This window comes from Echinops telfairi, unplaced genomic scaffold, assembly GCF_000313985.2.
Source record: "Echinops telfairi isolate 266 unplaced genomic scaffold, ASM31398v2 ScPeMD7_7424;HRSCAF=8462, whole genome shotgun sequence".
Taxonomy (NCBI): domain Eukaryota; kingdom Metazoa; phylum Chordata; class Mammalia; order Afrosoricida; family Tenrecidae; genus Echinops; species Echinops telfairi.
Genome location: NW_022111324.1, coordinates 14,337,757 through 14,397,747, shown reverse-complemented (window position 1 = coordinate 14,397,747; position 59,991 = coordinate 14,337,757). Strand labels below are relative to the sequence as shown.

At 42.6% G+C, this 59,991-nt stretch overlaps 2 protein-coding genes across 2 annotated transcripts in view; one reads left to right on the top strand and one right to left on the bottom strand.

Annotated features, from left to right (window-relative positions):
• Window positions 1-8,333: 8,333 nt before the first annotated feature.
• Window positions 8,334-35,225, top strand: SERPINC1 (serpin family C member 1). The gene is made up of 7 exons (XM_045297840.1): window positions 8,334-8,450; window positions 23,217-23,586; window positions 26,316-26,531; window positions 28,068-28,205; window positions 29,949-30,339; window positions 31,252-31,316; window positions 34,968-35,225. Exons 1-7 carry the CDS (start codon window positions 8,407-8,409, stop codon window positions 35,142-35,144), a joined length of 1,401 nt encoding a protein of 466 aa, XP_045153775.1. The 5' UTR covers window positions 8,334-8,406; the 3' UTR covers window positions 35,145-35,225.
• Window positions 35,226-53,387: 18,162 nt separating this feature from the next.
• ZBTB37 (zinc finger and BTB domain containing 37) overlaps window positions 53,388-59,991 on the bottom strand; it is a 15,918-nt gene continuing 9,314 nt past the window's right edge. Inside the window, exon 3 of the mRNA XM_013005726.2 lies at window positions 53,388-54,189. Within this exon, the coding sequence (XP_012861180.1) occupies window positions 53,701-54,189 (489 nt within the window). The 3' untranslated portion in view covers window positions 53,388-53,700. The remainder of the gene's footprint in view (window positions 54,190-59,991) is intronic.

Below are 59,991 nucleotides of genomic sequence, written 5' to 3'. Positions count from 1 at the left end.
TTTGCTACTGTTATGAATCGGGTGACCCCTGTGAAAGGGTCGTTCCACCCCCAAAGGGGTCGTGACCCACAGGTTGAGAACCACTGCCCTATAGTCTTTAAAAACTCTCCAGTTCCTTAACCCTTGGACCTAAATAATGGTCGTCTGAGGGGTGAAAAAAGGAGGGAAAGTAAAACTGAGTTGAACTTGGGTTCTTTTTCTTTTTATTATTATTAAATGATTATTTTATTGGGGGCTCTTACAACTCATAACAATCCATACATCCATTGTATCATGCATATTTGTACATATGCTGCCATCATTCTTTTCTAGACATTTACTTTCTATTGAGCCCTTGGTATCGGCCCCTCTTTTTTCCTCCGTTATCCCCCAGCCCCACCCTCATGACCCCTTGATAAATTATAAATTATTACTATTTTCTTATCTCACACCAACTGCTGTCTCCCTTCCTCCACAGTTTCTGTTGTTCCGCCCCCCTGGAGGAGGTGTGTGTGGTTATGAGTCAATCATTATGATCGGTTCCCGCTTCCTCCCCTCCTCTCCTCACCTTCCCCCTACCCTCCTGGTATCGCTGTTCCCCTTCCTGTTCCTGGATCCCATGTGTGGTGAGCGCTTATCTCTTCTCTGTACCTGTGCACAGGCTCCAGTCTAGCCCACAGTGAAAGGCAGTACTGGGGTCATGATAATGGGGGGTGAGGAAGCCTCAAGGAACCTGAGGCATATTGTGTGTTTTATCGGTGCTTTACTGCACCCTGGTTGACTCATCCCTTCCCTGTGACTCCTCTGTGAGGGAATGTCCCCTGTTCTGCAGATGGGCTTTGGGTCTCTGCTCCAACCCCTCTGGTTCTCAACAATATGGTTTTTGTCTGTTTGTTTTGAATCTTTTGATGCCTGTTACCCAGTCCTGATGACGCCTCATGGTCATACAGGCTGGTGTGCTTCTTCCATGTGGTCTTGTTGCTTCTCAGCTAGATGGCCGCTTGTTTAATGTCAAGCCTTTAAGACCCCAGATGCTATATCTTTTGATAGCTGGACACCGTCAGCTTTCTTCACCACATTTACTTATGCACCCATTTTGTCTTCAGTGATTGTGCCGGGAGGTGAGCATCACAGAATGCCAGGTTGTTGGAACAAAGTGTTCTTGCATTGAGGGAGGGTATGAGCAGAGGCCCAAAGTCTGTCCACTACCTTAGTGTATTGCCATATAAATAGATGTACATAGGCCAATAACTCTCTTTTTATGAGTTATTATGTACACACCTATGTTTATACCTCTATCCATAGCTTTGCTTCCTAGATCATTCCTGTTTCCTTTTACCTTCCTCCTGCCCCACCATCACTCTCACCCTACTTCCTCCTCTTAGCAATTCCTCTCAGCTAGATTGCTTTTGCTCCAACACCTCCAGGATCTCTATGTCCTCCTTATTGTTGATTTTAACTCCTTAGTTGTTCCCCTGTCTATGGTGTTGTTTGCTCACTACTCCCTTCCCCCGCCTCCTTCTCCCCACAAGCCCCTCTGGGATCATTGGTCCCTTTGCTTTCTCCCCAAGCTTGCTTCTCTCATGCCTATCTTATATAAATAGGCCAACCAACAATAACATAGACCCAGCAAAAAGAAAACAAAAGATTGAAAAGAAAAAAACATAACTCCAGGTCTTGGACTTGGAGCCTTTAATGACATGTAAGTTCATTTCAATTACATGAAAAACAAAAACAACACTGAGAACAAATTCTTGTGTATATAAGTGTTTATACATGGCACCTAGCAGTATTTTATTATCATTCAAATATTTAACGAATCTGACCTAACCGATCGCATAGCACTGAAGAGCAGCCCTCGCTGTGAAGTGCTGCCAAATTGGTTCTGACTGATCGTGACTGTATGCACAACAGAAACAGTACTGCCCAGACCTGCGCCATCCTCACAAGTGTCCTTATAGTTGAGCCCATTGTGGCGGCCACTGTGTCAATCTTCTCATTGAGGACCTTTCATTTGTTGCTGACCTTTTACTTTTCCAATCATGATGTCCTTCTCAGAGGCGGATTCCTCTTTATAACATTACCAGAGGTGAGGGGTGGGTGGTGGTGGAGCACTAGACTGTGTAAATACAACTCTTTAAAAGTGACTTAACTCGGGGGGGAGAGGGCGGAAAATGAGCTGATATAAGGGCTCAAGTAGAAAGCAAATGTTTTGAGAATGATGATGGCAACAAATGTACAAATGTGCTTGACACAATGGATGTGTGGATTGTGGTAAGACTTGTACGAGTCCCCAATAAAACGATTTAAAATACATATACAAGGAGACTAAAAAAAAGTGACTTAACTATACAAATGTTGATATATTTGAAGTGTATATCAAGAAAGCTACTACAAAAAGAAGAAGGACCAGAGTTGACCGATGGCTACCATAGGTGAAGGAGGAAGAGTTTTTGCTTGGGGGCATTGAATTTATGTTAATGGTGGTGAAATCATTTGGAAAAGGATATCAATAATGGTTGCACAAGATGAAGAGCACAATCAATGGCACTGAATTATTTATACATGTAGAAGTTGTTGAATTGGAGAATATTTTGTTGTGTATATTTTTGCCACAATTTTAAAAATTACACTAATAACAATGAGTACAAGGAAGAAGAAACGGTTCTAAAATTCATCATGTACAGGGGACAACACTGGAGACACAGTGTGGGAATTGTGCCCGATCTGACCCCACCACACTGAGGCGAAACACTAAGGGTGTGCAACAGAACAGCCAGGGATGGGAGGGTGGAGGAAAAGTGGGGTGGAAAGGGGGAACCAATTACAAGGATCTACATATAACCTCCTCCCAGGGGGATGGACAACAGAAAAGTGGGTGAAGGGAGATGTCGGACAGGGCAAGATATGACAAAATAATAATTTAATAATTATCAAGGGTTCATGAGGGAGGGGGAAGTGGGGAGGGAGGGGGAAAATGAGGAGCTGATGCCAGGGGTTTAAGTCGAGAGCAAATGTTTTGAGAATGATGATGGCAACAAATGTATAAACGTGCTTGACATGATGTATGGATATGTGGATTGTGATAAGAGTTTTACTAGCCCCCAATAAAATGATTTTTTTTAAAAAGGAATGTTTTGAAAATGTTAACCTCACAGTTAGCCACCCAGCAGATAACCCACTACTCAACCAGGGCTCCTATTTACCCATAGAATTCATCAATATTACAACTCAAGGCTTGAGTTTTTCTTCAGTTCAGCTTGAGAAATACCAAGTGTGTTCTTCCCTTTCGCTTTTCCAACTACAGATCTTTGCATGTTTCATTATAATACTCTAATTTGTATCCTCCATCTGCCTTTTGAAATCTTTTTTCAAATCTTTCCTTAATTTTTTTTTTCCTTTTGCTCGAGCTATTCTACATTCAAGAGCAAGCTTTAGTGTCTCTTTTTAACATAATTTTGGCCTTTTCTTTCTTTGTTGTCTTTTAAACGACATTTTGCTTTCTTCGGGAGCTCTGGTGACAGTGCTTACACGTTCGGCTGCTAACTGCAAGGTCAGGTGTTCAAAGCCACCAGCTGCTTCTCAGGAGAAAAAACAGGACTTTCTACTCCCATGAAGAGTTACAGTCAATGTCAGAAACTCAAAGAGGCAGTTCTACCCTATTCTATCTGAGGGTCACTATGAGTTGACATCAATTCGATGGCAGTGAGTTTGATTTTTGGTTTGCTTTTTTCATGCATGATTTCCCTGATGTCACTCAGAAGTGTTCAATATGTCAATTCTATTATTGATGGTCTGTAAATGCAGGTAAGATATACTCAAGGTCATACTTTGGGTCTCATGGTCTTGAGCTGCTAACCACAAGGCCAGTGGTTCAAACTCAGTAGTCACTCCAAGGAAGCGAGATGAGGCTGTTCTGTTCCCAGAAAGATTTAAAGTCTCAGAAACATGGAGAGGTGGTTCTACTCCATCCTCTGTCCTCATAGGGCTGCTCTGAGTCTGAAAGGGCTTGATGGCTGTCGGCTTGGTTGTATTGACCTTGTATATGAGCTGCTCCACAGTCAGTCCTTGATCGTATTGAATTTCTCTATCAGCTCTTTCCATAGATGTAGTTGATCTGATTCCTATGTATTCCATCAAACAGGATCAATGTGTATAGTCACTGTGGTCTCCAGCATTGTTTCTATCACCAAATCATATTTCCCAACTACTGATCTTATTCTTTGTTTCAAACTTTTGGATTTTAATCACCAATAATCTATGGATATTTTTTTAAATTTTATTTTATTATTATTTTAAATCATTGTATTAGGGGCTCATACAACTCTTATCACAATCCTTACACACATCAATTGTGTAAAGCACATTTGTACATTCATTACCTTCATCATTCTCAAAACATTTTCTCTCCACTTAAACCCCTGGGATTAGGTCCTCATTTTTCCCCTCCCTCCCCGCGCCCCCCTCCCTCATGAGCCCTTGATAGTTTATAAATTGTTATTTTGTCATATCTTGCCCTGTCCGATGTCTCCCTTCACCCACTTTTCTGTTGTCCGTCCCCCAGGGAGGAGGTCACATATAGTTCCTTGTCATCGGTTCCCAATCCATGGATCTTGATTACATGTTTGATCAATTCCAAACTGCAGAAGTTGATAGAAATGTTTAGTTTCATCATTTTTGGCATTTAGAAGTTGGTGCATATAAATTTGATTAATTGTATTAATACCAATTGTATTAATTAATATTCCTGTAGTCAGATGGATATTATCATAGTCTATCCTTATACTACAGAATAGATCTGGAAATGAATGATATGCCATTCCTTTCCAACTTGTCATTTCTGGCATAGCAGACCATATACGTATCTGATTCAAAATGATCAAGTCCAGGCCATCTCATGTTACTGATCCTATAATATTGATCTTGATGCATTCCATTTCCCTTTCAATGACTTCCAGTTTTCTAGATTCATATATTTTACATTCCATGTCCCAAGTATATAATGGCTGTTTGCAACTGTTTCTTCAGATGGTGAGTCATGCCACATCAGCAAATGAAGGTCTTTCAAGTTTTGCTCCTTCCACATCATTAAGGTCAACCCTTCTTCGAAGCAGCGCTCCCTAACTTTCCTTTGAACCCCCTTACCTGAGGGGCTCATCTTCTGGTACTGTGTCCCACTGTTATTCATAAGGTTTTTAGTAGCTAATCTCTCAAAAATGGGCCACCTCTTCCTTCTTCCTAGGCTAGGTTAGTCTGGAAGCACTGCTGAAAACTGTCTACCATGGGTGACCCTGCTGGTGTTTGAAATATCAGTGGCATAGTTTCTAGGATCACAACAACATACAAGCCACCACAGGGTAACAAACTGACACACAAGTACAGTAGGTCCCCCTTTCTGCCCGGTTTTGCTTTCCACAGAGGGAGGTGTGATCTGAACGTGATAAATGAGTAGTGTGGTGAAATCTCATGCTGACTTGCTTACACCATTCAGCCCGGGAAGCAAAACCTCCCTTTGTCCAACGTATCTGTATATACACAGTTATCCATCATTTATTGTTGTTAATCTCTCTTTATGCCTAATTCATAAATTACACTTCTTATCAGAGGTATGTATATAGAGGACAAAACATCATATTTGGAGCTTTGTACTAAGCAATTTCAAACATACACTGGAGATCTTGAAACATATCTCTCACAGATAAGGGTGGTTTACAGTTCAGTTATAGGAAACTGAGCATTATGTAGCCATTTGAGATTATGTTACCAGGTAAGGCAGGCCTCTTCCTCGTTAGTCTCTAACCAGGCTTCCCCACTTGCCTTTCCCCGCTGTCACCAGACAGGAACTTTCCATGCTTCCCTTTCTTCTTTGGTGCCCCTGTTGCCTTCATTAGGCCCTGGTGCTCGTCCCTCGGGAAGCCTCTGTGTAGCACAGCACTGATGCCTTCGCTGTTCACAAAGTCAAGACCTAGGTGGACAGGTGATACATTGACATGTGAAAATTTAAAAACGAAAGACGGTACATATTGAGAAGTCATACTCTTATCCCATCCCTTCTATCACTTCCACATTGTCATACAAAAGGCATTGTACTATAAACGCCCTTCTGAAACTTGCTTTTTTACATTAAATGATTATTCCAAGAACCTGTGAACATCAGTATATGTGAGTATACATGATCCTTGCATATCAATATTCTTTTTGACAATAACATTCTTTTCCATTGTGTGGATATATCTTGGCTTATTTAATTAGTCTTATTCTGAGGGAGGTGGTTTCCAATCTTTTGCTATCACAAATCAGGTTACAATGAGCAATTTCACTTATAGGCATTTAGGTATAGCTGTGGAATAAATTTCCAACATGGGCCATGGAATAAATTTCCCAACATGGGATTGTTGGCCCCAAGGATAAATCCACTGAGCAGTGGTGTGAGTGGCGATACCAGGAGGGTGGAGTGAGGGTGGGTTGGAAAGTGGGAACCGATTACAGGGATCTACATGTGACCTCCTCCCAAGGGTTCATAGGTTGAGAACCGCTGATCTAGAGGAACAATAAGCCTCTGTTCACCTGGGGATTTCTCAGAGACTTTCTTGCAACTCTCACACTGCCCATAGGAGGCATAGGTCCTGAGTGAGATGCCCCAGGTCTGAATCAGCCAAGAGCCTAGACACAGCTTCAGGCTGGATGGGGATTACGGTGCAAGGAATAAAGAAAGAGCTCCGTAAACTCCCTAAAACGGTAACACCTTCAAAGTATCTTTGACCACACTTATCCCATGAACACTACTGCAGCAATGTCAGCAATACTGCTTTTGTCTAGAAGGGAAAATATATCAAACTTTCCTTTTAATCGCTGTGTTAGTACAGGTAGACTAGAGAAACCAATTCACAGACACTCATATGTATATAAGAAAGAGCTTTATATACAAGAGCAAGTGAATATTGGGAAAACAAGATCAAGTCCTTAATACCGATCTATAAAGTCCTCTTCAGACTCATGTAACACATGCAATGACACCGAATACAGGAAGATCACAGGCAGTGGAAACATCTCAATGCTGGCAGGGGACTCCACGTGGCTCCTCCAGCTCCAGGGCCCTAGCATAGTTCCATGTGTCTTGTCAGCAGAAATGTCTGTCCCGCCTACGGCGAGCTATTTATCTCCTTAGCAGCCCAAATGAGGTCACCAAGTTGCGACCTGATTGACAGGCTAAACGCCATCCCTTCACTCTTAAATCTCAAATTGACAACAGATTATGTAACTTCCACAATCTCCATTCATTTGACCTCACTTCATCTCCTCAATAACTAGTAAAAGTAACAATATAGACAATGAAATATCGTTTGGTTTGTAAGAAGTATCTCAGCAGTCGCATGTGAGTTTTCTAGCTGCCTTACACTCTGTCTTAGAAGAAGGAAACTGCAATGCTCCCTAAAAGGCAGGATGGCCAGACTTTGTCTGGTGTCCAATGGACATTATCAGGAGGGACCAGTCCCTGGAGAAAGAAATCATGCTTGGAAAAGCAGAGGGGCGGCGGAAAAAGAGGTTGATCCTCCCGGAGACGGATTGACACAGGGGCTGCCAGAATGGGCTCAATGTAGCAACCGTTCTTAGGGTGATGCCGGACGGAGAGGTGGTTCATTCTGTTGTACAAAGGGTGACTATGAGTTGTAATCAGCGCAATGACATCTAACAACATACGGTCTCCTGAACCCCAAAAGCAGTTTAGCTAAGGACATCTCCATCGGTTTATCCTCCTGAGAAATCTTCTTGGCATACACCCCGAGGCCCCAGCTTCTGTGCCCATAGCTATCAGGTCAAGGATAAGTGGTTGACTGTGGAGCCAAGAGAAACCATCGTGTGTCCCGCCTTAGACCAGGCTCCCTGGACTCTCAGAAGTCTGATGGTCGTAGCACCTTCTGTCACAAAGTGTCTTCTTCTCCTCTCTAATTCAGTATTATGACTTCTCTTTCCCTAAAACAAACAGAAAAAAGGTATTGTACTGAGCAGTGGAGAGAGGGCTAGAAGTAGTCACCATTTTTTATCTCCTGATCTTGCATTAGGAAACAATAATGTCTTGCACACAATGCTCTCAGTCAGGTATTTTCTGGACAGAGTCTATGAGCATACGCTCCTTTTCCATTTCTCTAAAGAAGGGGGGAGGGGATGTGCACAGAGAGGCGGGTCATACTTTCCCGGCCCTGGCTGAACTTTAAAACATCTCTACTCATTAAACACTGGGCTCTACACTTTGCTTAACCCTGGAAGCCGGTTATCAGCCTTTGACCTTAGTCCTCCCTCCTAACCAGGTCCCTCCCCACCCCAGATTCCAGGACCTCAGTCAGATTTAGGGGAAATGACCAGTTTTCAGAAGGATTGCCTCAGGACACACTATCTCCACTCGCTCAGCTCTGGAGAAGATTCACCATGATGTTTTCGAATGGAGAGAGAACTGAAGCTGCTGGGACACGGTAAGGGGAGCAAGCTTTCTTTTGCATGTCTTCGCTGGGTCCCTCGTCCTGAAGGGCTCATGCGGATGGCCTTGGACACCTTCAAGGAGCTCCGAGCCTCTCTGTGGTGGTTACCAAGACCTGTTGGGAAGATGTCATTAGAAACTCCCTCCCTGCTTCCAAGCCTCTGCTAGAGTAAAGCCCTTCCTAAACCACACCTTAGGCTCTTTGGTCGAGAAACAAGGGGGATGCCTGCTCTTGTGTTCAGGTGCTGCTTTGAGCGCCAGCCCTCACAGTAGTCGAGGGAAACTCCACCGAGTGTTCCCCAGGGCTTGCCACACATCTGCAGAGGCACCTTTAATGTACGGAGGCAGGGGGCCTAAAAACTCTCTCTGTCTTCCGCTCTGTTTGCCACCATCTGTCTCCAAGGTCTCAGCGTCCTTTGACTACAGGCCCCAGCTTGGTTTCCTTTCCTCCCCATGAAACCCCCCCTCTATCCACAGCGTGCACACACACACACACACACACTCCCTTCTTGATCTGGGTCGTCAGGGGAGGCTACAAGTGAGGCTGGGGCTTGCCCGTTTGGGATTTTCTTTGGGCAGAACACAGCCCACAGGGGCAGTCTTGGCCTTCACTTGTATTTCCAGTGGTGGCCAAGGAACAAAATAGGAACGAGAAGGCCAGCAAGATCGGTAAGAGGAGAAAAGTGGGATTAAAAGTAGGGTTCTCTCTCTCTCTGCTTTGTACAAGGGGGCTTCAGAAAGTTCACGGAAAAATGGAATTAAAAGATGAAAAATGTCCATGAGCCTTTTGAAGCCTCCTCATATTTCTTTATACATTGCCCGTGGTGCCGCCACCTCCCTCTCTGGACCTGTGCTGGCGGAAGGGCAGTCGGAGAACAAGGACCCCTTGGTGCCCCCAGCTCCCAAGCAGGCTGCTTGCCCAGCAGATGCCTCCGAAGACTCAGAAGCTGTATACTCCCCTTCCTGTATGCACTCATGAAGATTTGACTGGCTTCTCTTCATGCATTTCTGGGGACAGAAACTCCCGGTCTCACCAGAGGCCTATTTCATTTTTTCTTGCTTATAAACTGAACAAGACTCACTGCAACCAAGTACATTCCAAGTGGCCAGAAAATTCCTCCAAATGTTGGATCAAAGTCTGCCTTTCCCTTCTTCCTCCGCGGGTTTCCTACCTGCTTACCCCAGCCATGCGCTGCCTCACCAGGGTCCTCCTCTGGCCACTGTCCAGGCCTGGTGCAACACTTCTGATGGGATCGGCCTGAGAAGAGTCAGGTTCAAGGACGAGGATTCCTTCTTTTAGTCTGGACACTGGACACACTCAGGGCCAAGAAGACTCCCTCTGGTGTTTCTGGAAACCAGAACACACCATTGCTTCATGTTGAACTGGTGATGGGTCCAGACTTTGTTCCACATACTGAGCCAAATATCTTCATTTGTTACTAGTACAATCAATCAATTTACCTCTGTTACACATTATCTTGGACATTGTTCTTTTATTTTCTTCTTCCAAAAATCCAAGCCAAACTCACTGCCTAAGTCAATGTCGGCTCATAGTGACTCTATAGGATAGGGTACTGCCCCTGTGAGTTTCTGGGTCTGTAACTATTTACAGGAGTAGAAAGCCATGTCTTTCTCCCTTGGAGTGGCTGGTGGTTTTGAACTGCTGACCTTGCAGATCACAGTCCAATGCATAACCACTCTGCAACCAAGGATCCTTCGATTTCCTTCTTCAGGATCCAGCAATCATTTTTAACTTTAGCATTGTCATTAGTCTTATTAACTCATCCCCCCCCCCTGAGGATTTGATAGGTATCCCATCATAATGCTGAATAATAATTAGAAGGAGCATGAGTAAAAACCCACCGGCATGTTCCTAGAGTCTTCTCTCCAAGTTGAAGTTCTTCAGTCCCTGGGGAGACACATATCTATCTAATGGTGTTACTAGCCAGCTTACATGTCCATGCCTTGCCCGCAAAGATAAGACGAGAGCCTTTACTTCTCGGTGCATGCTATGGAATGTCCCAATCCTCTTAGTTTGCTGATCTAAATAAGTTGTTTTTAAAAAGATGTGATTAAAATCATAAAGTAAAATGAAAAGGTGAGATTAGCTTGTTATATCTCCAATGAATTTGTGTTAATGGCTAGTAATCATATTCTTTAAAATATATATATTCTATATAAACCATTTTTAAAATAATCTTTTGATTTTCTTGATGACAGGATTAATTTGGACCCTCATGTGGTTTATTGGCAGCAATATTTTCCCCTTTTTGAAATGTTCTTGTTTTCAGTCCTTTGTGCCTCTCAGGTGCTCAAATTTCTCTTACACCACTAAGGTAATATATTTCCTGTTATTTTGACACTCGCAATTACATTTTCTCTAGATAGTCCCTTTAAAAACATCCAGGTAGTTGGGCACTGCACAGTGGGGCTAACAGATCACTAGACCAGCATTGCAGCTGACTGATTTGGGGCAACATCACTAGCTTCTATAGGGCAGGTTCCTCATTAATTTAAGATAAAGCTAGTCACATCTTCCTCCTTTGTTTGGTCTGAGAAGTAACTGTAGGCGAAGGTGACAGGTGTGTGCCAGGCACAAAGCAACACAGAGAAAATGGGGTTTGCATCTGATTTTTGACCTTCACTTTCTTAACTTCCAAGGTTTGTTCCAGCCTTGTTGATTTGATGATGAAACAAAGCTTTGGTTAACTTTGCACCATCTCTGCAAAGAGTGGATGTGTCCCTGCCTTCTAACTGCTTTGCACCTTCCTCGTGGTCTCAGCATCTGCTGATCGCAGCCCCTGTAGCTCGCCTCTCTTGGATCTGGGCCCGCCTCTCTTGGATCTGGGCCAGAGTTCGATATGTATCTTTTGACTTGTGACCTTTGAAAACGGACACAGCCACGGATGTCTTGTGTGGCCTCATCAGTGTACATGTCTGTCTCCTCTGTTTCCTTCTGGGATCAATCTTGTTCTGGCGGTGTCTGGCTGGGGCAGGATCTATCTTTAGCTCTCAAGTCTGGAATGTATTCCTGACCCCAGCCTATTGTCTCTCCCTTTGCCTCATGAAGTTTAAGACGACATGACCCATGGTGGCTCTCTCTAAAAGTTCTTGTCACTTTGCAGTCAAAGTTAAGTGGGTTGAATCTGATTCTTGAGCATCCTGTCAAAAGCAATGGACTACTCCACAAGTCAGTAATTTAACAAATGTTTTAAGCAGACTCAAAATTCACGTAGGGTTTCCTGATCGCCCCCTTGACAGTTGTCTTGCCCCTGTACCGGGGTCAGCATTGCCATTTCAGTTATCTGCACCACCTCTTCAGCTAGATCCTCTTTGTAAACCCCTTGGGGCCCCACCCCTTCTGCTTCTCCAGTTCCTCGTTACTCTCAAGCCTTTCAACAAACGTCCTCCTTAAACTCGCTGCCACGGAGTCCATTCTGAATCATGCATAGCAACCCTCTGTAGGAGAACGACCAGGCTTTCCACTCCCGTAAACAGTTCCGTCTCAGAAACTCACAGGGGCAGTTCCTCTCTGCCCTATAGGATTGCTGTGAGTCAGAACTGACTCGATGGCAGAGGGCCACCCTATAGGATATGCTAGAACTGCCCTTGTGGGTTTCTGAGACTTTATGAGAGTAGAAAGCCTCCTCTTGCTCCAGCAGAGCTGGCTGGTGGTTCCGAACTGCTGACCTTGAGGTTAGCAGCTGCTCAATGAGTAACCACTACACCACCAGGTGTAAACTTCCTCCTTAGGTCTTCAGGTCCATAAAAACCAAACCAAACTCAAAAAAAAAAAAAAAAAACCAAACCAAACTCATTGTCCATCGATCCCATCTGTGGAGCGAATCGACCTTCTTTCCCACATACTTGCCCATCTCAGGGCTTTTCCTAATTCAGTGATTCAACAAGTATTTAAGGTGTCAGTGCTGTGGCCAAGGCCCCAAAGATAACACTGCCCTTCCATCTGGCCCAGCTATGCAAAGCAGTGCTGCCCTGCCAGAATGTCCAGTGCTACCCTGCAAGGCTAGGGAGGTCAGCTTCGGAAGACTTTATCAGGAGCTCACACCGGAGTCTTATCCATTGAACGGTGTTCGCCAACATGCCGGTGAAAGGAGTCTTCCAGGTCAAGGCACACGAGCAGAGGTGCAGAAGGGAGAAACAGTACATACTCATAGAGCCTCAACAAGCTCATGGCAAGAACACAGGGCGAGGCAGGTCGTGGCCGGGTCCTTTGGAGAAGCAAACCCAGCAAAACATCTGAGGGTCTTAAAATTCTTCCTGGACAAATGAACTGGAAAGATAACGTCAACTTTTTGAAGGCCCTCAGTTAATTCATTCATTTACAAATTATGTTTACAGTTTTATTGGCACTTCATCCACATGTCATGCAATTCAATAATTCAATCATATCGAGAGTTGCATAATCGATTCTAGAACATTTTCTTCTTTGTTGTACGCATTGTTATTCATGTAATTATTTTTAATTGTGGCAAAAATATATCCAATACATTCTCCGATTCAACAACTTCTACCTGTGTAATCCAGTGCCACGGATTATGCTCTTCATGTGCACAGCCATGATTGATATCCTTTTCCAGATGATTACACCACCATTCACATAAATTCCATGCTGCCCAGCAAAAACTCTTCCTCCTTCACCCATGATAACCATTGGTCAAGTTTGGTTTCTTTTTTATTTCTTTTTTTGTTCCCTCGATACGATATTGCATTTACATATCATACACTTTCCTAGTTAAAGAGCTTTTAAAAAGAGTTGTATATACATCATCACAGTTCTAATGTTCCCTCCCCCTCTTCATGCATTGTTTGCTCCTCAAATCCCTTCACCCTCCCCACCCCTCGCCCCACCCCTACGTCCCTGATAAACCACTGCTTCAGTTACTGTCCCTCTGCATCCACTCCTGGGCTTCCCAGACTGGAACACCCAACAGAATCAATAAAAAACACAAACAACCAAACCCAAGAAGAAAGAAATCATAATATAAAGATAGAAATTAACAAGTGAAAAAGAAAAGACCAGCATCAATATTTAAAAAGTCAGGGAAGAAATGTCTTTCGTGGAACAAGAGAGAAATACTTGAGCCTAGAGCAAATTCTGGTTGGCTCAAGAGGGAAGTCAACTGACCAAGTATCCTATTATACCACGGTTCATCCCCATAATCAAATTGACAATCATCTCTGGCTGATAGTAAAGCTGTTCGAGTTCCTTGCTAGAGGGGATCTATCAGAGGCTTAAACTGACTAGATACTCTGCAGATGGATTTTGGGCTCCCACTGTCCTCCATAGCTTGATGCCTCTTTATATCTGAGTATATATACGCGCACACACAGACCTGTATAACAAAACTAAACAAAAATCAAAATACTGAATGAAAAGCTACAGTTCTTGGTTTTGCAACTAGTCTGTACTTGTAGCTGGTATTTAGAACTACCTTGTTCACCACCTATTCCATATCCTTTTTACCCCACCCACCCACCCCACCCCACTCCCGCAAGCATCTCAACTGGTCGAAATCTTTGCCTGGTGGAACAATCTTTTATTTCTGAAAGGCCTGGACCAGTAGCCATGTTGGAATTGGGTTGTGGTTTTCCATTGACTTCCAAATCACAAGATATGAAGTTACTAAGAGACAGTCTAAAGGCCACCATTCCAGAGATAGTTTTCTTACCTCCACTATATAATGTCAAAGGAACCCCAGTAGTGCGTGGGTTACATGTTGGGCGGCTAACCACAAGGTCAGCAGTTTGAAATCACCAGCCAAAACTCGGAGGGGAAAAAGACAGTTTTGCTGCTCCCATAAAGAGTTACACCTTTGAGGGAAAAAAAACTACGTATTTTACAAAACGAAAGGTCCTATTGGGTCCCTGAGTTGGTATCCACTCAATGGTAGTACATTTATAGAACGGTAGTCTTATTTCCCATGGAAAATTAGCATCAATAACTCCAGTCAATGTAGTGGTTCATTTTTTGCCCATTTATTCAAAGGCATTAGGGGCCCAAAGTGGCATGGAGTCATCCTTAACTTCCAGCTTCAATGGAGTCAGTGTTGTTTCCTGACGGAAACATTCCTTCCTTTGGGATTAAGATTTCCTGGTTAATTTTACAATAATTCACTGTCACTCTATAAAACTTGTTTTTTTCCTCATAAGTTAAATTGGTTACTTGAATGGGGATGGGTGAGATGCGAATCGGGAGAAAAATTATGCATTCTACATCCATAAACATGTTTAGCTTCAGAAACCCATAGAGGCCATTGGAACCTGTCTTACAGGGTTGCCACAAATTGGAATCAACCTGATTGTAGTGGGTGTGTGATGGCAGTCACCATCCCTGCATCCTTCCAATCCTTACTGGTGGCACAATCACTTTACAACCATCAGTCCATGAATGAATGTGGTGTTGCTTTCGGTTTACTATCTTCTTAGGTAAAGGCAGTTCTAATGGCACCCACTTGGCTTTTCTTACCAAAATAGCTCTTATTGCACATCTCAGGGATCCAATCTGTCAGTTGCTGAGTACGTCTCTTCCAATTATACATTCCGGAACTGGGAGAATTAGTACAGGATAGGATCGGGGACCCATTGTGAGACAAGTCTGAGATAACACTCCATTAATAGTTTTACCTCCATCCGCTCCCTCCCACACTGACTGGTATGCCTTCAAAAGCTTTGGATTTCACAACAGATCTAAAATTGATGGTGAGGAGGGTGTATAATGCCTGGTGGGGTTTAATCAAATGCAATGTATCCGAGAGGAATTACTGAGAGCCAAATGGAGGGTGAGCATGATAGTGGGACAGGAGGAAGGTGAAAGGAAATAGAGGAAAGAAATAGGAGACAAAAGCTATTTATAGAGGTATAGTTATAGGCATGTATATATGTAAATATATTAATTTATAATGAAATGGATAAAGGCCAATGCGCATATATATATATGATAAGTATTAAGATAGCAGACAGACTTTGGGCCTCTACTCAAAGCCTCCTTTAACACAAGATAACTTTGTTCTGATAACCCAGCACTCTTTGATACTCACCTTCCCTACACTGTTGAAAACAAAATGGGTGTATAAGCAAATGTGGTGAAGAGAGCGGATGGTCCCTGACTACCAAAAGATATAGCATCTGGGGTCTTAAAGGCTTGAAGTTAAACAAGCAGCCATTAGCAGGGCAGAAAATAAGCCCACATGGCAGAAGCACACCAGCCTGTGTGATCATGAGGTGTCGAAGGGATTAGGTATCAGGTATCAAAAAATCCAAAACAAACAACTATGTCGATGCAAACGAGGGGGATTGGAGTGAAGAACCGAAGATATCCCCCCACAGAAGGGTTATAAGGAAGGATGATTCAACGAAGTATAGCACCGACGAATCACACATCATGCCTCTAGTTCTTGAATGCTTCCCCCGCCCGCCCCCACTACCATGATCCAGTTCTACCTTACAAATCTGGCTAGATGGAACACATGTTAGTACAGATAAGAGCTCTTGATACATGGAATTCAAGACAGATAAAACCCTCAGGAACAGTGGTGGGAGTAGTGATATCATGAGGGTGGGGGGATGGTCAGGGAGGAGAAAGGAGGAGAAACGGGGAACCCATCACAAGTTTGGATATATAGCACCCTCCCTCCCCAAAGGGGATGAATAACAGAAATGTGGGTGAGGAGAGCCAACGGACAGTGTAAGACAAGAAATAATAACAATATATAATTGATCAAGGATTTACGAGGGGGTGGGATGGGAAATACCAAGGGCTCAAGTTGGAAAGGATGATGGCAACATGTATACAGATAAGCTTGATACAACTGATGTATAGAATGTTATAAGAGCTGTAAGAGTCCCCAATAAATTTTTTTTTAAGCTTAAGAGTTTCCTGGAATTTGTATCAATTGAGAGGCAGCGTTCAGTCATCCCCTCTCCTTTCCCCCCAGTGTAGAGTCACTCTTGTAAAAGGCCATATATCTCTTTGGGGAAGGCTAGGAGGATTAACAGTATAACATTTTGGAGGTGTGAGAGGGGAGTCCTTCTTCAAAGGAAATGGGACTCCCCTTCTTTCAAGGGTTGTGAGTCTACAAAATTATTCAAGTCTGGGAATTGATTGAGGGACTGTGGCTAGTTGGGGGGTTTGAGTTAGATTGCTGTTCACTTGACCTAGAATGCTCCTGCTTGTACACATCAAGTTAAATATTCAATAGCTTTCCCATCTATTTCACTCCAAGGCACACTATGACTATGTAACCAATGTTATAGTTCATATGACTCAGACTATTCTGATGAATGCTTCAACTCTGCTGTCCATTATGGGGATTGTGCCCACCTCATCTTTGGTCATTCAGAGCCACCAGTTGGCCCCTACCACCATGGGGTCTAGTCAATTAAGGTAGTGTCCACAATCCAGTTTGACTTACATAAAATAGCAATCATATTAGCTCTCCAGTGTTCTGGTACCCCCATTCACAAAGTTGTTCTTTATCGTGTGGTGAAAGGTGTGTCCTAGAGTACTCCATGAGCAGGTCTTTGAGTCCCACCTGATAAATCCACTCTTATACCAATTTCTCTAAAATAAGGGTGGGGGATGATAATAATAATTCAAGGAATAGTTTATTTGGTTGGTTCTCTGAAATATAGATTGAGTTGTAATTTAGTATAGGCCACCACTTAATTCAGTGGTTCTCTGAAATATAGATTGAGTTGTAATTTAGTATAGGCCACCACTTAATTCAGTGGTTCTCAATCACTGAAAATCATGGCCTAGCCACATTGGCACATAACCTTAGCCATCATAAGGCAGAAGAGTTAAGGTTGAAAAGTTAACTAGGGCGGGCATAAGTGGTCTTGAATGTCATTCTAAAACTTTGGGCTGTGTTCTGTAGACCCTTGGGGACTGTGGAGAACATTCACCAGGGAAATAATGTGACTGGCCTTGCATTTTAGATACATCACTCTCAACTGAAAACAGAAGGATGGACTAGAATGGGGTGAGGCTAAAAAGAAAACCAAAAACCACCAAACTCACTGTCATTGAGCCAGTAAAGCCTCAGAGCCAGCATAAGAGACGAGCTCTACTCAGACAGGGTAGAACTGTCCCTGCGCAGTTCCTAGACTATACATGTTTGCAGGAGAAGAAAGTCTTGTCTTTCTTCTGGGGGTGATACTGGAGGCACAGACATTAATGTGAAAGGTGTTAAAATTGCCAGGCAACAAACAAACAGAGAGAGAAAGGGAGAGACAGAGAGGTATGAACAACAAAGTGGCAATAACCAGCCTTCTGAATGAGCAGGCTAAGAGGAAGAAATCTAGCTATGAATGAACTATTGAATTTTATGACATGTGAATTATATACCAATAAATCTGTTGAAAACAAAGAAACAAACAACTAAAGGGATTAGTTCACTCCAGGCTAGTAAACGATTTGGTATCTAATAAGCAGATAAATTCATTTAGCCTTTCTTTGAGTAGCTGATTGTATTAATCTCTGTTCCCCATATTCTCTTTTGAACCAACTTCGTCATCTCACTGATTCCCTCATTAATGAAGTGAATAAAATCCTAGGCATGTGTTCATCCTACAAAAAAAAGAAGAAGAGCTCTGGCAGGACTCTTAGGCTGAGGATCACATTGACTGAGTTGGATGACGCTATGAGTGAGAATTGCCAGTGTCGCCAGGCTTCTCTAGGGAATCTGAAGGCCATCCGGGTGAGCTGTCCAGCCAAGGACTGGTCTGAAGCTCCGTGCAAGCTAGAACGAGGCGTCCGGGGGTTTCCTGTGCACTGATGGTCTCTCTGCCCCCTTTGTTCCTTCTTCTTGTTGACGTTCGATGCCTTTGAATTTCCCACTCACAGTGACTCTCTAGGTTTTTTCTAAGCTAAATAGATAGATGTGGCCGTAACAAACAAAAACTTATTTGCTCACAGTTTAGGAGGCTCTTGTGAAGTGCCAGCCGAGTCAGTTCCCACTGAAAGCAGCTCTGTGAAAAGAAGCCACCACTTGTCTGTCAGTTTGTTGGACTGTAGTGGCGTGTGGGCTTGTGATGCTGGAGGCTATGTCACTGGAGAGCACTTCATAGAATTTTTCAAAACCAATGACTTGTTCATAGCAAACACCTTTTTCCAACAACGGAAAAGGCCACACGTGGACTTCCCCAGCTGGAATAGAAAAGAAATCAAATCGATGACGTCTGTGGGAGAGCTGCTGCAGAGGCTCAAGATCAGCAGCTAAACCCAGGCCAGGGCCCACTGGCGAAGACACCATCAGTTGCTCATGTGTATGCTCAGGATAAAGTAATAGAAAATTCAAACAAATCAAACCCAAACATGACTTTGAGTCTAAACCACCTGAATTTCAAGAACATTTCAGGAACACTAATGATAGAAGACCTAATGAGCTGTCGGAGGACATCAAGAACATCATTCATGAAGAAAGCAGAAAGCCATTAAAAATACAGGAAATAAAGAAAAGGTTAAAGTTGTTGTTATAAGAGACTCTAAAACTTGCACTTCATCGTAAAGTAGCTAAAGCAAATGGAAGAAATGAAGTCAAAGAACTGAACAGGAAATTTCCAAGGGCAGTTCAAGAAGACAAAGCCAAATATTATAACGAAATACACAAAGACCTAGGATTCGAAAACCAAAAGGGAAGAACCTGCCAGCATAGCCGAAACAAAGAACTCCAGAAAAACCTCAAGCGTTGAGTTGCAATGTTGAAACCATCTATTGGCAAAATAGTAAATTATGCAGGAAGCACCAAAGGAAGATGGAAAGAAAGCCCAACACGGCTGTGCCGTAAAAACTAGTCGACAGTCCGTCCTTTCAGGAGGCAGCACGTGAGCAAGAACCAATGGTGCTAAAGAAGAAGTTCAAGAGGCACTGAAACCATTAGCCAAAAACAAGGCTCCAGGGATTGACTGAATACCAATGGAAATATTTCAATAAGCTGATGATACCCTGGAAGTACTCACTCATCTATGCCAGGAAATTTGAAAGACCTGGTCAATTGACTGGAAGAGATTCATATTTTCAGAATGTTCAAACTATAGAACAATAATATCATTGCTATCACATGCCAGTAAAATGTTGCTGAAGATCATCCAATAATGGTTACAGGACTACATTGACAGGGAGCGGCGAGAGATTCAGGCCAGATTCAGAAGAGGACATGGAACAAGGGATGTCACTGCTGATGTCACCTGGATCTTGACTGAAAACAGAGACTCTCAGCAAGAGGTTTACTGTGTTTCATTATGCCAAGGCATTTGACTGTTTGGACCAGGACAAACTATGGAGAGCCTTGAAAAGAGCAAGAATTCCAGAAACTTCATTGTACTCATGTGGAACGTGTACATGGATTAAGAGAGAGTTATGCAAACAGAACAAGTGAATGTTGCATGGTCTAAAATCAAGAAAGATATGTGATAGGGTTATATCCTCTCACCATACTTATTCAATCTGTATGCTGAGCACATCGCCAGAGCAGCCGCCTTATGTGAAGTAGAACGTGGCATCAGTGTCAGAAGAAGGCTTATTAACAACCTGAGGTATGTAAATGCCACAACCTTCCTTGCTGAAAGTGCGGTGGATTTGAAGCCCTTGCTGGTGGAGATCAAGGACTGCAGCTTTCAGTATGGATTACAACTCAGAAGACCCGAATCCTCACAAGTGGACCAATAGTTAACATCATGGTAAAGGGAGAAAAGATTGAAGTTGTCAAGAATTTTGTCTTGCTTGGATCCACAATCAGTGTTCATGGAAGCAGCAGCCAAGAGATCAAAAGATGTGTTGCATTAGGTGAATCTGCTACACGAGACCTTTTTAGAGCATTGAAAAGCAAGGATGTTTCTTTGAGGACTATAGTGCACCTGACCCAAGCCATGGTATTTTCAAGTGCCTCATACGCATAGGAAAGTTGGACACTGAATAAAGAAGACTGAAGAAGCATCAATGCCTTTAAATTGTGGAGCTGGAGAAGAATATTCAAAGGACCATGGACTGCTGAAAGACAAACTCATCTGTCTTGGAAGTATAGCAATGAAGGCAGGGCAGGCCCTCAAGGAAATGGATTGACACTGTAGCTGCCCCAAGGGGCTCAAGAATAAGAGCAGTTGTGAGGACGGCACAGGGCAGGGCAGTGTTTTTCCTGTTGTGCACAGGTTTGCTATGGTCCGAATGGACCCTATGCCCCTGACAACAGATGCAGAACAGAATAAAGCCCCGCCCAGCTCTGTGCCGCCGTCATGACTGTTGTTATATTGCAGCCGCCGGGTCAGTTCACCTTCTTGACGGGCTTCCTCTTTTTCGCCGACCTTCTACTTTACTAAGCATGATGGCCTTTTCCAGGGCCTGGTCTCTCCTGAAACCATATGCAAAGTACGTGTGATGAACTCTTTCCATCCGTGCTTCTAAGGAGCATTCTGGCTGTACTTCTCCCAAGACAAATCTGTCCTTCTGGCAGCGTTGGTACTTTGAATATTCGTCACCAACACCAGACTTCAAATACATATATCCTTCTTTGGTCTTCCTTATTCATTTTTCAACTTCCACTTGCACATGAGGTGACTGAAAATACTGTCTTGGTTCAGGCGCACCTCAGTTCTCAAAGTGACATCCTTGCTTTCCAACACTTTAAAGTGGTCTTTGGCAACAGATGTGCCCAACACAATACATCCTTTTATTTCTTGACTACTGATTGTGGACCAAGTAATGTGAAATCCTGTCAACTTCAATGTTTTCTCTGTTTATGATGATGTTGTCTATTGGTCCAGTTGTAGGAGTTTTGTTTACTTTACACTGAGTTGTTGTAATTCATACTGAAGACTGTAGTCTCTGATTTTCATGAGCAAATCCTCCTCCCTTTCAGCATGCAAGATTGTGTCGCCTGCATATCACAGGTTACTAATAAGCCTTTTCCGAATCCCAATGCTGCGCTCTTCTTCAGGAGTCCAGCTCCTCTGACTAGTTGCTCAGCACAGACTGAATCAATACGGTGAAAGGATACGACCTTGACACTAAAAGTTCAAATTCATGGCAAGATTTTGTCTCACGTGTTTTGGGCACGTCAGGAGAGCCCCGTCCTCGGAGAAGGACAGCGCCGTGCTCCGTGAAGGAGAGGAGCAGAGCAAGAGAGGCAGGCCCTCCGTGAGGTGGGCTGACACGGTGGCCGCAACATGGGCTCAGGCACGAACAGTTGTGAGGACGGCACAGGACCACGCAGTGTTTCACTCTGTTGTGCACACGGTCCATCTGGGTCGGAACTGACTCGATGGCACCCAACAACAATATTACTAAAGGGTGGATTGCAGAGAATATCTTTCAACTATTGCTGCTCTTTAGTTTCTGATTCTCCTGTGATTCATATGTATTACTTATGTATCAAAAACAATAAAGTCATGATTTAAAAACAAAAAAAACACCCCCAAACCAAAAAATTCATGGCACCTGTTCTAGGGGAAGGCTTTCTGTGTCGGGTCACTAAGGTTCCCTGTCAATTTTTCACGTGTACCTATTCTGGCTCAGCACACTGGAACTTTGCATTCTTTAGTTCTCCACCACTCCTCCAGCACGTGGCTGTGGACACACAAAATGTTCAACAGCTAGCTGTTGATTAGTAGTAGTGTATTCTAATTCCAATACGATTATGTCCAAACAAGTGGTAAGAGTTACTTGCAAGGCGTCCAGGATTAGACTCCTTCTAGGGCCCTAGTAAGGAGCCCTGCTGGTGAGGGGTCTCGGGGAGGAGATGAGCCAGTCAGGGTGCGATGTAACAATGATGAGAAATACAACATGCCTCTAGTTCCTAAAGGTTTCCTCCCTGCTCCCACTACCATGACTCGAATTCTATCTTGCAAGACTGGCTAGACCAGAGGAGGTACACTGGTACAGATAGGAACTGAAAATACAGGGAATCTGGGACGGATGAGCCCTACAGGACCAGTGGTGTGAGTGGCAAAACAGGGAGGGTAAAGGGAGAATGGGTAGGAAAGAGGGAACCGATTACATGGAACTGTGTGTGACCTCCTCCCTGGGGGACAGACAACCGAAAAGTGGATGAAGGGAGAAGTCGGACAGGGCAAGATATGACAAAATACCCATTTATAAACTATCAAGGGCTCATGTGGGAGGGGGGAGCGGGGAGGGAGGGGGGAAATGAGGACCTAATGTCGGGGTTTTAAATGGAGAGAAAATGTTTTGAGAAATGATGTACAAATACGCTTTACACAATTGATGTGTGTATGGATTGGGATAACAGTTGTATGAGCCCCTAATAAAATGTTAAAAAAAAAAAAGGAGCCCTGCTGGTGTGGAGGTTACAGGTCAGCCTGCTAACGGCAGTCAGAAGTTGAAAGCCACCAGCCACTCCACGAGAGAGATGAGGCTTTCCACTCGTGTTAGGAGTCACGGTCTCAGAAAGCCACAGGGGCCGTTCTACTTTGTCCTATAAAGTCGCTCTGGGTGGGAATCCACTTGCTGGCAGTGAGTCTGGATTTGGGGTGGGGCCCTGGGACTCGGTTCAGAGCAGAGCCTGGGGTTCAACACTAGGTTGCTAACCGAAAGGCTGGTGAACTGACTCCGCCTCCCCGGAGAACAATACGACCATCTGCTTCCCACAGTTGCAGCCGTGGCAACCTCTGGGGGCGGCTCTACCTGGTCCTGGAGGGTCCCTCGGGGTTGGAAAGGACCCAATGGTAATGGGTTTGCATTGTGTTCATGTTCTGGCCCCCTGAACTCTGCATCCTCTCTCTGCAGGAAGCTCTGTCTCCTCTCCTTGTTCCTGGCTGGTGTCTGGGCCTGTGCAGCCAGCCGCTGGAGCCCCGTGGGGGACATCTGCACGGCCAAGCCCCGGGACATTCCTGTGAACCCCGTGTGCGTTTACAGCTCCCCGGAGAAGAAGGCAGCGGAAGAGGCGGGTCCAGAGCAGAAGATCCCCGAGGCCACCAACCGGCGGGTCTGGGAACTGTCCAAGGCCAACTCTCAGTTTGCCTTTACCTTGTATAAGCACCTGGCTGACTCCAAGAATGACAATGACAACATTTTCCTGTCACCCCTGAGTATCTCCACCGCGTTTGCCATGACTAAGCTGGGTGCCTGTGACAACACCCTCAAGCAGCTGATGGAGGTACAGTGTGGGGCTCCTCTGCCCAGCCGCCGTGCTGGGGTCACCTCTCAGCCTTCTTCATTCCGGGGCCTACGTTGGGGATGTTTATTCATTGGTAGATGTTTGTTCACTTGGCCGTTTATACGTTGACTCATTCGACATCTCCTCCGTGCCAGGCATTGTGCCAATATTTCAGAGTAGTGACTTAGTTTCTCCCTTTTAGTGAGGGAAGAACATAAGAATCTATATAGGAATACACGAAGGGAACAAGATAAGAAGAAAAGCCATGGATTCAGTTAGTCCCTGATCATACTTTAAGAGCGCGGATGGTGCAGTGGTCATGCACTGGGCTGCTAATCAAAAGGTCAGCAGTTTGAAATCAGCAGCTGCTCCTTAGGAGGAAGACAGGGCTTTCTGTTCTCCTGGAGTTATCGTCTTGGGACCTCACAGGGGCGGTCTGTGCTACTTGTCCTCGAAGGTGGCTATGAGTCGGAATCGACTCGATGACAGTGAGTTTCTTTTTTATGATATTTTAATATGCCATAGAAATACCAGATTTCGAATCTTGCCTTGGTTGGGGTGCCTGGCTGGCCATCTTTAGGTTAGGTCACATCTTGGAAGCAAAGATAATTAACAAGGAGGTATAATGTCCGCACTGCACCCACCCGATAGCTCAGTATGGTACAGAATAGGACTGGGTCTCTCTCAGAGGGCTTGCCTCTGCTCTAGTGGCCAGATGTTCACTGAACCTCATCCCTTCTGTTCAGTCCTCTGGGATGGATTAGCCCAAGTCTTTGCTCTAAAAAGAAGCTGTAGCTTCTTCTATTTAAAAAAAAAAAATCATTTTATCGGGACTCGTACGACTCGTATCACAATCCATCATTGTGTCAAGCACATTTGTACTTTTGCTGCCATCATCGTTTTCAAAGCATTTTCTTTCTACTTGAGCCCTTGGTATCAGCTCCTCATTCCACCACCCCCTCCTCATTAACCCTTGAGAACTTATAAATTATTATTTTTTCACGTCTTGCACTGTCCAATGTCTCCCTTTATCCACTTGTCGTCCATCCCTCTGGAAGGGGGTTATAGTTAGGTCATTGTGATCGGTTTCCCCTTTCTCCCCCAACTTTCCCCTCCCCCTCCTGGTATGGCTACTCTCAATATTGGTCCCAAGGAGTTTATCTGTCCTGTATTCCCTGTTTCCAGCTCTTATCTGTACCCATGTACATGCTCTGGTCTAGCCAGATTTGTAAGGTAGAATTAGAGTCATGATAGTGTGAAGGAGGAAGCATTAAACAACCAGAGGCAAGCTGCATGTATCATCGGTGCTACCCTGCACCCTGACTGACTCTTCTTCTTTCCATGGCCCTTCTGTAAGGGGATGTCCAATTGCTTACAGATTGACTTTGGGCCTCCACTCTGCCCTTCCACCCACCCACCCCTGCCCCCATTCACATTATGATTTTTTGCTCTGGGTTTTTGATGCCTGATACCTGATCCCATCGACACCTCATGATCACACAGGTTGGTGTGCTTCATCCATGTGGGCTTTTTTGCTTTTGTTAGATGGCCACTTGTTTATCTTCAAGCCTTTAAGACCCCAGATGCTATATCTTTTGATAGCCAGGCATCATCAGCTTTCTTCACATTTGCTTATGCACCCACTTTGTCTTCAGCGGGAAGGTGAGCATCTCAGAGTGCTGGATTATTAGAACAAAGTGTTTTATGTTGAGGGAGTACTTGAGTAGAGGCACAATGTCCATTTGCTTCCTTAATACTAAACCTATAAATATATGTACATAGATCTTTTTCCCCATCGACATAAACTGTAGCTTCTTTTTTTTTTTTTTATACTGTAGCTTCTTATAAGACTTTATATTGACATCTGAAACTTTCAGTAGTCTCAAACCTCTTCCATATCCTCTATACCTCTGTCAACAAGAGAGATGACCCTTCCTTATACAAAGGGCAAAAGTGGAATACTGTTTCCAAGTTAATCATGCTCTGTAGGTCTTCCTCTCCTGTGGAAGAGATGAACAAAATGCTATGTGTTGGAAAAGTAGGGTATGAATGAGATGAAAGGGAATAATTCAGCAACAAGTTTTTGGGAAGACATCATCCTAGAGGAATTACAAACTGGAGGTAAAAATGAGCACTTTTGCCTGAGCGTGTGGGGGAGGGGAGAGGAACAGGAGGGATGGGAGGGGCAAAAGGGAAAGAGCAACTTCGCCCATGTTTCCTTCGTGGCAGTGATGGTGAGAGACTGGGGTGTGAGTTCCAGGTGGCCATGGCTAGCATAGATGATTTTTAAGTCCTTTTCCACACTAAACTCTGGGCCTATTTAATCTTCTGCTGCCGGGACAGCTCTTCTTTCTCATCCCGACCAGCCAGAGTCCTGGAGAAGAGTTGACCCCTGTAGCTGGCCTGGAGGTGGTTTCAGAAGGGACTCCCTTTGCTTCCTCTCCCAGAACTACCAACAGCACTTTCCCCATTGCAGCAAGGAAACATCTCAAGTGTTGGACAAGAGCCCTGTAGGGGTTTTAGATGGCATCCCGCTCTTTCTTTTCCCCTCATTTATCCACTCAAAGAACCATCAGCGAAGTGAGCCTTTATGCTGTGCCAGGCATGGTGCTTGGAGGAGCTCACAACCGAGGTGGCTGGAGGTCAGATAGTGACTGCCATGGAATTCAGCACCCCCGTGAGTCAGACTGCCCCCCAAATTCACTGCCATTTTGGTTTGGCTTCTCTAGGTGTTTAAGTTTGATACCATCTCCGAGAAAACATCTAACCAGATCCACTTCTTCTTTGCCAAACTCAACTGCCGACTCTACAGAAAAGCCAACAAATCTTCTGAGTTGGTGGCTGCCAACCGCCTTTTTGGAGACAAATCACTCACCTTCAATGAAACCTACCAGGACCTCAGTGAAGCTGTGTATGGAGCCAAGCTCCAGCCCCTAGACTTCAAGGTGAGTGGTCATCTCTTATCTCAGAGTTCTTCCTCTCGAACCAGAGACTGAGGAAGCAGAGACGCAGGGCGGAGGAGAGCCATGCTAGGGCTGATAGAGAGGGGAACTACAAGTCTCAGCCCCTGGGCTACTGATTCTTGTTTGAAACCTGAGAAATCAATGGTATCTACGGTTGAGATTTGGTAGAGGATCACCAACAAGGAGGAAAATCTCTGAGATGCATGGACAGGACAGCCCTAACAATGGACTCAAATGTACCAAGCCAGGCAAGGTTTGGCTTGTTCTTTTAAAATGAAATACTTTTATTGGGGGTTCTTACATCTATCACAATCTATACATTTATCCAGTGTGTCAAGCACATTTGCACATATGCTGCCATCATCATTTTCAAAGCGTTCTCTTCCCACTTGAGCCAGGACTTGGGCTTGTTCTTCAGGCTGCCATCAGTAGGAGCTAGCCTAACAGCAGCCAACAACATGGCTTACTTAGATTATAATGGCTGCTCTGAAAATGTTTGATATTTACTTCACATACCAAATTCAAACATATTCTACAGAGCATTCTCAGAATGCCAGCTCCATACATATTTTAATAACCACCACAATTAAATACAATTGGTGTTCGCTGCATGTTCCTGCCTCCTCTTGGAGATTCATAAAGTGTATAAACCTATTAAGTGTTCTGAGAAGTCCTATGAAGGCACCCGCTGACTTTATTCCGTCAGCATTCCCAAGCTTTTCCGACCACCTGGCCTCTACCCCTCCATCTCCATCAGCTTCTCATGGAACGTGTTTGGAAATCTCCAGTGAGTTGCAGTTTTCCAAAATCAGAGAAGATACTTTGTCTTTTTCTCAGCTTGTTTTCTCCTTTCTTCTATTCTTTCCTTTATTTCTTCTTTCTCTTTTGTTTCTTTTCCTTCTGTTAATATACTCATTAACTATATGCAAAGACTCATACGAGTTATTGTGAGTTTTCTCAGTTTGGGCTAGGTTGTTGGCTTCTTTTTTTTAATCATTTTATTGGAGGCTCGTACAACTCCTATCACAATCCATACATCCATCCATCGTGTCAAGCACATTTGTACATTCATTGCCATCATCATTCTCAAAACATTTTCTACTTGAGCCCTTGTTATCAGCTCATTTTTCCCCTCCCTCCTCACCCCTCCTCATGAACCCTCGATAATTTATAAATTGTTATTTTGTTGTGTTTTACACTGTCTGATATCTTCCTTCACCCACTTTTTTGTTGTCTGTCCTCCAGGGAGGGGGTTATATGTAGATCCTTGTTATCGGTTCCCCCTTTCTACCTCACCTTCCCTCTACCCTCCCGGTATCGCCACTCTCGCCACTGGTCCTGAGGGGTTCATCTGTCCTGGATTCCCTGTGTTACCAGCTCTTAACTGTACTAGTGTACAGATTGATGGCTTCTTAATGAAATGTGTGGCAAGGGCTGAGCCAACGAGGAAAATGCAATGCTGCGCGGATATGTGATTGAACAGCACCGGTGGCTCGATCTGTTTTCTGTCTTCCTCAGGAAAATGCAGAGCAGTCCAGGATGACCATCAACAACTGGATAGCCAACAAGACTGAAGGGCGCATCACCGACGTCATTCCTCAGGATGCCATCAACGAGTTCACCGTGCTGGTGCTGGTCAACACCATTTACTTCAAGGTACTCACAGTGGCCTGGAGACGCCCAGCATGCCTGGCTTCAAAGTGTGCATGGTATAAACTCTCGTATACATGTGACAAGTTCTGAGTCTGGTTGACTCTACTTTGACATTTAGAATAAAATGATAGAGGCTATTGACAATCCTGAGGTTTTCTCAGTTATCTAGAGCCACTTTTATAGCAACTCTAGAAAGGAGGATAAGGAGAGGGGAGTGGGAATAACAACCCCTCAAAACATCGACACTCAGGAAGGCTGCAGTTTACAGCAGAGGAAGTGTGGCCCATTAGTCCATCCTGGGACATGTTCTGTCTTTTTCCTTTCCACGGGCCCCAAGTGTTTAGTCCATAACTGCTGTCCCTAACCATGCTGTCTCTTGGGGTTTCCAGATCCCCAGGAATGACACAAGCTGCCTTACAATTTGTATTGCCCTTAACAGCTTACAGAACACTTCAGCATTTATTAGTCCTCTTGATCCTTCCACCTTCACCAGTCAGATCGTGCATCCTTCTGATTAAATCTGATAAAATCCTGACTTTCATTTTTGACCTGTGAACTTGAGATAATCTACCTGAGCCTTTTTTTTTCTTATGACACATTTTCTGTATTTATAAAATAGTGGTCATGATAAAAATAACTGTTGGGAGGACAGAATTAGTTGTTGCAAGATCCGTAGAGCAGTGCCTGGCTCATAGTAAAACCCAACCAAACGCCATGTCATCTAGTCCGTTGTGACTCACAGTAATCCGACAGCACAGGGTAAGCCTCCCCCCCCCCACCCCAAGTTGGGTCTGAGACTGGACCTCTGCACAGGAGTAGAAAGCTTCATCTTTCTCCTGTGGGCGCAGAGTAAGTGTTTGACAAGTATTAGCTATTACTGGCTCCTGGTTTTATAGCTCAACTACTAATACTTAGAGTAGTTAAATGATTTGTCCCCAAATCAAAGAGCTAGAAAGTAGCAAGAAATGATCATTTCAACTCTGAAATTTCACACTCACTGAACTGAGTCAATTGTGAGCATAGCGACCTCTAGAACAGAGTAGAGCTGCCTCTGTGGGTTTCCCACACTGTAAATCTTTAGAAGTGAAAGCTTTGTCTCTTTCCTTTGGGGCCGCTGGTGGTTTTCGAACTGGTAACCCCCAGCAGCCCAATTCGATTGACTTATATCACAGGGTCCCTCCCACGCTGAACAGCAAGTCAGCTTCTAGATGACCCCCCTGGGACTATCATCTGTATTTGGCCTTTATTCTTCTGAGGCACTTTGGAGGTTGGCCCTTGGGGAGGAGGCTGATGGGAGGCAGAAAGCAAAGGCAATTAGATTTAAACACAGGAAGAGACTTGAAAGTTGTTCTTATTTTCAGTTTTTATATTTCTGATTACAAAAACAAGTTACCACTGAAAACCTGGGGGAAGCATAAAAATATAAATAAACGCCCACTTACAATTTCATCACTCTGACACAGTCACTTAATCTTTTTGTATATATCCTTTTAGGTCTTGCCCATCTTACTATATATAGGTATACATATGTAATAATAGAATGTAAAGATTTTCTGTGTCCATATGTCTTCCCCTATAGAACAGCATAGGAGCAATCGTGAGGATGGTGCAGAACCAGGCAGTGTGTCACGTTCCGTGGTGCATAAGTTCTCTAGGGGTTGGAACTGACTCGATGGCACCTAACATCATCATCATAGATATTTTTGTTCTTGGTTTGTAATTCTCCCACCTGTTCTCTTCTTCTAGGGCCTGTGGAAGTCCAAGTTCAGCCCTGCGAACACAAGGAATGAGTTGTTCTACAAGGCCAATGGGGAGTCAAGTTCAGTATCTCTGATGTACCAGGAAGGCAAGTTCCGCTTCCGACGAGTGGCAGAAGGCACCCAGGTGCTGGAGCTGCCCTTCAAGGGCGAGGACATCACCATGGTGCTCATCCTGCCCAGGCCTGAGAAGAGCCTGGCCAAGGTAGAGCAGGAACTCACCCCGGAAGTGCTCCAGGAGTGGCTGGATGAGCTAGAAGAGACAATGCTGGTGGTCTACATGCCCCGATTCCGTCTCGAGGACCGCTTCAGTGTGAAGGAGCGGCTGCAAGACATGGGCTTAGTGGACCTGTTCAGTCCTGAAAAGGCCAAGCTCCCAGGTTAGTGAAAGAAGGGCATTCCTGCTATCTTTGCACCCAAACTGGTCTGAGCAAGGCTGGAAGAGTTGGAGGAGAATGAGAAGAAAAGATGACTCCATCAGGAAACCTGAATTCTAACCATACTTCTTCTGTTCAGGAGGAGGATTTCTTCTCTCAAGGCCTCAGTTTCGACATTTGTAAAAAGTGGGGAGAGGAGGGTGTAGCTCAAGAATCTCCACAGCCCAACAGAGAGAAGATGGGGCCGGGTGAAAATTCGAGAAGGAATTAGAATGCAGAGGAGAGAGAGAGATAAGATGAAGAGCTGGGGACATGTGGGTACCTCAAAACAGGCAGAGCTGACATTTAATAATTACCCTCTATTTAAATTTCAAAGGGTCCTCATGGGTTCGTTAGGAAACTTGGACAGAAACATCCAACCTTTACCAAGTTGTGGTACACTTCAGTAATGATATTTCATTGGTTTGGTTCCTCTGGGGTCCAATCCTTTAAAAATATATTAAAATAGCTTTTAAAAAAGTTTATAGTTAATTAAACTTACCTTTCAATATGGGCTAGGTTTGAAAAATGTTACTATATTGGAGGGGAGGGATGGGGGAAAATGTTACTATATTTTAAGAGTTGAAAGATAATCCAACTACATGGAGTAAATTTTTCTCTAGCATAGAATTCCACCAGAACAGGTGAAGCATGAGAATAAACTCACAAGAGTCAGGCTGAACTTCAGTCCAAAGTACTTTATTATTTGTAGCACATGTTCGTATTTTGAGAGTGACATTAGGTAAGGGTCCAGGATTTCCTCCTATTGTTCACCAAAACCCCCCAAAGACCTTTTAATTAAAAGTGAATTATCTGTCTGTGGGTTGAAGCCAACTTTCTCCCATTTCATGGAGCCTTCTCTGGTCTTCCTTCCAGGTATTGTTGCGGAAGGCCGGAATGATCTCTATGTCTCAGATGCATTCCATAAAGCATTTCTCGAGGTAAGCACACCCTCCTTTGCTCTCTTCCTCTACTGCCTTTCTTCCTCCACTTCATTATTCAATTGAGTCCTGGCAGTGTAGTGGGTTATGCAGTGGGCTACTAACTGACAAGTCAGCAGTTAGACTCCACTCGTCACTCTGTAGGAGAAAGATGAGGCGATCTGGTGGTCTTTTCAGCCTCCAGAAACCCAAAGGGGTGTGTTAGGCCAGATTGACTAAAGGGCTTTATATCAAGAATTATTGAGATTATTTATTATTAATCATATCCCAGTCCAACTTAAGTCCGTCAGTCTGATACTAGTCCGTAAGTCCCTCTTCGGACTCACACAGCCACATGCAATGATGCAGAACGCAGAAATATCACAGGTTGGTGGGTGCAAAGTCGTGTGGATCCAATGGCAGTGGTAACATCTCCAGGGCTCTGGCAGCTATGAGGGTGAGCAAGCAGGAAGGTGAAGGTAGAGAGGAGAGGAGGTTCCTAGGGTCCTCCTAACGAGAAAGTCTCGTCCACAATGAGGTACCATCAAGCTCTAATCTCATTGACAGATTGAATACCACCCTACACTTTTATTTATCTTCAGGTTGACGTGAAATTATGTAACTACCACAGGGCAGTTCTACTCCAGCCTACAGAGTCACTATGAGTTGGAATCGATTTGATGGCAGAGGATGCTAGGAAGGGCCACTGAGAAGCAAGTTAGTGGAGGTGGAGAACCAGAAGAGTATGGAGTCCTAAGAACTCAGAACAAGCTTTAATGGGAAGTACCTAGAAAGTGACTTTACCTTGAAGAATTTAGCTTGAATAGTGGGGCATGTGCCTAATGGTAATAGCTGAAGAGAGAATAATGGGCAGTTGGGGAGTGTGTCATTGTCCCAAAGTATGTTTGAGAGAACTAGTGAACTCTACTACACTGCAGAAAACCAAAAAAAATTAGGTAGTCACATACATCTATATCCTCTTCTTGGGAGATTAGCAATACATGCTGTGCAAATCGAAGAAAACTCTTTTGAGTATCATTGAACCCAATGTTCCCCCAACTGATTCTCATGGAATCCTTGGTTGGAATACTGGCTAATACAGCCTTTGGAACTTCTGGTTTTCAAACAAATACAAACTTAGGTACTCCTATGGCGGGGGCGCCCTGGTGCCAGACTGGACTACACGCCGAACTGCTAACCAGAAGGTCAGCAGCTTGGACTGACCAGCCACTCTTATCTACACCCATCAAGAGTTAAGTCTTGGAACCCCATAGGGGCAGTTGGATCCTGTTCTATAAAGCCGCTAGGAGTCGGAATCGACTGGATAGCAGTTGAATATGGCCCACCAGCATTAGTGATCTCAGTAGCCTGACACATGCTTGGAGAGTATTGGGTGAGGCCTGAATATCTCTATATTCACAAAGCTCCTCAGGGAATTCTGATGCACAACTGGATTTGAGAACTACTGGACTAGATCCTTCATTGGGGAGAGCCAGGCAGCGGAGGCAGTGAGATGTGTCAGTGTTAGAGAAGGCTGCAGAACTGAGGAAAGGTGGTCAAAGTCAAAGAGAAAGGTTTCTGAACAGGGAGCTCCGAAGTACAGATTCAGGGTCTAAACTCAGTTGGAGATTCAAGGTTAGGAGGAAAGTGAGGGATCAAGGATCAGGAAGAGAACACATTAAGGAGGGTCAAAAAGTACAATAGTTTGGAAAACAAGGTTATAGCTTGAGAGGATACTGTAATCATAATCTCAATGGTAGAACAGATTAAAAAAAATAGCAAGTCTAATGTGTAGTCCTGGGCCTGGTGGGGTGACGGGAAAAGAAATGGAAGCGAATCATGTTGAATGCATTTCCTATAAAGATGTTGTAATTAGATAAGTCACATAATGTCAGGGTGTAAATAAGAAGGCTGTAAGGTAGGTGCCAAACCTTCAAAGTAGGGATATAACTTGTAGGACAATGATGTCAACAACAATCTCTAAGGCAGGGGTCCTCAAACTTTTAAAACAGGAGGCCAGTTCACTGCCCTCAGACCATTGGAGGGCCGGACTATAGTTTATAAAAAAAACTATGAACAATTTCCTATGCACACTGGACGAGTCAGCTCCTAAGCAGGACAGGCAGCAGTGGCAAAAACACCCGGCGGGCCGGATAAATGTCCTCAGTGGGCCGCATGTGGCCCGCGGGCCATAGTTTGAGGACTTCTGCAAGGTAATGAGAACAAGAGGCTCTGTGAATGCTCCAATGGATTAATCATCCTAGAAATAAATGGGGCAACGCTAGTACTCCCTTCCAGATGGAGATATTTGAAAGATTACTCAAGAATAATGCAAAGGAGGTTGAGTTTTCAGGGTGTTAAAACCGTAAATGCAGGGTTTTAACTATCATGGAATATGCCCTTCTAAGGACCCCAAGAAATCACCTTGAGGACTTTGAGTTGCATTTAGAGTGCAGCAGAGGTCTGAACTCATTTTAGCCAACTGAAATCCATTAAACAATGACCCATGATTCCTCTATAGAACTTGAAACAAAATTGCTTTCCTTAAAAATCTTGTGAACCCCATCTCTGAGACCCCAATTGATTGGTTCCCGGGAAGCCTTTATAAATTACACCAGGCCCTGGTTTGAATAAAAACAATTCTACTCATGTGAAAGACCTAGTCTGCTGACATACTTGGGCTTAAAAGAATCAGGAGCTAGGCAGGCAGCAGGAAAAGTGGGGTGGGGTAGGAGAGGGAGAACATGTCTACCCAGCTCCACAAACCTCAGAGATGGAAAGCGTTTTCACTGAACAGCTGAATGGTACCGATTCTAGGTCTCCAAGGAAAGTGTTTTTGAAGGTCTCCCTCTCTAGTCCTAATGGTGGATCTGTTTATTAGTCTAATTAAAATAGAATTGTTAAAGGCTGTTACTCCAAGAAACACAGCCTTCTCTCACACAGCCAGAGGGCTTTTCTCTTTTCATGGGCCCTAGGGTCCTGAGTGGTTGGCTGGGAGAGGGCTTTTCTCTTTTCATGGGCCCTAGGGTCCTGAGTGGTTGGCTGGGAGAGGGCTTTTCTCTTTTCATGGGCCCTAGGGTCCTGAGTGGTTGGCTGGGAAGAGTGATCCCTGGGATCCTGGTATTTCAAGAGTAAAACTACCTCAACTTTGGTGTCCTGAGTTTGAGGTACATTTCCATTCAGAGGCAGATACAAAACAATCCTCATGTAGTACCATGAACTGTAAATCTTTATGGGAACAGTGTCATCTTTCTCCTGTACAGTGTCTGGTGAGTTTGAACTGCCCGCCTTTTGGTTAGCTGACGACCGCTTACCTTACCGTGCCCTCCAGGGTTCCTTTATTATTATTATTTTTTGGGAGAAGGGGCTGTGGGGAGGGTTTTAATACCATGCACAATGGTGCCAGTCAGAAATGTGGCAACCTTACGTGTGTCCAGATTTCTAGTTCTGGAGTCATCTGAATCGGGCGTCGTACTTATTTCTCCAACACAAGTGCTTTCATCAGTTCACTCGATGAAGGAGTAAGAGTAGGGACCTGGCAGGAACCCAACTTGACCCCGGTGTATCTAAAAACAAATAGCATTTTGGGGAACTGTCAGGTGTGGATGATTTTCCTGTCTCGAAAGAACTAGGGCGTAGCTAACGTGGTTTTGTTTCCCATGTGACTGGCAGGTAAACGAGGAGGGCAGTGAAGCAGCAGCCAGTACCACCATCGGGATTGCTGGCCGTTCGCTGAATCCTCACAGGGTGACGTTCAAGGCCAACAGGCCCTTCCTAGTTTTTATAAGGGAAGTTGCTTTGAATACTATTATCTTCATGGGCAGGGTAGCTAACCCTGATGTTAAATAATCTGTTCTTATTCTTTGCACTTCTTCTTATTCCGGTTTGCGAATAAAAGTAAAAATAAATAAAGCTACTCTCTTATCACAATTACGAAAGGACGCTGCTTGGAGAAAAATAAAATTAAAAATCCAAGAAAGAATTATTAGGGCATTTTGTAAAATGTTGTTCCCAGTCGATTTCTACCCAGTGAACACATCTGGGTCAAGAAAGTGAGGGTGGGAGATATCCTGGTGCTTCACTATGGAAGACAACAGGCACGTTGAAAGGGCAGGGCCCGTGTGAATTTTCAGTACCCTATCACATTTCAAACACATCAGTCTTTAGGCTCAGAATACACTCCAAATTGAGTATTAAACCATTTAATTCTCAAACCATTCACATGCATAATGTTCTTTTACACAGTGTTAAAATAAAGAGAAAAATGCATTTTTATACAAACAGATTTTCAAGTATACATTAATAGACTTTTCAGATTACTAACCAAGTTGCTAAAGATTTCATTCACATTGTTCTTAAAGCTGTTCAAAGAGAAAGCTTTTGCTAAACTGCTTTAAATATGTTCATATAAATCCATATCTTCACTCTTTCTTTGAACCTCCCTCCCCCAAACCCCAATTCTCTGCCCTCCTGACCTCCCCCCTCCCCCGACACAAAAGGGCTCCTGGGGCTCTGGGAGACATGCAACCCCACCAAGGACTTGTCATCAGGGGCAGGGCAGCCGCTACAGGAGGAGAGATTGAGGACACCTGTCAAAATCAGGGCGAGAGCAAATCCAACATTTAGAATGACACCAGCCAGGAGAGTGACACAGCGAGTGCCTCGGTGTTTTCACGAGCCTTCTTCATCACGAAGACCCAAGCAGCCTCCCATAAGACTCCTCCGATGTTTCTAACAACTTGGTAGCTGAGAATAACCCTTAATATTGGGTGTTTCCCCAGTGAAACTTCCAAAATTGGGGTAGGCATTTCGAAAACACTTTAACTTTGGTTGCTTCTCCCCTACCGCCTCCCTTGCCAGGGGTTGAAAGGAATTTAAAATGAATGCTCATATTTGTATGTTCACATTGAGGAATTTGGTTAATTTTACAAGCTCTGACAAGGTCTCCTTCCCCAACTCTCCTCCTGAAGTAATCTGGCTTCAGCGCCAAGAACAGCCGCCTTTTTTTTTTTTAAAGAATTAAAGTGCATTTTTCCCCCCAGAAAAGGGAGTAGGTAAAAGTGGTGGTTTATACTTAAGTGATAATGATTAAAAGGGGGGAGTGAGAGAAAATCCTATTCATATATATATTTATTTATAGTTAGGGTCATAATAAAACACATATTCTCTAACGAAACAAGATGCACAAACTCAGTCCAGCCCCTGGCTTCAGTGGTGCACGAGTGCTACACTGGCTCACCACTGGCTAGCTGACTTTTTTTCTGCTGCATCTTCAATGGAGTAATCGCTTCAGATGAAAGATACAAATCTCAAATGTTAGCTTTTTCAAAGGGAAAATACAGACTGGTAAGTTCTACCAGTTAAAAATACTCTATCCCTTTCAGGGATGACGACATTTTAGAAATTGATTGTCTGTTTTAATGAGTCCTTCTTGATTACCAAATGGTAAAAAAATGCTGTTGGATAGGCTTGCGGCTTACAAATACTATGCCTTTAAAAACTCACAAAGAGGTGGGTACAGTTAATGCTTGCTATCAATTCATACCCGCTCAGGGGAAGTGAGAGTTTCCTATGATCTCTTCATTTGATAGCTACCACCACTAGAATCTTACTTTCTATTTTCCATTAACGATTCATTATTTCTTGGGAGGAGGGGTGACCCCAGAGTTTTCCAAGTAGTAGTATATGCTACATTTACTACTGTCTGACAAAGCGATGGGCTCAAGATGAGAAGGGGGCACTTGTCCTGGATTCTGGCCTCCGAGTCCAGTGTGGTCTATTTTTCACAGTGACCAGTGGGAAGGCACAGTGCCAGGGACAGGTAGATGGGGACAGCTATCACCCATCATATAAGCACCAAAGAGAACAGTTGGCTAGGTCTCTTTCAGACAGTGTTTATCTGAAGGAAACCAAGTTTCTGCTACGTTGACTTCTCTGTTATTGGACCCTCCGCCTTCTCTCAGAGGCAAAGCATGCATGGGTCCCACCCTGAAGTTATGAGGAGCCAGGCCATCTAAGTGCTCTCCCGGGTATGCTGACATGCTAAATTCAGACTTCAATTTTAGGATCATCTAAAGGACAAGCCACTGGTTGCTGATTGAACTGGCAAACCCATTTACGTTCTACCATCAGATCACAAAAAAATGGGCTAAAATTGTGACCACAGAACCAAGCAGATACAAAGGCAATGGGATGCGACAGAACACATTTCCTTGGTCTACAGTTCGAGGACCTTTTTTTTGAGGGTCGGGAAAAGGGATAAGGTGGTGAAACTTTGTTAGACTTGGATTTATTTAGCTATTTCAGAAAGAGTTTTCTAGAGCTTTAAGAAGAATCAGCAAGTTAACCCACTAGGGCAGAAGAACCTGACTGAAATTCACAGTCCTGATAGGGAATTCCTGTAGGTGTTTGTGGCATTCATTGCTTAAAATAAAGTACAGATTTATGTATTTCTTTTACCATTACTTCCTTATTCTCATCCTGTTCCTTTATTCCTGTATCAAAAATCTTAAAATCCAGTGCAGAAAGATTTGCATAAAATTCAGGAAAGTTTCACAGTATTCCACAATGTTCTTTTTCAGTATCAGAAGGCCTGGGAGCTAGCTACTCTTTCTGGAAGCAAGTCCCCAAACTATTATTGCCTTTTCACTCTACCCACTAACAGGAAGCTTTCAGTGAGTTTTCCTAAGGCATGAAAGGCATTTTCTCTGACATTGCAACAGTTACATGTTCAGCAAATAGCCAGGCCTTTATTCTACTTTATTGAAATGCACTAATTCAGTCATTTGCAGTAATCAACCTTTGCCTTAACCTCCACACACATATATTTGAAGTTCAAGTGAACAATTTTTTGTAGGTAATTTATGAACAAACCTTTCCACAGGGTCAAGAATTCTCAGAGGAGAGAGTGCTACATTTGAACTTCCTCTTAAACACAAATTTCTCTCAAGAATTAGAATTAGCTAGCTAATTTCAGCAGTTTTTCTCACTTCTTAAGTGTAATGGAACAATTCTTCCTGCTTAGTGCCAAGTGCAAGGCAGATAAGCGACTCAGGAAATTCAAACTGTTGGCCATTAAAATCTCATTGCTACCTGGAATGGAAAGAATGGGGATAGTCAGACTTCAGTTGGGAATTACTGGGTTAGGCAGGTTGCTGACACCCTGGGACAAAGATGCTAAAATGACCTGTTTCACATTTCATACACAAGAAGTACAAGGCTATAGCTAGTGCATTTCATTCACGAAGAAACATCAAAAAGCGAACCCTGAATTCTCACTTAGAGGACAGAGACGAATGTAAGAGATTAAATGTATCTTGATTACCTCAGGTGGGATCCTTCTTTTTCTCCATTAACTTTAACAATACAGACTGTTTACTTTACAAATAGCAATCACAATAGGAGGGTTGGATTTTTAATAAGGTGTTTAGGTTTTCTATTTCATCCAGCAGGGTTGAGAAACTGCTACTTTTATCACATACACAAAGCAAAAAGTTCTAGAGACTGGACTTCCAAAGAGTTTTGCTAACTTACTTTGAATTTGGCATATAGCAGAAACTGGATAGATGGCGATATTCCATTCTAGAATTAGTCAGAGGACAGATGACCCGCGTTACCACATGAGTTTGATCTAAGTGGTAATCCTTAAGAGGTGACTGTGACCCTTGACTGCACAGTAGAAGCATCTGGGGCTTTAAACACCGAGGCTATGCAGCAGATGAATGCAATCCTAAAGTCTCGCGGTGGACCCCAGGCATTAGTACTCTGCAAAGTGCCCACAGCGATTCTAATACGCAGTTAAGATGGCAAACTTGTGAACTGGTCCTGAAGGGACGGAATGAAGACCAATGTCCATCAAGTCCAGTGGGAAGAACTGGGAGACTCGTGTTTCCTTCTAGGCCAGGGGACCACTTAACATGTTCCTTGGAAATGATCTAGACATTTTTTTGTGTGTATTGTTTTAAAATAAATCACTTTGGCTGTAATAGGGAATGAAACCAACAGTAAATTATTGTTTAAGTAACACTGCAGAGTAGTATGTGTTATAGCAAAACACCTGGGGCAGCTGCAGGACAAGACAGTGTCTCTGGGTATAAGTAAGACATAAGCCAGAGGGAAGAATCCTCCTACAGGAGTTAATTCCTGAGTCAAGTATATTAGCATGGCTTATTGGATGAGAACTATTCTACAGTTAGAAAAAATATATAGCTGTGACATACAGATTCACATGATTTTACCACCTCATCTCCCTACTGGATTCATACTGTACTCAGGTAGAGGTTACTATGTACGTTGTCCTATGAGTAACGCTTCGCTCAGTTATTTGAAATTTTACATGTTTAGTATTATCACTTGTCCTTCCCCAAGTCACCAAGAAAGACTTATTAGCTACTACCTAAGACATAGGTGCCAACCTCTAAAAATCTGAAAATGGGTCTTCTTCTCATTTTTACTCCTGACTAGAGAATTCCTGTTGAGACATTACAACCAGCTAATAAATTAGGGTGAAAAAATGGAAACTACTAAGAAACAAAATAAAACTTGTTAAGGACCAATAGGCCCTCGTTACTTATAACAAATATTCAAATAGGTAACACAGCTTGGCTCAGGGTACTTACCAGTGCCTCAGATGGAGAATCCGTTGACTGCTATGGTAACTGGGTATGTCTACATAGTGGCATTTTACTAATGAGATAGAATTTTCTGATAGCCATGTATTCTAGAAAGGCAATTCTTGACTATCGCAATAGTATTGGCATTAAAAACAAGAATCTCTCTTTGGAATGATCAAAAGCAAAATCGGGTAACTGAAAATTTACGCCTTACATACCTCCATGCATGAAGTTGGCAGAAGGCTCGTTATTAGAAAAACATGGTTAGTATCTGTTTCCTTCAAAGAAACGACTGCAATGGGCAACTGAAAGTAAAATGGGGTGGGGCAAACACATTTTGCATATTAAAAGGTATGGAACATTTTTGTGTGCTGAGTTGATTCCTACCCAAAAGAACTGGGTACTTACTTCATTAAAAACGAACCAAGATTCAGCCTCTACTGGCTACTCTTGCCAAACAGAAGCCAATGGATAAAAGCACTACACCCAAGTGTTCTGACACTGGTTTGATTTGGACAACAAACCAAACACTAACATCAGAGAATGAGGAGGAAAACTTTAGGCATCTTGAGTCTTATCTTGGGTCTAGCTTCCCTTTGCTTGCTACAGAAAGCTGCACTTTCTTCAGGGAAGTGCTCAGAGGTAGAGGAGGTGAAGTGTGTATAGAAGAGAAGGGGGTAGACCATAGCTGAGCCTCCTACCCAAGGGACTACAAGCCAATCTTGGACTATGCTCAGTCTTTAAGGGGAGGTAGAGTATTCTGCACTGACTTTACCTGCCTTCACCAAACATCTTTTCCTCACAAATATACATAAAGGCTTGCACATAGCTGACGACTCACAGTAATTTGCAATGCACAGCAACAACACGCCTATCTCCACAGCTGCTTAGTATTATTCTCCAGGTGGAAGTAAGCCAAATGCATTATTTTGGGGTCCCTCCTTTTTGTCAGGATTTTAAACACCCATTTCACTTTAACACCTAAATATTTTCTCTCTTAAGAATAGCTGCACTACGTGGGTGCATTGTGTTATAGCATCTTTATAAATAGAAAGTGCACAGAAATACTTTTCTTAGCCAAAATACAAAGAAACAAAAAACCCTCCTAGTCCACTAGCAAGGATTTGATTTTTAGAACCAATGACACAACTAACAAAATGCTGCCATGCTACCAAGGTCACAGTGGATGAGGAAACACATTTCTGAAAGAAAGGTACAATGTTAAGGGAACAGTCACACTTTCCAGAAAAACGACTCTGTGTTCAATGCATATGCATACACAACTGAATTACATTAGTGCTAATTTTATCAATCTAATCAAAAGAAAAAGGCTCGTTAAAAAAAATTTAAGCTAATGATTTAAGAGTCCATTAAAAAAGTTAGCAATAGCAGGCATGTGGTGAATATGTTTGTTATCTGACAGATAGCCATTCTAGAAATGGGTTTCAGTCACTCTCTCAGGAACTCTGTTCTCAGAGGAAACCTTTTAAGCTTTGTTTCCCATCTTGTAATTCTGTTTCTGCGCCCCCCCTCCCCCATCCATGGTGTCCAAAGAATCATTATAGTTAGGACTCTAAAGCTCTATTGGAAATTCAGTAGATCAATCTAAATATGTCATCAAATCTACTGTAAGATGTGGCTGAAAGCAGAAATCTAAACCTCATTTGGACTTTGGTTTGAGACGATTCTGACTTGTCATGCCAAAAAGAAAAAAATACTGTTGTCAATTTACACTGTTCCCTTTTTTCCTAAACTTGTTCCCTTTTTGTAATTCAAGACCATAAACTTATTTTTTTTTTACAACACCCAGGTAATTCCAAATTTAAAAATTCAGAGAAGTTACAAGAGGGCCCAACAAGCTACATAATGCAGAATTAGAGGCAGCTTCACAGATGATCAAAATAACATTTCTCATTCTCTGGAAATATATTTCAAACACCTTCTCTGTCAAGTGGATCAAAGAGAAAAGTTTTAAGCTCATTTATTTTAGTTAATGAAAATTTATTCTAAGCTTTACACAATAAACATTTAGATGAGATCAGGTGCGTTCAGGGTGGTATGGCCATAGACTACATGATAAACATTTAAAATGATTTTTATACCCAAAGACCTCAACACACTAACCCCAATTATCCAACTACAATAGCCAATCTTTGTCCCCTTCATTATAGCACTTTGTAGAAAAGCCTTAACTTAAATATTTGGCCCTGTATACCTCTTATTTAGAACTCTGAAAGCTTGACTTAGGGAAGGGATCTTTTTACTAACTGATTACTAGAGATAATCAGCAAAACACTCTCCGTGGCCAATTCTTTAGAAATTTACTACACACGGAACAGAAAATCCCAAAGCTTTATTGGAATATGTTTATGCTTAGTCTTTAGTGAGAGGTAGACTGTATCAATTCTATCAAAGGTAGTGATTTGTGGGTGATAAAGTGTGAAGTAAGGAATGTCACAGTTAAAACACTTGGCTCTTGGTGGTTGGGGCCCACAGTCACTCCACAGGAGAGATGCGGCAGTGTGCGTCTGCACAGATTTAGAGCCGTGGAAGCCTGATGGGGGGGTCTACTGTGTCCAGTAAGGTTGCTGAGTCAGAATCACCTCAATGGCAGTGGATTTGGTTTGGTTTTACAGAGCAGTCTTTCACTTTCTGCCCATATTTCTTCTTTTTAAGGCAGTATAATTATTACAAGTCACCAGGAATCAAATCAGGCAAATCTGACAAATCTAGCCAAGAATCTTAAAACTGCAATGATTTCTTGTTTCGGTTGTTTAGTACTAAATGTCGATTAAAAAAATTATTATAACTGAAAATAGCAGAATGGGTTGTCCTTTGGGAAAGATAAGAACAGGATGAACATATTCATCTTTTTGCCTGAAAATGTGCTAGAGGAGGGGTACTGGCAGTTGAGATTAGACTAAACTAACTAGGTAAAACCTTCAATCTCTTCAAGAATATGATCCTTCTTAGCCACCCAGAGGAAACTCCTGTTCCAAGAGATTTAGTCACTATACTAATCTTCTCATACCATAGCAGTTTTCGCCGATTTGTAACCCCTGAGAGCCAATGTCTCTCCAGTTCTGGAGGAGCAAGCTTTTGGTTCCCTCTGGAGTACTTCTGCTTCAGCATGTACAGCTACTGCGGCTTCACTGGAAATATAGGCACATGTTCACAACTTAGAACAGAGTGCAATGGGATAAATGAAACTTGGGAGAAGTTCATCTGTCCCAGGGTATTATGGTTCCTATGACCCAAACAGCTGACCTACAAGAAGAAACACAGAAGAGCCAAAACATAATGAATCAAAAGACCTAAATAACAAATTAAAATGGCCATAAGTTCTCAACATGGCTCCCTGAAGAGGTAGGGTCTTTCCTCTTGCCGTGTCTGCGTTGCCCAGTGACAGCCTTGACAATAACAGATGGTGGTAACACTATGGCAGTTCTGGCCTGGCCTTTAGGCGAAATGGCATTTTCGAGCTTAGTGATTTGCTGTCCTGAGCTGGTATGCTACAAATCCAACTACCCGGATGAAAAGACTGCATGGTGTGGGAGAAGAGCCCAGCCTTCTACTCCTCCTTGTTAAGGTGTCAGGTATATGAGTGAGCTCATCTGCAATCAGCCTCAAGATCAGTCCGACCACGAACTGAATTATCACCCAGTGAGCTCAGTTATCCCTCCACGGAACAAGAGAATTGCCCAGACAAGCCCTTCCTGAAATCAATTCCCCAAATCATGGGATCTAATAACAAAATGGCTGTGGTGTCAGTCACTATGGTTGGGCGGCAGTTGGTAGCACAGCAATACAAAACTGGGACACTGTTTTCCTTTCCTTTCAGCCTTGGTAGTCACTCACCCCGAATGAGACACACATACCAAATGACTCCTCTGAATCAGCGGGCAAGATCCCCCAAAAAGGATTCCCCATTCAACTTTTCAGAAATCAATGACATTATCTTTTAAGTCTTCCTGTCACTTACAGTTCACTGGTTATCATATATTCTATTTCATCACAGCTCTCTGTAAGTACATGGAACGAGTGTGGTGTGGTGAGGACTGTATAGGCTTTAGATTCAGAGTAATAAATGCTGGCTTGGCCATCTATTTTTGTGTGTGTGTGTGAAATCTTGTACTCATCAGTTTCCTTATCTATAAGAGGTGGTATAATTAAATCTACCAGGACTACCCAGGACAACCTCCCTCTGTTCCTTCCCCTCAGAAATGAATATAATGTTGGCATCTACATGGTGTTGTCAGGACTATACCTGGCATATAGTAAGCATTCAAAAAAAAAGAAAAAAAAATCAGTTCTTTATAGTTCTCTTCCTATTACCTTACAGGATTATTTTGAGGATTAAATGTGATTAACCTCCAAAAGCTTAATGTGATTAAACTTAGTACAGCTAATTATATTCCCTTATTTTTGATCTCTTATCTTGGTAGAGAAAATTGCAGGCTTTTGAAAGCATACTGCTCAGGCTGCAACCAAGTGGGTCTAGGACTCACAAGTACAGATAGGAAGCTACATGTAAACTATGTGAAAAGCCAATTTTGTTAATACAAAACCCTAACACATTGTTTTATACTCCCCAAATATTTAATATTTCATAGAACAGATTACTTATCATTTAAGCAATTTCATGGAATTTGAAACATTTTTTCCATGAGATACTTGGGCTTCTCGTACCATGAATTAATTGAAATTCCAAGATTCACAGTTACTACATTGTGTTGTCAGCCATATGGGAAGCTGCACATGCACCTTGGATGGAGATTTGGGCCCCCACAAGACTCACCAAGTGGGCATGAAAAGAGCAAGAGTTAGAAGAGTTTTATGTTAACTACCCTGTCTTTATAATTTAGTATTGCTGTTTAAAAGCTTTCAACTATGTGATTTCGTAGGCTGATTTTACCTGTGCTAATCTAGGAGTTACTTCTGTTATACAGATAATGGGGAAGATTAAGATACAAATAAATGTACTTAGACACTTGGCCTCAAAAGAGAATGTAAACTTCAAGTATTATTTGTCTTTGCTATGTGTCACAGTTAAAGGATGGACTACTTGGGAGTAGGTCTGCATAACTGTAGACCTCTTCCAGGTTTTGATATATAACCATCCTTATCAATAGCTACATCCTTTGGGATGTCACTAACTCAGATGTTTCAGCAAACTCATGAAATCTAACTCTGGCTTGTCCTCGGAGCAAGAAAACATATGCACTGCCAAGATAAAAGACCGCCTTGGAATAGCACCATGAGAGAAGAAGACAGAGAGAGACTTGTCTGTAAAGAAGCAAAAGAAAGAAAATGATTAAAGAAAGTATCCTTTCTTTTTACCCCCCTTTCTTCGAATTCACATGCAAATGACATCCATTATTAAGATGCCAGAGTTGGATGCAGACAATTCGTGGGGCTATCTAAATCCAATTCCTTTCACAAGTCTTATGTCTCAGATTAATCAGAAACCCAGGTTAACCAGAAGAAAAACAAACAAAACCAAAAATTATTCCCAAATCCCAAGAATCCATTTTAAGTGTTCTGTAATAAGGCAGATCTAACTTTTGCAAATATTCAGGAACCTTAGAGATGACGGTTATCAGTTACTCAGAGGGTGTATCTCACAAAGTTTACTTATACCCAACCTATAACAAGTCATCTTTGTGAATAAAATACCCAGGGAAGAGACTAGTTCACTCACCCAAACTTTGAGGTGATCAAGCTCACACGCAGAGAATAAAATTCACCATACTCCATCAGCATGGGCTTTCAGAAAACAGCCCACATAAATACATTTCACTCAAGTCCAAATGGGGAGCAATTATGTTCTCCTCTTGCAAGGGTTTCTGTTTATTATCACCTTTAAAATTTCCTACAGCTGATATAAATATGAACATTCGCAAAGCAACTATATGATGGCTCAATATATATTCAGAAAAATTACAGAGAGTAACAAGTTTGAAGGTAGGCATAATTTGAAATTTTCTTATATTTCAAAACATTTAAACATTCAGGAAAAAGAGGGGAAGAAAGGCATGGAGAAAGATGTGACTTTTCACTACTCCACACGAATCTGAGTTAAGTTTACTTGACGAAAGTAAAGCAAAGATTTATACTCCAGGGAAAGGGCAGACGTTTCTAATCTAAAAGAACAATACTCTGGACAAGAATCCAGACATTCATTCCTAACAAATCACTGCTCCATCTTAGTAGGAACAAATTCAGTCTTGTCATCATTATGCAAGCCAGTTCAATTTAACTCAAAGGGCAAAAACTTATCAAAATATCATTTTCAATGGTCCTTTATGTAAACACAGTACTCATGTAATCATGCACCATTATGCATGAAATGTACTTTAAAGAATTAGCTTATGTTTTAGAACTACCCTCATACATAAGTCCCATTCCAAATGCTTTTAGAGCAAAAGGAATTGTGAAAAAGCATGAGCAAGATTATGAAGAAATAATGTAGAAAAACAGATCATTCAGAGATGCCTAGTTTTTCTGAGATGCCAGACTCTGACTGCGAATCGGGTGGGTTACTTTTAGCTATGCTATTGGGTTTAGTTGACAATAAAAAGCCGTCAATGTGGTGAAATACCTGAGGATTCAGTTACCACGGCAATGCGGAAAATTTCTGGGTTTGAAGATGAAAACTATGTGGTGTCCCTGTACTCTTACCAACAGCCTGCCATGGGGCCAGCCAGGCTTTGGGCTTGATATTACACCTGTCACTATAGACACCAGGCTCCTCAGGCATAGTGGTTTTATGTTCAGCTGCATGGCAAGAGGAAGGTGAGCAGTTTGAAAGAGTTGCTGCACTGTGGCAAAAGTTAGGCCTCTACTCCAGTAAAGACTTCTGGTCTCGGATACCTACTCTCAAGAACATCTATTAAGTCTTACATAGGATCAAGACAAGATCTACCGAGACACTGCATCAGGATAGGGGAGACCACTTGTAACTGTGATGTGTTGATCTGCCACCAGCCACATTTTTTGGACCTTGTTCTTTGAGGGACTCCTGAAGCGGGATTGGGACTATGGTTGGGACATGTACATTGTGATAGAGGAGCCAGGGGCTTCCCTAAGGCGGCCAGGGCATGAATTATGACTAAACAATCCCCATTCCAGGGATCTCCTTCAAGATCACACCCAGGTAAGTCTTTACGGGGCTACTCCTTGGGCTGCTCAGTAGGATGGAAATAATACATTTTCCAGTGAACTCTAAGAGCAAGATCATTCACATCCTTGGATAATGGTCAGAGGGAAGTCAGTGGAGGTTTAACCCACGAAGGGCCTCTGCAAATGAACTTTGACCCAGCTATTGTTTCTTGACATGACCTCCACCTAGGACTGTACACTCACCATACTTATTCACTCCGTAGGCTGAGCCAGTCATCCGAGGATCTGGTAGATGCCAACCATTACATCCACGGTGGAGATGTTAGGCGCTCAAGCCTAAGGCAATGGCAGGCATCTAATGTCTTCGCGTGGGAGTAGGAACTACTGTTGTGAAATGTGCACTCGCTGTTCTGGTTAGCCACATTACTTGCTTCAGATTTTCTGAGCTGCAGGACTCTCAATGTGAATAGGTTGGGCTACTTTTAGCTATGCTGTTGGATTTGGTTGGCCCAAAAAAGCTGTGTGGTGAAGTACTTATGGATCTGGTCACAATTGCAGTGCAGAAATTTTTTGACTTGAAGATGAGAAGAGGTGCGGTGCCCTTGAACTCTACCTGAAGTGGGGCCAGCCGGAACATCACACGGGCTGAATTATCTTCTTGTTCTCCACTGGCAGAAGTCACGAGGCTGCTCTCTCGTTTGCTCTCTTTCAGAACTTTAATAACAGAAATGCTCCTTTTCTCTTCTAGTTTCTGGCTTTGCTGTCTCTTCGTTTGTGCCATCTGAAGTTGTAAACCTGAAAGAGCACCAGATGGTGGAATGGCTGGACAAGAACACTCCTTGACTTTAATTTTTCTCGTAGGAAAACTTTTAGATACACCTTCACTGTCACTGTTAGAATTACTGTCCTCACAGCTCCTCCCATTTTAATGTCTGTAAGGTAATGATGTGGCCCCAAAGGGAAAACATCTGAAAAGAAAACCAGTGCATTTACTCTTCCTCTTGCACTTTGCCTCTGCCCAGAATGCCTCCAGAACCAGAAAAGAGTGGGACGGAGAGGTTATGCCTTGTGTGCCGGAGCAGGAGGAAATGCAGACCAAACATGGCAAAAGAGTGCTGAAAATGATGCGAAAGCCATTAGAAATGTGTTAAAGCAGAAGCGTATCACTATTTGCTCAAAATACAAAAGTAGGCTCATCTCAAGGAAGATGACACATGACATGACACCTCTAAAGGAGGAGCAAACGTCAAGGAAAGACTCTCAAATCTGACAAATAGCACATCTGGTAGCAAGGAACATGATGAGTCTGGAGTGACTACCTCTGTAATATTCCAAAGAGAACCAAGTCTTGAAAATGCCTTTAGTCTTTTGCCTTCTGTGTCTGACAAACATACTTCCCAGTCATGTTCTACGTTTTCTTCAATCAATTATGAGTTTGATTTTGAAAATGATCATAAACTCGACAGTTAGCATGCTGGTAACAAAACCCAGGAAAGTCTTTACAGTGATGCAAAGTGTGAAAAAGTAAGGAACCCAGAAGCAGTTGGAGTTGACGTGAAAGAATACTAACAATTTCATATTCAAGGGAAAAAATATGTGAAATTAGAATATAGGGAAATTAGAAATCAAACATAAACATGAGACTAATGATCCACAACACCTTCTCTGTTCTAAAGGTTTCATGAAGCTCCTTTAAAACAAAGCAAAGGTTCTATTGTTTTAAAGTACACAAGTTAATGATTTAGTCAAACTCCCCTAGTTTTACCTAGGAGAAAATACAGCATCGCAGAAATGATCCAGCTTCTCTGAGGTCACAGAGCCAATTAGCAGCAGGCCTGCCTGTCAGTAAGCCACCAGTTCAGTGATGCTAGCTACTTCTTCCTGCTTAAGGGGCTCATATTCAGGACCAACACCATGCCCAAATCTATTCGTACCGAAGACACAGAGCACAAGAGTGGAACAGGTATCTTAAGAGGAACCTTCAACCAACCTTTCCAAAGATTCTGGCCCTGAGGATTCTGGGCCTTCATCAGATGATGACATCTTTGGTTTGGGACTAAGGGTTCCCAACTTAGTAAAGTTTCTCCAGATGTCTCAGCAATTGAGGAACCCTGTTGCTGCCACCACTCTGTGTGGTAGGAAGGGATCCAACTGATTCTCCTGTGTTGACCCTGTCACTTTGTTGAATTGTAACAATTAGTTCCAACAATTTTCTTTCCAAGTCAGGGATTTTCTATGTATACAATCATATCCTCTGCTAAGTTTTGCTTCTCTGCCTAGAAAAAGAAAGAAAGAAAAGAAAAAGAGCAATAAAAAGAAAAAGAGCAAACTACTTCAAGGGACTGATGCATATATGGCAGTGTGAATTAAAACTGTCAACCAAAATATTATCAAGACATATGGCAGGTGTGATAAATCTGGGGCTGGAGGAGGGGGGCAGGAGGAGGGTAATTCTTTTAACTCTATTTCAAGGGTTGGCACACTTTCTCTGTAAAGTGCCAGGCAGCAAATATTTAGAAATTACAGGCTATGAGGTCTCTATCACAAGTATTCAACCCTCACGTTATAAAGAAAGGGAGCCAGAAACAGTACCTAAAGGAAGTGAGTGGTCCCATTCACATATAATTTTATTTCACAAACAGGCTGGCCTCAGGATTGGGCCCAGGGGCTAAAGTGCACCAAACCCTGATCTAACTCTCAAGTCTTAGGAATAGACTTTGCTAAGCAGAATCTTCCCAGAGAGAGGGATTTAGCCCACTTAGCTCTTTGTCCCTTTTCTAAATCTCAACAACCAGAATATGTGAATATTTTGCACTTTCCCCCAAATGGCATTTGGTAAAAAGCCCCATTTTCAACTGAGTTTAACTCATCTACCATTCTTTGAACAAATAAGGACCCAAACAAAGGGAAAGCGACTTGAGGAGGAGAGGGGAAAAAATGACACCTGTTGTGTCATAAGAATGAAAAGTGTTCAGGAGTTACTTCAACTCCTTTCTTACTAAGAGCTTTTTCACTGTGATTAAAAATATTTTTATCATATAAAAAACTTATCATTATTCAAGTTAATTTCTTTCCCACTATTCATTACTTATATTTAAAAAATTGTATCTTCTAATTTTCAAATGTAGCTTTTACCAGTTGAAAGATACACAATATCAAGTAATAGCTAAGACTTTTGAAACATTATTTCTTTACCAAAGATTATTCAGCTATTAAGGATGGAGTTCACTAGTTCATCTTTCCATCAGAGCAGTTCTAACCAAGGCTAGACTCCATCTATTAAGACAGGGAGAAAACAGTTTATTTCTATTGTCAAATCATCTTTGGACAACCCTGTTTCACTGATGTTATGGGTACTGGAAACATAAAAAGAAAAAGAAAAACAAGAAATAAACACAAAGCCAAAATTAACTGACATCTTTTCCAACTCTATCCTCCAGCAACTACTTTGTTTTCACTTATTCAAAACCAGGTTGAACACTTGGATATAATATAGAATGGCTTGAAGCAGTTTTACAACGACAAAGTAAAACTCAACGAAGTTCAGAGGTAAATGTGGTTCTGATTAAAGCAAGCACAAGGCATTAGAAAGAGCCTCTCTGCCTAAGTACAGTGTTACTGCTCATGTATTTCATATCAGTAATACGAAGAGTACAGAGAGAAGCAAAGGTACACCTCGGAATGAAAAGAGTAACATTTAGCATAATTTCTCTTTTCTGCTGCTAATATTGGTTAACTCCTTTGCTATTAAGTGCCACTTAAACAAGGAGAACAGGCCCAGTGCTTGCAATTCCATGGCATTAAAGTATGTAATGATAATTTAGCTCTCTTCTTGAGTGTTGTCTCCTTCACAAGGTGACCTGTGCAAGTTATTACGATTTGGTAATGAGTTTTCAGCATCAGCATAAGTCCATCCTTGAGAGAGGTATCCTCTGTGTACACACCAATATTCACTTAAGTAGATTAACTATTAACTCCTATTATACTACAGTGATGTTAGCTAAGAATTAGGGCAATGTCACAGTGAATCTGGATAAAAATCTTGGATAGTTACTTAGAATAATAATCTCTTTTCTAAGCAAAACAGGGACATTACTTTGAGAAACTTTCATTTGTTTAAAAGCTAGCCTAACCTGGCTTGAGTTTTCATGACCTTCACCGCTCTGGCGAGGTCAACTTCCACAAAGAGACCAGAGGGCATGGCTAGGCTGACACGATCCTACATGACTGGGAGGCATTCTATTCACAGTATCAATACAGTAAAAACCTATTTGCAGGGAAGGAAGAGGGACGGGGCACCCAACACTCATAGCAATTCCACATGAATCAACAGTCCTAACTTCATCTAAACCATTGGTCGCTACACCTGGATGGAGGATTGAGGAATGCTGCAAAGTGCCTCTTCCCAGACATGACTGTACTTCACTTTGACAATTTGGTAAAAGTTTTAAAAGCTCTGTCTTCTCACGACAATCTTCTAAGAAACTAACAACGAATAAAGAACTTTTCAGCATATTTCTCCAAAGTAGGATGGATTTAAATATTTTTGGTAGGCTTAAATGCTCCATCCAAAGCAGCATATCTATTATTTCTCACCTCCTTGCCTTGTCAATACTGGCAAAAGCTGACCACTGAGTGCCTTGGAAACCAGCTGACATGTTGCCTAAGGACTTTCACCTAATTTTAATTCAATCTTTTTTTTCCCCAATGCCACAGATCATAGGTGGCCCCTAGGATGGCTCCTGAAGGCATTTTTACTCTATAGTGTGCTATTGCCCAGTGAAAGAGGATGACTATGTCTCTTAAAAGGCAAAATGCAGCCCCAGCCTACTTTCAAGGGTGGGCTTTTAGCTACCTTTGCATTCTAATACACCATCAAAGAAACACCATTCCTTCCCCACTCTCTCTCCACCTACCACAGAGCATTCTCAGCCAGAGAGTACGGCACTGGAAACCTCACAAATGGCTCACGTGGTAGGTTTGACCAGCCCCTCTCCCAAATCTCTTTGACAATCATCTACATCAAAACAATTTCTGAAACCACTACATGTTTAAAGATTAAAAAAAAAAAATTTTCAACCATTGAAGAAGTGAGAGATCCCCGTCCCCTCCCCTTTCTATATGCACTGTTAACTTGTTAAGCGTCGACTTGCCTGCAAACCTTACTATTCCTCCTCCTCCTCTGCATGCAAGTCAATACATCCGAAGTGCTACATGTTTGGTTCTTTCGGACTCTCAGTGCTGGAGCACGAATCTCAGAAGTACCTAGAATTACCAAAAAAGATCCCTTGAAATTTAAAAAATCTTAGGAATGAGTTAAGTAACCAAACCTGATCCCTTGGTCATTTATTGCAACATGATTGTGCATGATAGATTCTGGTAAATGCCCCGTAGTGTGCTGTTAAAAAGCACTCTGGGAGTCACCAGTAACTTATTCATGGTTGGCTTATCAATCACTAGGTTTGTAGATCCGAGACACGGATTCAGCAAGGTTCTTCTACTGAACTGAAAATATAAATTATAGCATATGTAGGAGGAAATGGAATTGTGGTTGCAATAATAACCATATTGTTGCAGTTCTGCAACCACAATATTGCAGGAAAAAAGGTGTTTAAGTTTAAAACTTCATATAAAAGTTATCAAATACGGAGACCTGTAGATTTAGAAATACAATCCAGGCTCAGTGTATGGGAAATGACATTTTTGATGGACAATATTGCTGTTAAGTGAAAACCAGGAGCTGAAGACATGGGATGAAACTTTGGTAGTAAGCCTAACACATTACTTCATCTGGACTAGAGCCATTTCCTAACACTCGATGTCTGAGCACTGTGGTTGTCAACTCCCAGGCAGGAAGTTGCAGTATGGCCCTATGCTGTTCAACATTTGCAAAGCATAAAAACACTTCCTTCCCCGCTCCCTTCGTCCTCAACACAGCACTCAAGCCCCCAATACAGCAGTACCTACTGCATGCTCCTGCTTGCTTTACATCAAGAGCAGCCTACAGGGCCTCGGGAGATGCTGCCTACTAGACCATTGCTCCAAGGTGGCTGCACACACTGAACAAACCAGGGAAAGCATCATTTGCCTAGTCAGAGCAAAGGCAAGGTCTAACATTTCAAAACAATAAGAATCACCAGAATTAGTAATTTCTTTCTTGAAATAGGAAACCGCATGTTTGCAGGGAAGGACAAGGAGAAATTCCTCCTCATTTTCACCATCATGACTACTTCTTCCTCCCCTATGGCTGGCTAGTTCAGATGACCAAGGCTCCTGCTCCATTTTTTAAAATCTGGGCAATTACAGCCATCAAGATGATATGGACCAAAGTACAGAGTTCAAACATGACTGGCAGATAAATAACCATTTTATCATTGTTTTGCTAAAAAAATTTTTTTTTCTTATAAAGTTAACAAACCAAGGCTGTTGATCCCTGAATTAGAAAGTTGATTTGCTTGATTTTTTTTTTTTTCCAAAGTGAGGTGGGAAGGAGGAAGAGCCTTTTAATGCTTTTGTGTATGTTGCTGATCCTCTAAGTTTGGCAACATCTTGGAAGCTTCTTCCAGTCTGGTGATGTGGCATTTTGTGAATCTAAGTACCAGCCCTTGGCCCTGGTGCTGGCTGCTTACAGCCCAAAGGGGAAGAGGGCCTGCCCCCTCCCCCTTGATGTTTCAATCTGGCCCAGTGGTAGACACAGAGCCTTGGGCTATTTCCCCAGGGGCAACTGTCTCTTCCTGTGAAGGTGATTCTTCCTCAACTTGCCCTCGAGATGTGACAGTTGTTTCAGGGGAGATGCTGTGAGGCCCCTCCAGGGGTATACAGCCAGGGTGGTTTTTGCGAAAGTGCTGATTCAAGATGGCCTGGAAGGGAAAACTTTTGCCACAGACATGACAATGAAAGGGTTTGTTTCCTGTGTGCTTGCGGATATGATACTCTAGCTGATCTTTCCGTGTATATTTCTTGCCACACATGCGGCAGACGAAAGGTGTGATCCCCATGTGCAGGCGCATGTGTCTGTCCAGGCTTCCCTTCTGATTGAAGGATTTGGCGCAGTAGATGCAGGTAAGCCGGGGGTTGTACCGGAACCATCGCTCAGATACTTCCTGCTCTCGGAGGTATTCCACATAGCCGCTAACTCCCATCATTGCTGACTCTTCCACCTGGGGCCAGGTGAGGAGAATCAGAAAATACATACATTATTAAGCATACATGTTAAAAAAGAGTCCCGTTCATATTTTCTTTCTGAAAATAAGTTGAATGCTTATTGTAGTGATGTATCAAACAGTAAATTTACTACCAAGCTGCTAAGATTAAAATTAAAACACTAAAATCAATTGTGGTGATGATTGTATAACTTTTAAAAATATGATTGAATTACTGAATTGTACGAGATGTGACTTATATGTCAACAAAACTGTTAAAAAGTTATAATTAAAACAAAACCCAAGGACACTGTTTCAATTATCATAAAGACAGTAAAGTAACTATCTAGCGGACACACTGTATGCTTACTGAACTTTTGCTGGACCTGCTATTTTACAGAGGTAGGAAAATCAGAGTGTACTTATATTTCCTCTGGGATCCTAGCTTTCTCATTATATTTTAGATAGAAGATAAAAGAAGTGATGATACGAATGGTCTATAATTTGTCATATGACAGCCAACCTGTGGCTAGTGGGAACTTGTAATAAGGCTAGTGTGACTGAGGAATTACCGTATATGCTCGAGTATAAGCTGACCCACCTAATTTTACCACAAAAACTGCATTAAAAATGTACTGAAAAACCTCGGCTTATATACAAGTATATATGGTAAATGTTTCAACTTTAATTCATCAAAAATTAAATTTATATAGCTACATGTGGCTAATAGCTATTGTACTGGGCAGTGCAGACTTCAGAGACTCTAAAATATTATAAATTATCTTTATGCCATTACCAAAGATGAAAGTGGATGCCAGAAAAGGTTCTGAAACTTGCTCTGAACTTTAGAGTAGCTAAGACAAATGAAAAAGAATGATGAAATCAAAGAGCTGAAAAGAACATTTCAAAGGGCAGCTAACGAAGACAAAGTAAATTATTATAATAAAATGTGCAAAGACCTAGAGTTAGAAAATCAAAGGGGAAGAATACACTCAGCATATCATAAATTGAAAGAACTAAAGAAAAAAATTCAAGCCCCGAGTTGCAATACTGAAAGATTCTTTGGGCAAAATACTGAATCTGTAGGAAGCATCAAAAGACGATGGAAAGCATCTTCGGTACAGTCATTGAGAGCATGAGCCAAAAACAAGGCTCCAAGAGTTAATGGAATACCAATTGAAAGTTTCAACAAGCTGATGAAGCACTGGAAGCACTTACTCATCCATGCCAGGAAAATTTGAAGATAGTTACTTGGCCAGCTGACTGACGAGATCTATTGTAATTCTAACAGAATTATAGAACAATATCATTGACATCACATGCAAGTAAAGTTTTATGGAGCTTAAAGTTTTATGCATTGAACAATGGTTACACCAGTATATTGACAGGGAGCTGCCAGAGGGTCTGGCCAGATTCAGAAGACTTGGAACAAAGGATATTATTGCTGATGTCAGATGGATCTTGACTGAAAGCAGAGACTACCAGAAAAACGCTTGCTTCTGATTTATTCACTATACCAAGGCATTCAACTGTGTAGATCATCACAAACTATGGATACTCTTGAGAAGAATGGGAATTTCACAACACTTCATGTCCTCATGTGGAACTTGTACACGGATCCAGAGGGAGTTGTACAAACGGAACACGGGAAAACTGCGCAAAGTCAAGAAAGGTGTGTGACAGGGTTGTATCCTTTCACCATATTTATTCAATCTGCATGCTAAACAAATCTAGATAAACTAGATAATATGAAGAAGAAGGAGGCATCAGGATTGGAGGGAGGCTTATTAACAAGCTGGGATATGCAGATGACACAGCCTTGCTTGCTGAACGTGAAGAGGACTAAGGCACTTGCTGATGAAGATCCAGGATCACAGTCTTCAGTGTGGATTACGACTCAATGCTAACATGATCAAAATCCTCACAATTGAACCAATGAGTAACTCAGGATAAATGGAGAAAATATTGAAACTGTCAAGAATTTTGTCTTACTTGGATCCACAATCAATGCTCACAGAAGCAGCAGTCAAGAGATCAAGATATGATGCATTAGGTAAACCTACTGGACAAGACTTCTTTAGAGTGTTGCAAAACAAAGATGTTACTTTGAGGACTAAGGTGCACCTGACTCAAGCCATGGCATTTTCAATTGCCTCATAAGCATGTGAAAGTTGGACATTGAATAAGGAAGACTGAAGCATTGATGCATTTGAATTTTGGTGCTAGAGAATACTGAAAGTATCATGGACTGCTAACAGGACAAACAAATCTGTCTTGGAAGAAGTATGGCCAGAGTGTTCCTTAGAGGCAAAGATGGTGAGACTTTGTCACTATCCTTTGGACATGCTGTTAGGAGAGACCAGGCCCTGGAGAAGGACATCATGCTTGGAAAAGTGGAGGGGCAGTGAAAACGAGCAAGGCCCTCAATAAGATGGACTGACAGAGAGGCTGCAACAATGAGCTCAAGCAGAGGGGCAACCGTGAGGCTAGCGCAGGACTGGGCAGTGTTTCGTTCCATCGTGCATAGGATTGCTACGGGTTGGCATGAACTTGATGGCACCTAGCAACAACTAACAACAACAACATGACATTATCATTAATGCCCATTTTAATTTAGCACTTACTAGCTTTATAAAAATGTATTTCACTTGTACACATCAGCATTCTTTTTTATGCAAAACTATTTTAGTGCCCCCAAAACACATCATCTTCGTTATATAGATTATTCAGTTTACCTGACTTAAAGCAAAATGATAGAGAATCTGGGAAAAGAAACTAGACTGAGATTATTTACTGGTTTGGTTCTTCCCACCTATGACCTTTACATAAATAGGTAATCAGTGTAAGTCCTAATTAATGACCATTATCCAAGGAGCCCTGATGGTGCTGTCAGTAAGCACCAGACTGCTAACCTCAATGCCCATGTTTCAAATTCACCAGCTGCACTAGGAGAAAAAGTTGAAGCTACCTGCTCCAAAAGACTGACAATCTCGGAAGCCCTATAAAAGGTCACTGTGAGTTGAAATTGACTGGAGGGATGGAGTAACGAGCATGGTCCGCAAATACGATGACAAGCACTACAGAGAAAGTACGGGACTTGGCTGCTTCTGATCTTGCCCTCTGTGACCTTGCAGACATTTTGTCTCATTTTATATATACATTATATGTGGTAGTATTCAATTGACTTAAGCATCTTATCATAAGTAACTTACTGTATATGATCTGTGATTTACATATTATTTCTACAATCTCCCCCAAGTTAAATTTCTTCTGTTATTAAAGCACATATTTATTTATTTTTATTTCTTTATAATGGTCAGATAATTGAGATATTTAAGCTTTTTATCATCAAAAGCTTAACAAAGAATAGTACTTTAAATTTTTTTCTTAATCACTTTATTGGGGGCTTACTGCTCTTATAACATTCTATACACTAATTTTATCAAGCATATTTGTACATATGTTGCCATCATCATTTTCTAAACATTTACTTTCTATTTGAGCCCTTGGTATCAACTCATCTTTTCCCCCTCCCTCCCCCACTTCCCACCCTCTAAATTCTTTTTATGTACTAGACGCTATGGTCAATATGTGTGCTATTCATGTAATTCCATGAAGTGGGTCAGAACATTACATCTTTAACATCTGATAATTACCAACCCATTTACAATTTTGCTTTTCCTCTACCCATACCTACTATTACTATTTTTCCCTAAATTATATTTCAAGAAAATCTCAGACATATAATTTCAACCAAACGTACATCAGTTATCTTTAAAAGATGAAGACCCTTTTTATCTTAACTTAAGCTGGGTTCCTTTAACTGAGAGCTGAGTGCCAGTAAAACATTATAGCCCTTTGAATGAATAATCTTACAATCTTGGATTTATACATGCTCTTCTTGCAAAAATCCTGTATTATAATATCAACATTTTAAAAGTTTTTACTGATTTGCCCCCTAGCCGGTGTGTTTCTGAAGTCATTACATGGTGGGAAAAGTCTTTTAAATATGTCGGAGGAAATGATATACCTGTAACAGAGGTTAAAGAAGCAGAGCAGGTGGTGCACATGGATAAGTGCTCAGCTGCAAACCACAGGTCGGTGGTTCCATCCTACCCAATTGCTCTGAGGGAGGTAGATCTGGGACAACCCCACCGGGCAGTTCTCTGCCACTTGGAGTCGCGATGAGTCAGCAACACCTAATAACAGTGCTAAAGTGTCAATGCAAGGGGAACTATGTCCAAGTTGATTCTGAATTAGCTGGAAAAAGAGTCATCTAGTTTGCAATTAAATTTTATTCCTTTTCTTTGATTTCTAAAAATGAGTCCTGTCAACTTTTACATGTATTAGCTGATGGTGCTTGGCATTTCCAACCGAGGCATTTCCAACCGAGCAGGTTTGGGAAGCAGTATGTGAAATCAAGAGGTGAATAGCAAGACTTAGATTTTAGATTATTCCTTTTTCACAGACCACTTTTTCCTGTTCCATTTCCCTGTGTAATCAACAGTGAAATGACATAAGGAATAAGAGATTATTCTGATTAAAAGTCTTGGATGCCCCTCCCTCCAAAAGAATTAATTTCAGAGGACAGCACTGAACCTACAGCTCAAGGAGAGGTACTGTCTGAGCAGAGCACACCGGAGCAAACGAGGGGGTAGGAAAAAAAGAGTGAAGCACATCCTGGCCCACCAAGTCCTGAGGACAATATTTCTGCTCAGAGTAGCCAATGCACACAGAGGACCATAGGGCCAGCCTTACCACAAGACACGATGTTCCTCACTGACCCATAGCACCACGGGGGACAACACTAGAGACACACATCGGGAATTGTGCCCACCCTGACCCCACCACACAGAGGTGAGATGCTGGGGGTGTGCAACAGAGCAGCAAGGGGAACAGAGCAATGAAGTCCCCAGGGAACACCAAAAAATAGACCAAGGCCCCACCAGAAAAATTTACTTTAGAAGATGACACTGAAGCTGCAGCTAGGGGAGAGGGACATGTCTGATCAGAGCACACAAGAGCAAATGAATGGGGAGGAAGAGAGAGAGGAGCACATCCTGGCCCACCAGGCCTGGAGGATGATATCCCCGCTCTGAACAGCCAATGCATAGAATGGACCATATGGTTGATCCCACTATGAGACACAACGTCCCTTGCTGACCCATGGCCCTACAGGGGACAACACTGGAGACTCAGTGTTGGGATTGGCCCAGTCTGACCCCAAGACACCGAGGCAAAACACTAAAGGCATGCAGCAGAGCAACTGGGGGAGCAGAGAGCTCCCGAGGGAGTACAAAAGATAGACTTTGGGCCAGAGGTGGCACCCCATCCAGCTTGACTGGAGGAAATGCCTAGAGGTCAAAAATCAGACGTTGATCTATTTATAGGTTTTTTTCTTTTCTTTAAAAAAAAATTAATTTATTCTTCTCTGGGTCATTGGTTTTCTTTTTTGTTGTCATCCTTGTGTTCTCTTTTGTCGCTTTGTCTTGCTATGCCTTCTTTTTTGGTGCATATTATCTCTGCAGATCTATCTAGATAAGATAGGCTGGATGAACAGTCTGGAGGAGAAAACAACGAGACCGATGGTTCCGGGGGGGACATGGGAGGGGGGGGGGCAGGGAAAGGAGGTGGTGTTGACCAACCCAGGGACAAGGGAGCAACCAGAGATCCAAAATTAGTGGCAAGGAGGGTGTGAGAGGCCTGGTAGAGATTCAGAAAGGGCAATGTAACCGAGAGAAATTACTGAAACCCAAATGAAGGCTGAGCATGAGAGTGGGACAAGAGGAAAGTAAAAGGAAATAAGAGGAAAGAACTAGG

Coding starts and splice junctions, on each gene's coding strand:
- SERPINC1 (XM_045297840.1), top strand. CDS start 8,407: ATGATGTTTTCGAATGGAGAGAGAACTGAAGCTGCTGGGACACG. Junction 8,451..23,216: donor ACTGAAGCTGCTGGGACACG/GTAAGGGGAGCA, acceptor CTCTCTCTGCAG/GAAGCTCTGTCTCCTCTCCT. Junction 31,317..34,967: donor TCCATAAAGCATTTCTCGAG/GTAAGCACACCC, acceptor TGTGACTGGCAG/GTAAACGAGGAGGGCAGTGA.